Below are 72089 nucleotides of genomic sequence, written 5' to 3'. Positions count from 1 at the left end.
TAGTGCATACAGTTGAATTGCAATGGCTAACTTCAAATAGTTTATAATGTGAGTGAAAGGCCACAATATGTATTCAAGAAACATCCACTTATTTCCCTTATGGATGACTTATTAGGGGCATATTTGTAAGTTCTACAGAATGTGCTTCATGTTGAAGACAACATAAGCTATATACATTGTAAAATTGAGAACATAGGTGATGAAGATATACACAAGAACTTAGGAACCATGTGTAATATAGTGACCTATCCTTGAAGTTTGAGTATGCATAGCTAAGTGAGTTAAATTTGGTAAAGTATATGTTTTATATAGATTTTTACAACAATGATTGGACCCAAATCATTCTAAGCAGGGTACATAATGATATATTCTAGTTAGGTGATGTGCAAGTTGAAATTGATAATGACCTGATTCATAAGGTCATAGGATTGAGTAAAGAGGGATGCAGTCCCATAAATGAGAAGAATGTCAGGAAGATGGTTGAGACAAACCTAAATACAAGATTTGATCCAAAGGAATATGAAGGTAGATTCATTTTAGGACAAATGAGTGAAATTATTGAGTAAGATATTAGGGTATAAGTTTAACCATGGCTCAAGAGTTAACTCAATACTAGTTAGATTTTAACATGCAACTTATGTAATGAAAATTTAGGAAAGAAAAGTAAATTTTTGTGAGATTTTCATATTGTAGTTGTTAGATAACATTGCAAAAGTGAAGAAGACAAAGAGCACACTCTTCAGATTTGAGTCCTTATTGACTCTTTTATTCTTTTATGCAACAAGGAAGCTCCCAACAGTAAAAAAATGGGATAGCAATGAGTGCACAATGAAATTGGTGAATCAATGCTACTGAACAAAGCTAGAGAATGTCACAGATGATGACATTGATAAAATGATGAGGAGTTTCTAGACTGAAATGAAAAAGAGGTACAAAATACCTCCATCCATGGTAGAGAAGTACAAGGATGATATATGCTTTACAATGGAGACAAAATAGACATGCATGTAAGCTGTGGAACTAAGGATTAAATTCATAGAGCACATGGGATATGAGATGAGCACATAACTTATAGAAGGGTATGTGCAGATCATATTTCAGCCTACTTGAGGGACATTGAATGCCCTAGATAGGGAACCTATGATGAGAAGACGAGGATAGTTCATTCTAAACTACACAATAAGGAAAGAAAGAATAAAGTGGAGAAAGTAATAGATTCCATCCTTAAGGAATCAGGCATGACTCGAGAAAAGTTTAATGAGGTAAAGGGAATTGCACTCAAGATGAAGACAAGTGGGCATTCTGAAGTGATATCAACAACTCCAATTATTTTTGCAAGACCTTTAGAAGGTGTAACCATTGCACAACCATGTGTGCAGGCCCCCATTGAACCAAACGTAGAATTTGCACAAGTGTAGAAAGTAAAGGAAAGAAGTGAACAACCTTAGAGGCAACCAGAGGTGGAAGCACCTATTGCACAAAGGAATTAATAAGATTGGTGAAGGTTAAGAAAGAAACTACACTATCCACCAAGAAAAGGGTCAAGTAGACCATTAGCGGACCAGGAAAGAGAAGGAAGAAATTGTAAGTCAATGATTTTGAAGAATCTAAGGATGAAGTTGAAGATAGGCCAGTGGAACAAGCAACACAGGAAGGCAAAACTCCAATAGGCAAGAAATCATGGAAGCCAAATATAGAAAACCTTAACATGAAAATTATTAATGATGACAATTTTGTACAATTGAAGAAGTATTATAGTTTGTATAATAATATGGATAGAAGGTAGTTAGAGAATACCATTGTAAGGAACATCATACTATGGAATAAGAGGTTTGATAGTATACCAAATAAGATTCTAGAAGATCTAATTAATAGGTTGTTAAATAGAAAGAAGAGAGTATTGGAAGAAGACAATAACTTGAGAATAACTATGATAAAAAAGTTTTGTAAAACTAACTCCAAGGAGGACTCTGACAGAATTTTGAAAGGTATTGAGCCCTTGATAAGGAACAAAAAGAAGAGAAATTATTTTTATGGGAGAAAATTATGAGAATGTTAGGAAGGAAACAAAGGAGGTTAAAATTCATGTCCTCAACACCAAAGGTGAGTGTGCAAGTCCAAAGCTGAGAGCCTAGTGTATGTACAAGCCGATACACCTTCTAGTGATGATGAAGAAGACAAGGAAACACAACAAGCATTCTCACCCTTGGACATTGTCATGGGTATTGAATCCATGCAAGTGGATAGTACACATATCACTATGGATGCAAAAGAGAATCCATTTGCAAAATATCATTACATATACAAGCTCTGATGATGAGGAAGAAAAAAGAAGAAAGAGGCTAAGGAAAGGAGAAAAGAAGAAGAAAAGAGGAAGGAAGAAAAGAAAAAGCTAGAAAAGGAAAGAAAACAAGAGGAAGAGGTAAGGAAGAAAGAAAAAGAAGAGAAGAGAAAGAAGGAAGAGGAAAAGAAGAAGAAAGCTAAAGAAGCAACTAAGAAGTTAGAAGAAGAGAAGAAGAAACCTGAGGAATAAAAGAAGAATGTAATTACATCTACACTAGTTGTAACTCCTATGATAGTAGCAGTGACATTTAGTGATGATGATGAGTAGAAGGGATTGATAAGTTCATTGAGAAAATTGTTTGAGAAGAAAAAATTAGTAAATTCTTTGGAGAAGACATTGACTGAAGTCTTGGATTGAATGAAGAAGACAGTTACCAAAATTGTAGCAATTCCAAATTTGCAGTCTAAGGTCAAAAAAATGGTGAAAACCTGTAATGAGGAGTTCACAACTTTAGCTGAGGTAGTGTCGACACAAACTCAGACCAAGCATGATGTAACATTCATTATATAGTGTGCACAAATGTGAGAAATGATTTGAAGGCACTACATGTAAGCATCAAGGAACTTAGGAAATATATTGATGAAGGTAAGAATTCATATGGAAAATGTGTGCTATCATATAAGTACCTGATAGACTTTGAGAGTTAGATAAAGGGTAAGATAAGTGAACTTGAAACACTCACTGCAAAAGTATAGCTCCCAGAGACCTGTATTGAAGAATGCAGAATAGAAGTGGAGAAGATCCATAGTATGTTGAGTAGCTTGGAATAAGATAAGGAGAAAGCAGCAAAAAAATTCTCTAGTCTTAGAGGAGCCTTGTCTTTGAAGATCATCATTCTATAGAGGCAACTAGAGGAATTTCTTTCAACAAAGACTTCCTATGACAAGTTTGCTAATACTAACTTGAACCCAGTCAAAGTGGCATCCTATGCACTACACACACTACTCACTATCTATGATATAGTGAAGGAGAACTGGAAGAAGGAAATGGATAGGCTAAAAATTGTTTATGCAATTTTTTTTTCCAGAATAACAAGTTGATTAGTAGTAGGCCACCTAGTTTTTGGATACAGTTTTTGACAACTTTGCCATTGATGTCAAAGGGGGAGTAATATGTAAAGGAAAATTGTATGTATGTATTTCATATGTAAGGGGGAGTACACTTATGTATCAATGTAAAGGAGTGATAAGGAATGTAATGATCCATCAAACATGAATAAAATTGTTATGTTTTGAAGACAATTTTGTATAGTTAATTTTATTTATTTTTGCTATGTATGACATCATTCTGGGACTTAGCCGATTTTCCCAAATATTTTCATCAATTCCAAAGGGAGAGATTGCTGGAAATATGGGCAGATAGATATCTTGAGAGTTTTCATTTATGAAAACATGTATTCAACATTTTATTTATGCATTTAGAGTTAGAAAATTGTCTAAGTGTTAGACAATTTGCAACAATACAGAGACAGATGAGATGTGTATGGATCACTCATTGAGAGTTAGCTTATGCACAGTTTTGGAAAGCTCTATGATAGTGTCATGATGACGTATATTAGTGCATAGATGTGTACAAATAGTATGACACAAGTTATGATTAAATATTAGTATGAGTATTTGATAGAGCCAACTTTGTGGATGTTATTTCATAATTTATTTTATATTATGTCAAGCACTTAAAGACATTAAGGTTGACTGAGAAAAGATTTACTAATATACAAGGTATAAGTAAAGATCTTATCTTGCAAAGATAAATGTGTGACATATATGTGATCTATGTGATATTTGTGTTTGATGTGAAGTCCATTAGATAATATGTGAACTACATTCGATGTATGATCAAAGAAAGTGCAAATTGCAATAGTCAGAAAGTATTGTAGGTATACCTATTCTAGTGAAGAACTTCATTGTATAAATGCATGTTAGGGTAGTTGGCTCTTCTTTCATACATTGTATTTGATCTACCAACTCCAAATAGGGTTGAAGCAACTCCTAATAGGGTTGAGGCTTCTAACAAGGACTTGAGACACTATATGTACTTCATAGACTCCTAATAGGGTCAATATCCTTAACAATATTCTTTTGTTTAGTGGATCATCTAGTGGGTATCATCCCCACTGGGGTTTTCCCTTGGTTAGGGTTATTATTGTTATGAGTTCTCTATGTGGATTGTTATATTTACTGTTCACCATTGTTTGTTTACTTTCATAAACAATTTATAAAGTAATTAACAATATTCAGCTGTGGGCAAAAGTTTGCAAAATACTGATTCACCCCACCCCCCACCCCCCTCAGTATTATCTATTTCTAACATATTTTTCATCTTCAACATTTCATAGTTCTCTCTCGAAGGCTAACTTTTTGGTCACTTTGATCTTTATCATTTACATTCATAGTTTAATCCTATTCATGTGTATTAGTTGCTCTAGTTTGTTCATCTTTTTATTTTCTAACACTATGTAATATAGAGTCTTTCAATGACATTTCTTAGTTAAAAGTATTATAATTAAAGAGTTATGGAGCAAATTTTCCTTTGTAAGTGTATTGTTTAACGTAAGATACTTGTCATCATTTTAGTTGGTACTAGATTTGTACCTCTTCACAAGGACACCTCTTGGGAAGGCTTTCCCTTGTGCTTAGTTATTTAACTTAATATTGAGTGGGGTTGAGGTGAATATTACTCTCATCCTACTCCTCTTCAAATAAATTGATGATTGAGTCATCTAGTCAACTAGATGTTATCTCTTAGTCATTTCACCATGTGTGTAGGTTCTTGGGCATTTCTAAGGTTTGAAAGTATGTGTTTGTGTAAATTTGAGGTTGACAATTCTCTTATTCTTCATATCTATTGTTTTATAAGAGACATAAATATGGGTTAGTATTCAAACACCATTTAGGTAATAAGTCCCACTCTTGTAGGCTCATTATGATGACTTCATGCTATGATTTGAAAAGTCTTTTTCGAGTTCAACTTTGTAAAAATAGTGGTCATTCATGCTTTTTTAGAGTTTTTATTCTTTACATGACACTTGTATGCACTTTGTCATGCAGACACATGTGAAATTTATTTTATTAGTTTTCCATGGGTGTGTGGCTTGGTGTAACATACCCTACTAATTCTACCTTGAATTTTTTAGTTTTGATTCAACATCATTTTGTCAAACAGTTGGTGTGCAAAGTCTGATTTATAATTTCTGAGTTCTTGTTCAGATGTTATAATACTTCTCTGCCAAACAATGACCATATGATCTGAAGAATAGCAAGGACAAATATCTTGGCACTTGAACACTACTACAAATATGCAATGTAAAGAGTTCTTATGGACGGATCCTAAATGTTCCGTACACTTATTCCTCTATTCAAGATATACAAACTTCATATAGCTGTGTACAAAAGTGACTGAGTTTGTAGTGCAAAGACTGTTACACAGTGACTGAATATGCAAAACTCTTTATAATTATGACACCTATACATTCATAGAACTATTATAATCGGGTGTAGAAGAACCTGGAAATAATATGATCGTTGCTGTTCGAAATTTGAGGATGGATGTCCAGTTTAGCAACCCATCTAATAGCTGCTCGGTTAGGGTATGAAATATGACCTCCAAGTACACAGAATGAGGATTGTTCATGCGCACTATTCACATGCACTGTTCACGCGCACTGTAGCAGCACTGTTTACCCACAAACCTACTCCAAATCTCACCTCCAAATCTGCTGTCCATGCTGTTCAATGTCTGCAATGATATGCCTTTGGAAATGGAACAATTTCAATCTTACCTGTAGCTGAAAAATTGAAGCTGAATGCACACAGTATGAAGCTAATAGATCTTAAATCCCTTGACTCTGTCTTCCAAGAGCGAAAGGATTGTCACCAATGGAGGATTTCGTCTCCAAAAGCCAGCAACCAAACCAACCAAACTAAGCTTGAATTCATCAATCTCTTCATATCTCCACACCCCATTCATGGCTGTATATAAAGTCCTCTTAGAGGGTCGACCCCCACTCCACAAGCAATGTGGGATTAAATCTCATATTTGCATTTTAATATATTGTTTCCATTTATCACTTTAAAATACAAAATATAATAAAGTAACCTTATAATATTAATTTAATTGAAGTTACTTTATTAAATAACTTCCGGCATTAAAATTCCATAGCAAATGATCTCGAAACACCACAAATGATAGCTCGTTAGAAAGAGCTAAGAAAAACACATCCAACCCCATCATCAAAATTATCATCCGGCTAGCCTGGATGACTTACTAAAAATAGTAAGTCACATTGTAAATGCCTCCAAACGAACTTAGTTGGCCCCAGAACAAAATCGACTAGGCCAAAACACCACAAGATCCCGTCCATGTCCTTGTTAGCCCCCGGGACCACATAGAAGTAGGCTAACGACAACATATATCCAAACTGGTTAAACAGGGGACATTACAGTCCGCCCCTCTTGAAATTGCTTGTCCCCAAGCAATCTCAACTCTGGATGTTGAAGAACCTGCTCTGCCTCCCATGTTGCATCCTCAATAGGTAGGTTCCTCCACTTCACTAGGTACTCCCTGATAGTCCTCCTGCGAAGCACCCTCTCCCGGGTGTCAAGTATAGCTTCAGGAACCAAGATAAGCTTTCCCTCATCATCGAGAGGTGGCAATACTACTGAAGGCACCACATTGTGCCCCAATGCCTTTTTAAGGCGTGACACATGGAACACATTATGCACTTTACTGTCTGCAGGCAGTTCCAACTCATAAGCTACCTCGCCCACTCTCCTGATTACTCTGAATGGTCCATAGTAGCGCGGTTTCAATTTCTCTGTTCCACTCCTCTTGAGAGAGGACTGCCTATACGGCTGTAACATGAGGTACACCATGTCTCCCACCTCAAAAGACCTCTCAACCCTGTGCTGATCAGCATATTGCTTCTGCTGATTTTGTGCCTTTTGCAAGTTTTCCTTCAAGGATCGCATAATGTCCTGACACTCTTGCAAAAGATCCTTGGCCTTAGGCACCCTACTGTCCCCAAATAACAAATCCAAGAAATTAGGAGCATCATACCCGTATAGTGCCATAAAAGGGGACATTTGAATAGACATATGGTAAGAGGTATTATAGCAGTACTCCCCTAGATGTAGCCACTTCACCCAAGCCCTCTGCTGCCCTGCAATATAGTTTCGGAGATATCCCTCAACCCACTTGTTCACTATCTCTGTTTGCCCATCAGTTTGGGGGTGGTAACTGGTACTCGGAGTGAGCTCTGTTCCACATAACTTGAACAACTCCTGCCAAAAGTGGCTCATAAATCTGCTGTCTCTGTCACTGACTATGCTTCTTGGTATCCCATGTAGTCTGAATACCTCTCGAAAAAATAGTTCTGCTGTTTGTGTTGCTGAATACGTAGACGAAATTGCAAAGAAATGTGCAAATTTCGTCAATCTGTCTACCACAACAAAGATACAATCCCGACCCTGTGCCTTGGGGAGGCCTGTGATGAAATCCATGGAAATGCTATCCCACTTCTTCTCTGGTATGGGTAGGGGCTGTAGTAAACCACCTGGAAAGGAATGTTCCTGTTTGTTCTGCTGACATACTTGGCACTCTCTAACAAATTGAAGCACCTCTGTTTTGAGTCCTTTCCAAGTGAAGCGCTCTCTCACCTGCCGATATGTCTTAAAGAATCCAGGATGTCCTGCCAATGGTGAATCATGAAACGCCCTCAAAATCTTCTGCTTCATAGCAGACCCGGGTACTAAATAAATCCTTTCCTTGTAGATGATCAGATCATTTACAACAGTGTATCGGCTATCCTGAATAGTTCCTTCAATAATACTAGATGCCCAACTATCCTTGGCATACTCTGCCAAGATCAACTCTCTCCAATCATCCATGACTATCCCAACAGCAAGCAAATGAGGCCTTCTGGATAAAGCATCTGCGACAATATTTTTCTTCCCTTTGACGTAGACTATGTCGAAATCATAAGCTTGTAACTTACTCACCCATTTCTGTTGCCTGTCATTAAGATCCTTCTGCCCAAGGAAGTGTTTCAAGCTGTTATGATCTGTTTTTACTGTGAATCGGCTCCCTGCTAAATATTGCCTGAACTTAGCTAGCGCGTGCATGATTGCTAGCATTTCTTTGTCATAGATGCTATAAGTTCTCTCAACACCTCGTAATTTCCTGCTCTCATATGCGATGGGATGTTTGTCCTGCATGAGGACAGCTCCTACGCCCTCTCCCGAGGCATCACACTGCAGCTCAAAAGGCCTGGTGAAATCTGGAATGGCTAAAACAGGACACGTACTCATCAGCTCCTTGAACCTGTCAAAACAATCCTGAGCCCTCTCTGACCACTTGAAACTGTCTCTCCGTGTCAAATCTGTAAGTGGTGCTGCTATCTGTGAAAATCCCTTCACAAATCTGCGGTAGAACCCACAAAGCCCGAGAAATCCCTTGAGTTGTGAAGTGTTCCTCGGCGGTGGCCAATCCAGAATGGCCCTGATCTTGTCTGGGTCAACCCGAACACTTCCTGCACTAATAATATGCCCTAGATAGAGCAACTCTGTCATCCCGAACTCGCATTTACTCATCTTGGCATATAATGACTCCCTCTCTAGAATACTGAGCACTGTATCAATATGCTTCAAATGTTCCTCCCAAGTATGGCTGTATATCAGTATATCATCAAAGAATATCAACACAAAATTCCTCAGCTGATCTCTGAACACTCTATTCATACAGGACTGGAAAGTGGCGGGAGCATTAGTCAACCCGAAAGGCATGACTAAGAACTCAAAATGTCCGTAGTGGCATCTAAAAGCTGTCTTCTCCACATCCCCCTCTCTAACCCGTATCTGGTGGTAGCCAGATCTCAAATCAATCTTAGAGAAGTAGCATGCACCGTGCAATTCATCAATAAGCTCATCGATGCGCGGGATAGGGTATCGGTTCTTGATTGTCTTCTTGTTTAGCTCCCTATAATCAATGCACATCCTCATTGTACCATCCTTCTTCTTCACCAATACTACTGAAGAAGCAAAAGGACTCTTGCTTGGCCGTATGTGCCCCATGTCAATCAACTCCTTGATTGCCTTTTCTATTTCATCCTTATATCTCTTGGGGTGGCGGTAAGGTGTGATGATAACTGGCTTAGCCCCTTCCTCTAACTCAATAACATGCTCGATTCCCCTATCTGGGGGTCTTCCTGGAGGTATCTCATCAAACACCTTAGTATGTTTGGTTATTATTTTTTGTACATCAGGTGGATACTCCTGTTTATGCTGCTCTGTCACCTCAGGCATTACTTTGAACTCTGTTGCCCACTGCACCTGATCATGTCTAAAGAAACTCTGCATTCGTTTGAGTGAGACCACTCGAAGTCTCCCATCTGACAAACCTCTGAGCACTATCTTCTTACCATTTGCCTCAAACCTCATTTCCATTTTCTGGAGGTTAAATGTAAACTCTTCCAGAGACTTCATCCAGTTCATTCCAAGCACCATATCCTGATCACCAATGTTGACCACAAAGAAATCTCCTGTCATGTCATAATCTCCCAAACGAAGCTGCAAGTTGGAGATTTTCTTGGTACAGTCAATTTTGAAGCCATCGGCAACCATCACCTTAAATCCCCTATGCTCCTCTGTATGTAGCCCTCTGCGTGTCACAAACTTCTCATCAATGAAGTTATGTGTTGCCCCTGTATCAATGAGTGCCACAAATCTCTGTCCATCCAAAGTTCCCCTAACTCTGAAAGTGACGGCCTCCTGTATACTAGACAACTGAGCTATCGTGCCATCACTACGTGCTTCCTCATGTGAAGAATTATCATCATCTCCATCTGATTCTGATGACTGCTCTGAATCTCCATCCACTGACTCTTCAACTGAAAAGTACTCCATCTGCTTAGCTTTTGCTTTCAATGGACACTTATGTGACAAATCCCAAGGCTCCCTGCAATGAAAACAAAGCTTCTTCTTCCTGAGATCATTAAGTGTTTCATTGTCCAACCTCTTACTTTCCTCCTTAGGTGGCGGAGGCTCTCTATGAAAAGGTTTCCTGTCCTTATCTTTCCTTGAAGGGAAACTCTTTGCGAGGAATTTATTTTTAGAAGCTGAAGAGGAATCCATGTCACGAGCTTTCTTAATGGCTTCCTGCAAAGTGGGAGGGTTGAGAGCTTTAATCCACCCTCTCAACGGATCAGCTAACCCATCCATAAATAGAACCAGTATCCTCCGTTCAGATACATCTGTTACTAACACTGCAAGTTTCTGAAACTCTGAAATGTATGTCTCCAATGATCCCCATTGTTTAAGCTGAGCTAACTCCTTGAAATGGAGTTCTGGATCCTTCCTATCAAAACGTTCAATCAGTCTTTCCGTGAACTCCACATATGAGGTAATGTGTGCATGACCCATAGTGACCATACCATGATGCCACCACTCGTGTGCTAACCCCTCCAGATGAATTGCTGCGTACTTAATAGCTTCTTCCTCAGGCATAGGGTTCAATTGAAAGTATGTGTCAAGCTTTTGAACCCAAGCTCTTGCTGAAGACTTCCCCGAGCCATCATAATATGGTAACTGAAGTTTCCCTACTTTCTTCCGTAGCTCATAGTTCTGGTTCCTGTCATGTCCACGTGGCATATGTTTCATCCGCACATCCATATACTCCCTAAAGGTAATTGCAGCAGTAAAATCTGGACCTCCAGCTTCCCAATCTCTCCTCAACTGGTCCTGTATATCAATGATCTGGGGTTCTGGTACGGGCTGCTCTGGAGCTCTAGGAGGGAATGTGGGAATCATGGGCCTCGAACTCACGGTCCTAGCTTGCTGGGGTGCATGACCGAAATTGTTCCCAACTTGTTCACCTTCATTATGTGTCCCATCCTGATTATTCCCATTCTGATTGTTACCATTCTGATTATTACCTCCACCCATGTTAGCATTCAACCCCATTTGACGAGCCATCATCTGCATCATAAGCTCCAATCTCTGATTCTGTTCCTGTGCCCTTTGTTCTGCTAATCGCTGTCCCTGTGCCAAGGTCTCTAATAATTGTAAAAATCTTTCCTCTCCAGGCTCTGGACCAGCATTCCCGCCTCCACCTAATCTTGTATTCCTGTCATCTCGGTCACCCATATTGCTGTCTTGATCAAAAAATACCTCCGCTGTGTCTGTATGACTGGATTCTATACCCCCCTGTACGGATGAACTAGACTGTTTGCTTTGCAGGTCTGAACTCCTACTTTGTCTTGCTCTGGTATTGCGGAAATTATAAGGCCCCTGTCGCATGCTCAAACATAAATGCTCTGATTTTAGTGTTTTGACAAAAACACTTTCCCCTCTATCCGCCAGTTCCAAATTTCCTATAAGACCTCCACAGGATGGCAGGACTTATAGCTCTGATACCACTGTAACATACCCTACTAATTCTACCTTGAATTTTTTAGTTTTGATTCAACATCATTTTGTCAAACAGTTGGTGTGCAAAGTCTGATTTATAATTTCTGAGTTCTTGTTCAGATGTTATAATACTTCTCTGCCAAACAATGACCATATGATCTGAAGAATAGCAAGGACAAATATCTTGGCACTTGAACACTACTACAAATATGCAATGTAAAGAGTTCTTATGGACGGATCCTAAATGTTCCGTACACTTATTCCTCTATTCAAGATATACAAACTTCATATAGCTGTGTACAAAAGTGACTGAGTTTGTAGTGCAAAGACTGTTACACAGTGACTGAATATGCAAAACTCTTTATAATTATGACACCTATACATTCATAGAACTATTATAATCGGGTGTAGAAGAACCTGGAAATAATATGATCGTTGCTGTTCGAAATTTGAGGATGGATGTCCAGTTTAGCAACCCATCTAATAGCTGCTCGGTTAGGGTATGAAATATGACCTCCAAGTACACAGAATGAGGATTGTTCATGCGCACTATTCACATGCACTGTTCACGCGCACTGTAGCAGCACTGTTTACCCACAAACCTGCTCCAAATCTCACCTCCAAATCTGCTGTCCATGCTGTTCAATGTCTGCAATGATATGCCTTTGGAAATGGAACAATTTCAATCTTACCTGTAGCTGAAAAATTGAAGCTGAATGCACACAGTATGAAGCTAATAGATCTTAAATCCCTTGACTCTGTCTTCCAAGAGCGAAAGGATTGTCACCAATGGAGGATTTCGTCTCCAAAAGCCAGCAACCAAACCAACCAAACTAAGCTTGAATTCATCAATCTCTTCATATCTCCACACCCCATTCATGGCTGTATATAAAGTCCTCTTAGAGGGTCGACCCCCACTCCACAAGCAATGTGGGATTAAATCTCATATTTGCATTTTAATATATTGTTTCCATTTATCACTTTAAAATACAAAATATAATAAAGTAACCTTATAATATTAATTTAATTGAAGTTACTTTATTAAATAACTTCCGGCATTAAAATTCCATAGCAAATGATCTCGAAACACCACAAATGATAGCTCGTTAGAAAGAGCTAAGAAAAACACATCCAACCCCATCATCAAAATTATCATCCGGCTAGCCTGGATGACTTACTAAAAATAGTAAGTCACATTGTAAATGCCTCCAAACGAACTTAGTTGGCCCCAGAACAAAATCGACTAGGCCAAAACACCACAAGATCCCGTCCATGTCCTTGTTAGCCCCCGGGACCACATAGAAGTAGGCTAACGACAACATATATCCAAACTGGTTAAACAGGGGACATTACACTTGGGGCAATACAATTCAAGAACCATTTTTTTTCTCCGTGTTTGTAACATGTAGAGTGTTTGAAATATGAGAAATAACTTACAACTATAAATATAAATTAGTGACTTTAATTGAGTATTTTAAACATGAGAAATAACTTATAAGTACAAACATAAATCAATGATTTTAATTTTATAAGTGAGTTAAAAATTGAAAGTTGTTGACCTTATTTATGATCAAGGATAAAGGATACAATAATTTGAAATTTTTAGATCACACAAGCTAACCTCACAAAGGATCTTAACACCTAGTTTATCATTCACATATAATGTGAGATGATGGCTTAAAATGATCATTTTTAATTAAATAAAAGCACACATAAATTAAAATGAGGCCAAAATCTCCTCATCATAGTATTGAAGAAAATCAAAATATTTCTATTTTAATGAGTCCACGTATTATTTGCTCTTTTCCATTGTCAACCTTTCTATTACATCTTTGTACAACAACCACCTTTAACCATCACACACTAATGTAGAAATTAAGCTTGGAGAAATAAGTCAACTTTAACTATTGGTCAATTTTAGCAAAGAAATGAAACCTTACCATGTGATGTTTAAGCCATCCGTTATACACCATATACATGTGTGAAAACTATGATTTCCTAATAAGAAACGTTTATAATTTTATTAACTCTTTATTTTAAAAAATTCTAAACAATCTACTTTATACGTAACTCATTATGATTTAAATATAAAATGATTTCAAAACTTTATTTCAAAACACTAAAGGGTTCAGCTCTACAAAAGTTACAATATAACTAGAAACAAAACATATTATAAATAGTTATAAATCAAAATTCAATGTTAGAATTTTGTAGTCCTCATTATATAAAAATAAAATAAGGGACTTTGAACATCGTTCGATTCTCTTGTCATGACAAAAGGAAAATAAATAAATACAACAAATTGAAACTAGAACACCAAAGGAGAGCAAAATCTGCACCAACGTGGCCTAGTGTTGAAAACCCACCCCACTATTCTCTCTGACCGTACAAGAAGGATTTAGGGTGGGCGGGTGTGCGTGAGATTTCGAGGGATTTGCTTGAGGCGTCATAGGAAGATTCATAATCAGAAACCGAAATATCCCCATCATCACTGGCTTGAATTTCTTCCAGTCTCCTCAAAACAGTAGAAAAAACGGGTCTTCTCTCAGGGGCGGGCAGCGTACAATCCATGGCAACGGTCAGCACATGGAACATCTCCCGTGATGACTCCTGCCATCTCACCTGCTTGTCGAACAGCTCGCTCGTCCACTCTTCCCTCACAACGGTCTCAACGAACTGGGTGAGGTCTGTCCCGGTGCGGTCATATTGCAAAGGGATTTTGCCCGTGAGAAGCTCCAGCAGAAGAATTCCGAAGCTCCAGACGTCAGATTTGCGGGAGAGTTTCCTCGTCTGGAAGTATTCCGGGGACTTGAAGGCCACCATGTTTCTGGCTACCGATGACGAAGAAACGAAAGGCGTGAGGCCGTAGTCGGAGAGACGGGGCTGATTGTTTGCGTCGATTAGAACGTTGGAGGATTTTATGTTTCCGTGGGGGATGAATCTGAGGGAGGGCCACTGCTCGTGTAAGTATGTCAGTCCTCGAGCTATGCACACCGCCACCTTCATCCTGGATTTCCAGTCTAATGCCTGCCGCCCTCCTTCCTTCCGACCTGCACATGGAGTAAAGGATTAGATGCATTTGTCATTTAGATATCTATAGTTTGTGATGTCAAATTGCAAATTAATTCTTGATTTGTGTGCGCAAGTATTTCTGCATCAAGATCTAGAATGAAAGGAAGAGAATATTTTCTTCTTGTGACCACTTTGTTTTTTTTTTATTATGATGATAGATAGAGTGTGATCTGATATGTTTATGCAAAAAGGATCTAGTCAAACAAATTTAAAAATAATTTGCATTTGATATTATGGTGTGTGAATATGTGCATGTTGTCAAATTAACAAATAAATCATCATGTGCATGCAGATTTATATTATAGAGATAATAAGGACATGAATTAAGATGTATTCAACCAAACCTATCAAACAAACATGATGGTTATATTTCATCTTGGAGAACTGGACTTGTGGACTTGGGAGTTAGATTAGAGATGTCTACTTATTAGATATTTTAGGTTTTAGAATGATGGAATTGTTGTTCAACATTACTAGAAAGACAATGTTAAGGAGGCTAAGACATGCCAAATAAGAGAGGCTGAGACATGTCAAATAAGAGAGGATTTTCTAAATGAAAAAGATGAAGATGAGAACTTAAGGGAAAGGGAGATGAGGATACAATACTAAATAAAATCATACACATTGGAGAAAAGTGAGCTAGAGGTAGAATATGGTGTCATTTGATATTGAGTAGGAGCTAGCTGAGATAGTAAAGATTTGGAAGTATCCTATTAGGCCATTATGGATATAGGCTTTGACAAAGAACAATGAGAACATAGTCAATAATTATGATGACTTAAGAAAGACTTAGATGAGTAAAAAGGTACAAGCTTACATTGGTGAATCACCACTTGAAGGGGTAGAAGAGTTGGGGGAAAGATTAACCAATTTTCTACCAAATATTAAAGTATTGTGAGGAGATTAAAAAATAAAGCAAAGAAAGACCAAGTTGAAAGTTACAACGGACTTGGAGAATGAGATGCAAACATCTATGAACAATTTTTTGAACACCTCCTTAACCCCTAGAAGGAATGGAGGTGATGAGACATAAATCTTTGGGCTTAATGTCCTTAATTAACATTAATTTTCTAAAAAAATTTATTGAAATGAAGGCTCTAAAGGTAGATAGTGCTTTTCTAGAAGGTATGTTGAAAAAAAATAGGAAAAATGTTTGAGGGCCATGTTGGGTATTATAGATAAAGCTAGTTGGCTTATGTATGAGATGAATCCAAGATATTAAGACTAATTTTGTTGAAGTCTGAAAATTGCATGTGTAACATTTTAAATTATTTTCCCTTAAATTTGTGTTCTCTATTATGCACCTAATTTACTATGGTTCACCCTGGTTCATTATAAGACCATGCATGTTGTATAAATTCATTATTATTCCCATAGTAAAATTGAAAATAAATTCTAAAACTAATAATAGGTCCCATGTGACCTACCTTGACATAAATGTCTCTCCTTTAGAGTGTCTATTTCGGGATACACAAGGCACCCAACACTAAAATCCTTGACAAAATGACAAAAAATAATGGTCATTTCAAACTTGTCAACCTTCAAAAGATGTATTAACTATGTATTTATAAAAGTATTAAATAGGAGGAGGAGAATTATCTTTGAGATCATTTGTTTTATGGTATCTATAAAACTATCTATTATACATCAAAAAATAAAGTAGTCAAATTACTACCAAAAAGTTGCTTCCTTTTATATTAGCTATGTAAATACCAGTTTACCTTATAATGACCTAGTGTAATAATCCATAATAAATAAGGGAGTGAACCAATACCCTAGAACATTATTCCCTCAATATATAAAACAAAATTTGACTTAAAACATGAATCTATTATCACAAACATTCTTCTAAGCACTCCAACAAACTTTAATAATCTACCTCTTCATCCAAGCTTTCTATGATTACTAAGTGGAGAAAATAAATATCCTTCATCACATCAATTCCAAAAGATTGATTTAGAAATGCTAAAACTCTACTCACCATCCTCCCTTTCTTAGTCTCATTCTAGAGTTATTTTGGTTTTAACTTATGAACACCACTACACACTGGAGTTCTTTTTATCTCATGTTTCACATATCTTCACTTAATGAAACATAGACCCTATAATATAACAATGCTATTGTAACACCCAAAAATTCAATAAATGGACTTTTGATAGGAAAACATAGTATTGCCTTGATCATGTCCTTTCCCCTCTCCAAATCCAACAATACTAACAAAAAGATTGAAGAATAAGTTTGTACTTACTCAAAACCCATTATCACCCATAAAGAATTTTTCTTCTAATACACACTAAACAACAAAGAGATGTATACTATTATGGGGTTCAAACAAGTATTTTGATCTTAGATCTCAAACCTTCCAAAGAATAATTTTTTCTTGAATCTAGCCACAAGCTTAATAGATGGACCCATGGTTAAAATCTAGATAAATAATTAAGTAATTAAATTTCCATAAAAACCATAGATCATTGATATGATTCATTATTGGATTTAGAGATTACCATGATCTACAAGCTCCATTTAATAGAAATGTTATGATTTGAATGAGCTACTAGTCAAATCCATTAAATCAAAATATTTTCAATAACAAAACTTATTTCCTATAGAAAATTTTAAATGTATTTTGAATGAAGACCATGTGCTTGCCTCAAATAGTCATGAGGTCATCCTTCCCTTTGATTGAAAATTGGTAAGCCATCCCACCTCTCTATTAATCTCATGATATACATACACTATCATATAGGTTGTTAGGGAGTATCATAAGGATAAGGGCAAAGTAATAGGTTTGTTAAACTTTGGTAATGTATTTAATTGTTAGCTCAAAGTTAGAGCTTTTAGTGTCATTATTAGATCCAAGTTTGAAGTTTTGTAAAGATATATACACATATGTTTGTGTACATGTATATACCATTAATAAAGTTGCATGCATATATGTGTTTATTTTTATATTATCTATGCTTTTAATATTTTAATATATATTGCTTCTAGAAATGGGAATAATATAAATGGCATATTTCTCTAATATCAAATTTGTTCGCACAATTTATTTTCTAGCTTTAATTTATAATAAATCGTTGTTCTTTTTGTTAAAAAATTGTTTAAAAAGCATTGATGCTAACGACTACTAATATAGATAAATAAAATAATTTTTGGGACAATGGATTGTCACTATGAGGAGTATTTATTTATTATCTAATGTATTATATAAATCGTTGATAATCACTAGAAGATGGAAAGGCTCATAGAGAAACAACACACATAGTTTGTAGTGATCACTGGGTAGAATTGAAATAGACAAAGCATTAGGCGGAGCTCATCAATATGGTCTCCTAAATGCCTTGGATTATTTGTCAGACAATAGAAAAAAGTAAGAGCATTAAGAAAAAGAAATCATCTACAAATTTATTCTACTCCATTATTCTGACGGATGATTGCTCTCTTTGCCATTTGCAAAAAAAAAAAAAAAACAAAAGTTGATAAAATTATCCGTTGGAGTGCACTTTAATGACTTAGTATTGATTAGGACAATCTAGTAATTGATTCATAGAGTTTAGGGTAGGAAATGAGAAGAGTAAATTGTAAAATTAGTTTTTAGATTTGATTGTGTATGTTTTTTAGCATCAATGTTTTGGAACATTCTGTGATCTATTATCAAAATTAGAAGAATAGTAAAGAAAGAAAGATCTTTCATTCATTCTTTATTATCCTTCTGGCTCATCATGATGATGGATCAAAAGGTATGATACACAATGTTGATACCAAAAACACACACACAATAGAATAAAAAAATATATTTTACATTAAAACTTAATTATGAAAATCTGCTATTAGGCTATTGGTAAAAGAAGACTTTATTTTTATTTTGACTCTTTCCATCCATCTACCTTCAATAAATTTGTGACACTTGCAAGAAGTGTTTAATAATTGACTAACTATAATTTCAAACTCATATTAGCAATCTATATACATAATTACATATAAATCTAACAAACCAACTGATGAGTGAAATGACTGAAAATTACCAAAAGTGCTAAGAAATGTTAAACTAATATTCTTAAACCAACAATGACTATGACAAACAGAACCGCTGCACCCACAAGAGAAATCAGCGTAATGACCCCTGGATACATGGGTTTTCTTGGAAAGTAACACTTTGTGTGATATAATTAATAATCAAAAGTTTCCCACGCTTCAAACCATTGCCCGAGATTACCAAGGGATTGCAACAATAAAAGAAGATTTATATTTTCTAGGGTTTTCATGAATTGTAGACTTATGTTCACCAGCTGTAACCCTTCTTGTTTTTCGAGGATCACAATCAGACAAATTGATGAATTGGATTTTAAAAACTTGGGAATTGAGGAACCAGCTGTGAATATTTAGGGTTTCTTGATATTCACTACAGGACGAATTAAATTATTTGATTGCCAGAATCATTGTTTTTTAAATTATGGCAAGCATCATTTTGAGATGGCCATCATACAAGCACTATATAAAAGAATTCAAGCAACATGCGGCGTTTCCTAGGATTCTATCTACGTCCTACTTAATTCTAATGGAATTATTCATGTTTTGTTGTTTCTCTTGTTTGGTTTCGTGTGTTAGAGAACAAGCTTCATTTAGAGATTACCACAAGCTTCATTTGGTAGAGATTTTATGTTAGTCCATTATAATTTGAATGAGCCACTAATCAAATTCACCACATCGAGATATTTTCAATAACAGAACTTATTTTCTATGGAACTTTTTAAATTTATTTTAAATGAAAATCATGTGTTTGCCTCAACAGTTATGAGGTCATCCTTTCCTTCAATTAAAAATTGGCAAGTAATCCCACCCTTATATTAATCTAAAGGTATACAAACGCTATCATATAGGTTTTTAGGGAGTATTGTAAGGATAAGGCCAAAGTAATCAGTTTATTAATCTTTCAATTCTATAAAATTTTTTTTAGCCATTATGTAATTAATAATAACAATTGAGTCACCTTTGATTATGATTATTGTTAAATTTTGGTAATGTATTTAATTGTCGGCTCAAAGCTAGAGCTTTTAAGTCTGAATTTTTTTAAAGATATATATACATATGTTTGTGTACATGTATATACCATTAATAAAATTGTATGCATATGTGTTTATATTTATACTATCTATGTTTTTAATATTTTAATATATATTGTTTCTAGAAATAGGAATAATATATATGGCATATTCTTTCACTATCAAATTTTTTCTCGCAATTTATTTTCTAGTTTTAATTTATAATAAATTGTTGTCCTTTTTAAAAAATGGTTTAAAAAACATTGATGCTAACGACTGCTAAGATAGATAAATAAAATAATTTTTGGGACAACAGATTGTCACTGTGAGGAGTATTTATTTATTATCTAATGTATTATATAAATCATTGATAATGACTAGAAGATGGAAAGGCTCATAGATAAACAATACATGGTATGTAGTAACCACTGGGCAGAATTGAAATGGACAAATGGACAAAGCATTAGGTGGAGCTCATCAATGTGGCCTCCAAAATAAAATAATCAAATAATTAAGTTTCCATAAAAATCATAGATCATTGATATGATTCATTATTGGATTTAGAGATTACCATGATCCATAGGCTTCATTTGATACACATTTTATGATAATCCATTATAATTTGAATGAGCCACTAATCAAATCCACCACATTAAGATATTTTCAGTAACAAAACTTATTTCCTATAGAACTTTTTAAATTTATTTTGAAAAAGGACCATGTGTTTGCCTCAATAGTCATGAGGTCATCCTTTCCTAAGATTAAAAATTGGCAAGTAATCCCACCCCTCTATTAATCTAATGATATACATACACTATCATATACGTTTTAAGGGAGTATCATAAGGATAAGGCCAAAGTAATAAGTCTATTAATCTTTCAATTCTATAAAAATAAATAAATCATTATGTAATTAATAATAACAATTGAGTCACCTTTTATTATGATTATTGTTAAACTTTGGTAATGTATTTAATTGTCAGCTCAAAGCTAGAGCTTTTAGTGTCATTATTAGATCCAAGTTCAAATTTTTGTAAAGATATGTACACATATATTTGTGTACATGTATATACCATTAATAAAGTTGTATGCATATGTGCATATATTTATACTATCTATGTTTTTAATATTTTAATATATATTGCTTCTAGAAATAGGAATAATATATATGGCATATTCTTTCACTATCAATAATATATATAGCATATTCTTTCACTATCAAATTTGTTCTTGCAATTTATTTTCTAGATTTAATTTATAATAAATTGTTGTCCTTTCTATTAAAAAATGGTTTAAAAAGCATTGATGCTAACGACTGTTAAGATAGATAAATAAAATAATTTTTGGGACAACAGATTTGAGGGGTATTTATTTATTATCTAATGTATTATATAAATCATTGATAATCACTAGAAGATGGAAAGGCTCATAGAAAAACATCACACCGTATGTAGTACCCACTGGGCAGAATTGAAATGGACAAAATATTATGTGGCCTCCAAAATGCCTTGGATTACTTGTCAAACAATAGATAAAAGTAAGAGCATTAAGAAAAAGAAATCATCTACAAATTTATTCTACTCCATTATTGCGAGGGATGATTTCTCTCTTTGCCATTCACAAAGAGAACAAAAGTTGATAAAATTATCTATTGAAAAATTATCCTTTGGATTGCACTTTAATGACTTAGTATTGAGTAGGACAATCTAGTAATTGATTCAAAGAGTCTAGGGTAGGAAATGAGAAGAGTAGATTGTAAAATTAGTTTTTAGATTTGATTGTGTATGTAATTTTAGCATCAATGTTTTTGAACATTCTGTGATCTATTATCAAAAGTAGAAGAATAGTAAAGAAAGATCGATCTTTCATTATTTCTTTATTATCCTTCTTTGTTTTTATTTTGACTCTTTCCATCTACTTTCAATAAATTTGTGACACTAGCAAGAAGTGTTTAATAATTGACTAGTTATATTTCAAACTCATATTAACAATCTATATACGTGATTACATATCAATCTAACAAATCAACTGATAAGTGAAATGACCGACAATTACCAAAAGTGCTAAGAAATGTTAAACTAATATTACTAAACATCACACACTAATGAAAAATAAATCAACTTTGATTATTTAACACTTTTAGCCTAGGAATCAAGCCTTAATGTCTGATATTTAAGCTGTCCAAGTAATATATGCACCCATAAAAAAAAAGCGATAGCAATTACTTACCATGAAGTAAATCAAAGAGGTTTCCATTAGGCATGTACTCATACACGATGAACTTCTCCTCGTCTGTATAATAACAAGAACTCAAAGGAACAAGGTTTCCATGGCTCAGCTTACCGAGCATCTGCATTTGGTTCTCAAACTCTGTCTTGGCTAAGTTGTTAAGGTCTTTCAACCTCTTCACTACCATGGTGGACCCATTTCTTAGAACTGCCCTATAAGAATTCCCAAAGTTGCCTTTACCAAGCATTTCAGCAGACGCTTGAAGAAGATCCTCCAAATTATAATCCCTACCATCTTCAGTCAAAAACAAAAGCACGCCCCTTTCTACTTCTGAGACAGTCTCTAGCCTTGCAATCCTCTTGGGCACAATTGGCTTCTTTCTATCCTGACGACCCCTTGTTGGAACAGAACTTTTCCTCATGTTGGAAACTGTACCGACATTTGATTCCCTCACTGGTTTGTTTCTGCAGTTTCTGTAAAGAAATATGAAGAGAATGACTATGACAAACAGAACCGCTGCACCCACAGAAATCAGTGTAATGACCCATGGATGCATGGGTTTTCTTAGAAAGTAACACTCTGTGTGATATAATTAATAATCAAAACTTTCCCACGCTTCAAACCATTGCCCGAGATCACTAGGGGCTCGCAACGATAAAAGAAGATTTATATTCTCTAGGGTTTTCATGAGTTTTAGACTTATGTTCGCCAGCTGCAACCCTTCTTGTTTTTCGAGGATCACAATCAGACAGATTGATGAATTGGATTTTAAAAAGTAGCGAGTTGTGGAACCAGCTGTGAATAGTAAGGGTTTCTTGATATTCACTAACAGGACGAATTAAGTTATTTGGTTGCCAGAATCATTGTTTTTTAAAATATGGCAAGCCTCATTTTGAGATGGCCATCATACAAGCACTATATAAAAGAATTCAAATAACATGCGGTGTTTCCTAGTCTTCTTGTATGTCTGATATGTTTTCTCTTCGTGGATTCTATCGATGTCCTCCTTAATTCTAATTGAATTTCTCATGTTTTGTTGTTTCTCTTGTTTGGTTTTGTGTGTTAGAGAACAAGCTCGAAATGTGCTGTAATAACTCTTGTGGGAATTCAATTGACGGTGATTGAAATGGTTACAGTTTGTTCCTTTCGACTCAAACTTTATTGGACAAAAGGTTTATTTTGTCGTTGTTTCTCCAATAATGGTCACATTTGACTAGCAACTGTATCATTTAAAACTATTTCCCTTTACAGAAAAAACAATTGATTAGCTGTTTTTTATGGTTGCGGTTCGAGGTAAAGGGCCTAGTTTCAAGAATAAATTAGATAACATGAGCTCAGTTGACAAGCTATTTAGTAAAACAAAAGTTTCCTTAATTGAAGTATTTTTTAAATGAATAAAAAATAACTTCTAAATAAGAAAATAATTAGTAGCCAGTCACATGCTTTTGTGCATGCAATATGAGTCATACAAATAATATTTCTTTACAGAAAGTAAGATAGTTTGTGATATAAGAAAATTAGGAAAGTATACATAATAACTTTATTTATTTGGAAATTTTATGTCCAAAAAATCTAAGGGAGATCTACTAAATGGTAACAACATTATGTCAAATAGTTTAATGACATGTATATGATACATTTAACTTTGTTACATTGAGAAAGTTAAAGATATTAACAAAGATTGGAGTGAATTTTCTAATCTCAAATCAAATAAAGAAATAAATATTCAATATATTTATCATTTAAAATGCAACTTTGAACTTTATTTGCACTAGAAGATGATACAAAACTGAACTAAAATTACATTGAAAATGAAAAAGATTTTTCCACTAAAATTAAAATCAGGAAATGGCCTATGGATAACAAAAACCATAGAAACTTAAAAGTAACAACATTTCAATTATAGATTAAACACAACTACACTCAATCTTTACATCAATTTTTTAAAACCCACATCTATCTTATGCAAGACAATTACAATTTTGCGAATAAATAATTGAAAGCTCATAGAAGTTAGGAACTTGCCACAAAATTAAAACTCAAAAGTAATAAATCATAAAAAATAAAGTTTCTAAAGCTTTCTTGTTAACATCCTAAAGTAGATTTAACATATTAATATTTGAGAATAAGTCCCTTTGTGTTGAACTGTAATGAGCTATGCTATAGAAATTTGTGCTACCCAGATAAAAATTAAGGCAATATATATGAAAGTCTTTGCCATGGACCCTTAGACATTCAATAATTAACAACCTGAAATTTACCAAAAAGAATATGTTTCTACAATCAACAAACAATCATATTTGCCAAGGAAAAATACATGCATGAAAGTGAAAAAAAAATCTTGTAGGTCAACAATTAGATTCGCCAAAGAAAAATATATTTATAAAAATAAAAAAAAATTGCCTTGCAAATCAACAACAAGCCAATCTGGTAGAACGAAATACATGAAGGGGAAATGAGAAAAAATAATTGCACTGTCCATGAACCAAATGCTTGATCGGAAAGATCAAGCCAAGAAAACAAGGAGATATCCAAATAGAAGTTCTGCCATTGAAACAAAGTCTTGCTTGACTAGATATGGACTAGGAAGCATTGAAGATTTACTAGGAAGCACATCCATTGAATGATAACTTTTTAAATCATTTGAATCATGGGAAAATTTTCAAAATGAGGGTTCCCTTCAATGAATATAATATGACAAAAATTATGATACAATCCATAAGTTTTACAATTATTTTGGTAAACTGAATAGAAGAAAAATATATTTGTTTTGGAAAGTTTTGGGAAAAAACTAGAAATTAAAAGATTTATATTGGACAAACAATCATCAAATAATCAAAATTAATATTTTCTGACTGGGTTGACAAATTTCGAGTAAAAAATTATAAAATTCAAGAGAAAAGCTCCCACATATAAGCCTATCATCTTAATTAGATTTCATTATCAACGTACTTATGCTATATTATATATATTTTTATTAAATTACATGTACAATATTATGATTATTATGAGATGCTATTTTGAGCTATGTTCTTGAATATTGATATAAATATGAACTCAATCCTAGGGTATAATTTAGTGGCTAATATTCGTAAATTGGCTAATTTTAAAATTTTTTGGCTAGTATTTTGGCTAATAATTTAAGATTTGATACAACCTAAATCGCCATAGTTGTATAAAATTCAATTCTAGAATATTTAAAATCACTCAATAATTTATTTTATTAAAAAATTTAAACTCAAATATTTGCCACAATATTCGTTACATGAATAGATTTGAGTAACCTAAATATAATATATTATTGGAGAAATTAAATTGAACTGACTAATAATTATCATAATTATTAGTTAATTTAGGGATATATCACCAATATTTATTATTCACTATTGATTTAAAGTATATGTAACAATTCTCGTAACATTCCACAAGGTAAAAAAATGTTCAATTTTGATTTGTAATATTCCATGGCGATTAATGAATTTCTTATTATTATTGAGATTCGTCAATATTTTATTAAAAAAAATTATGATTTAAAAATTAATCGCCAAAATTAATCATATTTAGAATAAAAAATTGAGAGTTTCACCAATTTAAATAATTTTGGTTTTTCAAAATAATGAAATATTCGCCAATATTTTATATCTTTTTTTGGAGGTGGCTTTCTTAAAGTTTACCCTGCTCAATCCTGCTAATACATACATAATAGTCATATTAAATTTGATTTAATATACATTATTCTATTACAAATTTATTTCACATACATACCTTTTAAAAGATACTTATTTTATTAATTTAAAAGATAATAGTATAAATTTCTTTATTTGAAAATTTAGTTATTAACTATTGTGGCTTCACAACAAACACCCCATTTTCAATTTGAAAATAGGGACCCCCTTTCACTTTAGTGTCAAAGGGACCTACCCTCCCGAAAAAGGTAACCTCTGAGGTGCCTTAGAAAGAAGGACTACTATAGCTCTGGCTTAGGGTTCTTATTGGTCAATGTCATCCACAATTTGGTAGCAAAAAGAGGCCACTTTTTGCAATTAAGGAAAAGGTGTGCACTTGTTCACCTAGCATACCTATGTAGGTGCACAACTGCACTAAGTATGTAGAAAAATCCTTCATAAGGCCACAATGAGCACTTGCACACCTTGAAAGGGTGTGCAAAGTCTATCTCTCCCCACCACCTATAAATACAATGGACCTCACAATGGTCCACTCATTATTATCAAAGAGATCAAGATTGTTAGACCCTCAGACCCTCCCACCCTCCAGAGCTTCACATATTTTACTTGCATACCAACTGCATTGCACCAGGTAAGTCACCAAGCACACATGTGCACCCTATGCACCTACGTGAGGTGCATGACCTACCATTGACCCCCTCAATCACATGAAACTTAGGTGCAAATAGATAACCTATGTAATTGTGCACGACCTACCATTGACCCCCTCAATCACATGCAACTTAGGTGCAAATAGATAACCTACATAATTGTGCACCTAACACACATGCATAGGTGTACAACTATGCTACATGCGTAATTTTGTACACAAGCCCCCTCAAACTAGCCAACTAGCACATTGGTGCACCTTTCACACTTGCACAGGAGTGTTAGGTGCGCTTGTGTGCACCTTGCATTTTTTGATAGTCGATGACCTAGTTTTGTCAAATTTTCCTTGTATTTCTAACTGTTAAACACTGTTTAAGATTCATACATGAAGTATATTGATGGGTATCTTTTGTGCAAGTTACAATGGAAACTTCATCTTCTATAGTGAAAAAAGTTACCCCCAAACTGGTGATGTTCAAGATCTAGGTTCATAGACACACATTCTAAGATCTAGGAACATGGACAAATAGACTAGAACACATTACTGGTTCTTTGCAAAAAACCACATGAGAGGTCAGAGGTGATCTCCTCACTTATTTTAATTCGATTACTAAACATAGCATCACATTTGGTGTTAGTCCAGTCATCTAAATTGATCATGATATTGGCTCAATATTACCTTTTTGAGGAGAAAGCTTGGTCAAGAGTGTGATAGAGAGATTGTATTAGATATACAACCAAATAACATAGAGATGTTATTCCACCTACCTATTATTGATCAATATTTGAAGATCACATATGACACAACATACATGTGGTATAGGGAGATTGAACATGCAATAAAAGACTTGGTTCAAAAAAGATACTTGATGACTAGGATCCCAGGAATCAAGAGAGTGAGCAAGGTAGACATGACCTGAGGGTACATGATCCATGACATTGGCTATAAAATCATTTGATTAAGAAGAGTAATGGGACTCCTTGTAGAAAATAATTTGGAGACTTGGATGGTCCATTTCATAGAGACCATTCGGAAGAGGAACCTCAAGGTAGATTGGGGAACTATCATTAGTTGTTCCCTGGATGAGAAACTCACTTTCGTACAAGCACACTCATAGTTCTACATGACATCATATGTGGTCTACTTGTTGGCTACCATGGAAATGAACTATCTAAGTTTGGTGAGAAGGGGATATCCAAGACCCCAATGCATGGCCCTACATTGTGTACCCATAATTGTTAGGAAAGAAACACCCAGACAAGAGTACAAAATACATATTGGTGAATGATGCCTTCATTTTCACTACAATCAAGTTCATTGAAGGGGATTACACAAAGAGGTTGCATGTTAAAGCTGCAACTAGAGTAACATAGGTGGGTGGGTATTTTATCTAATTCAACACATTCACATACATCTAAGTAGCCGGAACTCTCCTTTTCTCGAAGAATCTTTCATGCTATCCATTAGATAGGCTTGTGCTTTTGGATATTTCTAGACAATTGACTTCTACATGTAAATGAGTTCAAAAAATGCATAGAAAGACATGGGTTTGGTTAATCATTATTGCACCCTATGAGGTGAAGCACAAACATGACATTGTCATGTATGAGGTCGAATGGGACAAATACCCTTTGGAGGACTACTCAGTTCCTCATCCAAATTTTGATAACTTTGGGATGATTCAACAAGTAATAGGGAAGGAGTTCACCCTAGATGCCCATTGAAGATAACTGGTTGAGCTATGTAGATGAATAAAAAATTTGATTAAGCAATTATTGTAAGATGAGTCTATCAATAGTAGAAAATGCATTGAACCTGCACATACCTCTCAAGGTATGAAACAAGGATAGCCCAAATACCCTAGGCCCCCTCTAGAACATATGAGATATCTTTGGTCATCCTATTATGAACTCAAAGGTAGGAAGACAATGGAATGATGACATACAACATCAGGCAAGACATGTCTTTGAGACGAAAAAGAAATGAGTAAAGAGGCCATTTGGATGTGACACCCAATTTCCCAACTCTACAAGCACCCACTAGACTAGAAAAAGAGAAAGGGACCAAGGTTATCATCCCTACTTACCTAGAGATGTCCCCGGCCAAGCCTAAGACTGTGTATTGACATGCAAGGGATGTGGCATACATCTGAAAGGATAGTAAGGTCAAGAAGAAGAAGAAGATGAAGTCCATTGAGATTAAAGATGAATAAGCTGAAAAAGCTCAGGTCAAAGCTAAAGCCTCCTCATCAGTCTTGAAACAAAGAAGAACATGGATGGTGGTTATTGGGGTGAAAAGAAGGTAGTTGAAGAAGTTAAGTACTTCCTCACAAAATATTCTAGAGACCATTCCAGAGGTTGAGGAAGAAGAACACGAGGAGGATAGGATTGATAATGTCCCTCTTAACAAAGGTACACACTCACCATGGCTTGCCGAAGAGGAGAGAAGGAGAAGTATAACCCAATTACCCTGGATAGTCAAGATCAACCCATCTAGATTGAAGATATTAGATATCAAGAATAGGAAGGATGGAATGAGTCAACATTGGGGAGTGAGTAAAATGTGTTTGATTTATTTGATTTTGATTGGATGACTATCGGGACACTCCTAGAGGAAGTACAAATAGTAGATACAACACACCAAGAGCCATTAGGCGATGACTAGAATACTAAACCTCCTCTCCCAAAGGGTTTAGTTTTAATACCTCCTCCACTTCCATGAGAAAAGAAAATTGTGCAAGTGCTCTCTCTAGTGCTAGAAGAGTAAAAGAAAAATATTGCAAAGAGGGAGACACATATAGCCTGCACAGAGGAAGCTCCATAAGAGGATTTGATACTTGAAATAGAGGAAAAAAATCCCTTGATAGTGCAACCATATTCCTCTATTCCTATAAGGATAAAGGTTACTTTAAGTGTGGAACAACTAGGGTTAAAGGGGACCCCAAAGAGCACAGATAGAGAAAAGGGATTGGTAGTCATGATAGTGTCATCATCTAGCCAGGACATGTCTTCGGCATGTACAAATTTGATATGGTTGAGATAGGTAGTAGAGACCCAAAATAGGAGATACATACAAACTCCAGCTCATATGGTTTATCAATTTTGATGCAAGCCATGCAGAGTATAATGTCCCCCTTGGAAGAGTTGCATCAAATGACTTTTATTTTGAAGAAAATGCAGGATGACATGGTGGCCCACATAGCCATTCCTCCACTTCATGTCAATCTAAAAACCATTACATCTCAAGACTATCAAATCTAGGAGGTTGTATCGAGGAATCCTACCAAGGACTCTACCAAAGGATTGATGACCTTGGGTTGCAAACAAGTGTTTGAGAAGTTGGACAACACAAAAGAAGTGCTCTAATTTTTGAGAAGAGAAAATAATTTCTTGTAGGAATTTTTAAAGAGGTGGTAGGTTCCATTGACCCTAATCACCCTAAGGATTCTCTATCGGCTACCCTAAAAAAATGAGCTCCAACCTTAGAACCAGATGATTCATTTTTGGATGCATGCAAGAAATGGTGTCAAAGTTTTGAGGAACATGGATTAGAAATTAGAGAGGCTAATATTAATTTTTTACATAGGAGAAATGCAAAGTGGCTTGCAATAGTGGTCAACTAGGATTTTGGGCTAATGAATGAAGTGTCCACCTAGAATAATGACTTAGAGCAATTATGGATAATAAACGACCAAAGATACCAAATGTTGCTAAATGTATATATGGGAGATGATATAGATAAGATTAATGATTGGATTGAGATGATTCAATCAAGAAATAATGTTATATTAGCCTTATATGAGGACATCAAAGACATGCAAGCTAGAACCTAGGCTCAAATTTTTGAAGCAGATAAGTATTATAGTGCGACTAGTCTAGAGATTTTTTATGATGACTCTATGACTCATCTATAATCAATGAAAGTAGTAGTACAATTTAGGGAAAATTTTGAAATAGTGTCCTATGAGGATGATGCAGTACACATATTCAAAACTGAAGAGACATGCAAATAATTGGATTCTAAGATGAATGGTTTTGTTTATGTAAGGCAAGAGGTCTAAGACTTTCACAAAGAAGTGAGAAGAAAATATCAAGCCCTCAACGTACTAGAGCCTAAAGAGATTGCTACTCCCATTGACAAGTTCAAGGTGGTGTATACAGACATTATTTTGGTAGAGGGTCAACAAGACTTAGATGCTGGAAATTGAAATTTTGGGAGTTAGAAAAATACTACAAGTTTTGACCCTGTGACACCTTAAGGTAGGAAGATGCATAGGTGCATATGTGTGTTGATGATTTTTAGTGGTGCTAATAGTTAACTACTGTTGGAATACTTTAGAATAATTAAGAGAGGGGGGGGGGGGGGGGGGTGAATTAGTTATTCGAGGTCCAGATATATAAATAAAACTTTTCACAGCTTAGTAAATCCATAAAAAAATTATCATCATGCATGCATCCATTAGATTATGCAATCACTTAAATCTTGTAAGTTACTATTAAATCAACTTGCATAAATGTAAACATGAAACATAACGTATCTAGCAACACACTTGACACAATGATTTATGTGGAAACCCAATTTGGGAAAAACCACTAGTAACATGCTACTCTTTTTCACTCTTCTGAAGTGATGTCGTGTGAAAGGCCAACCCTATTAAAGGTTACAATACACACTATTAAACATGACCTTGTTAAAGGATTTCAATCACACTATTAGGAGTGAGCCTTGTTAGAGGACTTTAGACCATTCACTTGGCATGTCACCCGGTTAAAGGATTTACAAATGACTATTAGGTCAACCTTAATCCAAAGGATTTTACGCTAGACTAATACAATTATTAGAGAGTAATAGTAAGGCTTGATCTAATAACAACTTACAACTCCATTTGCAAATTAGAAATCTCTATTTTGGTCCACCATTCTACTTGGCCCTCACACATTTAAGCTCTGATAGCTTGTTTACCCTTCAAGCATTCATACCCTTAAGCCTTCTTGTTTAACATACCAATTCAGACTCTTGTCTTAGGTCACTTGATGAAACAAAATGCTTGAGTCCTTGTCTTCCTTAGGTTATTGCACAAAACAACCCTTGGTTCTAACCATCCATTCTTATATATAGGAAATTTAGATATTTTTTGAGTCATTCTCCATCATTGAATTTAGGGTTAGGATAAGTTAGGTAGGAAATAATGAATCTACCTCATATTTCATATCTCTTCTAAAAATTTCTCCTTCAATCCTCTTTGAATTTGCCTCAAAACAATTTACCTTGAATTCTGTGCCACTAGCTCATCATTATTATCTTCCACCTGGTTCACCCATTCCAAGAAAACAAACTTGTCAACTTAGATCCATTGAATTCATGATCTTTCAAATAATGCAACTACTTGGGATTAACTTGCTTATGATGCTCAACACATAATGCGTTGCACAACATCCTCCATAAAATCACTCGCATGAACTTAAGTTTAATGGTGCTTAACATCAACTAAACTTTACTTGACATCCACTTTTTTACTTGGCATACACTAGAATAAACTTTTACTTGGCTCAAACTAATTTTCTACTTGGCTTTCACTGACTTTTCCTGGCACCTACTATCCACTCGGTCAAGCTTGGCAGACAAACATTGTTTAACTTATTCTTCTATACTTTTTTAGTGTAACCAACCTCTATAATTAGAAGTAGATTATCAATACATCATGTTATCACTTTCTTAATTGATTCTTGTACTCCTTAACATAAAATAACTTAAGATTTCCTCTAGGTGCTATTGTTACATCTTTTGATCAAATCCTCTTCATGAATTAGATAAGTGACAGTACTTAAATCATATAAGCAATTGTCTTACCAAGAAATAGCAGGTTTGGCATTAGTGACAAAACAATGATTGAAATATATATATTGGTCGTACTTATATCAATTTGTTCTCAATAGTCTCCTTCTTCAACAATCTTCCTCAATCTATTCTCAACAATCTTCCTCTTTGGCATTGATGGAAAACCAAATTGATCAATCAAACTAACTAGGTTAAAATAGTAAGACCAAAAAAATAGAAAAAAAGAAAATAATTCCTTGTATATTGAAATCCCTCCCTCTATTAGCTACTTCCATCTTTAGAATAGGGTACAAAACTCCTTTCTGTCATCCTTATAATTTCACTCTGAATTTCTTCTTATATCTCCCTCTTACTAGGTAGATGTTAGTGTTGTGGTTCCATAATGCACACCCCATTTTGTTTAGAAATGGGGACTCCCTACTTTATTTTTTAGTTTTTTTTTTTTTTTTTTTCTGGGACCCTACTTCAAGGTCCAAGTCTTTTGAGGTCTTCCTAGTCCCTAGTTTGTGTTTGAGTCCTAATTGAGAAGCCCAAAGATTTAGAAATTGTGTTCTTTACAAAGGAATCCCTTTTTCAAGGAAAAAAGGTGCACCAATGCACATAAATAAGTGAGTTGATGCACCAAATTTAGGGAGGAAGTGTTTTGTTAGCCGTAGCTCTATAGCCTCACAACTGCACAACTATGGAAGCTGTGTGCATCTCTGTAGTTCCTAGGAATCCCTAAGGGTGGGGGGCTATAAAACCCCTCTCCCTTCCCTTATTTCTCACCTTGTCTTCATTTTTTCTTTCTCTACACTCTGCCAAGACTTTAGCCATAGCTACGCACTATCTAAGGTGCACTCTTTCGACCACTCCTCCCTTCCTTTTGATTCAACCTAAAAGAAAAGCACTAACAATGTTAAGTTGGTGCGCATTACTGCACCTCCTCGAGTGCACTGGTGCACACCAATTTACTTCTTAAACAACTTAAAACTTAAGAAAAAACTCATAAAAACCCATGCTCAAAGATGGGTGCGCATCAACACACCTACCTAGGCGCACTGATGCGCACCCATTTTTGCAAATGAACTTCAAAAAACCTTAACAAAATCCAAAGGTCTTTTGGTGTGTAGTAGTACACCTCATGAGTTGCACTACTGCATACCTAATGATATAGACAAATCTTAAAAAAAAGAGGTTGCGCATCAAGCACACCTATTAGGTGTGCCTAGTATGCAATCCTTTATGTAAAGGGTATAAATTAGGTTTTTTGAGGTGTCTTCAAGAAACTAGGTTTTAAGGTTTTTGTTCTTGTTAATATAGGGTCTTAATTAGTTAAGATTTCTTCAAAATCCAAACTAATGGGTGTCTTTTGTATAGATATAATGACATCCTCATCATTTTCCTTGGGCGAGAAAATGGCACCAAAACTTGTGGTTTTTAAGTTCCAAGGCATTCCAACGAATTCAAAGTTTCAAGTTGAAAATTTAGATATTAGAGATACAGATTTAGGGCATACAGATTTGGGAGGGTTTCTAAAGATATGGAACAAACCCATTGAAAGGTCCTAGATGATCTCCGCACTCATCTGATCAAGTCTTGTCAATGCAGCTTCACACCCAGTGTTGGTACAATCTTCAGAGCTCATTATGACACTTGTAGAACACTTTTTCCTTGAGGAGAGGGTTGTGAAGAGAATAAAAGGGGAAAATTTCCTTGATCTATGACTGAAGAATATTGAGAAAGTTTTCCATCTCCCATGGGTAGATCAATTCATTAGGCTTACCTATGAGAAAGCAGAAAGGTGGTATTAGGAACACATTGAGGAGGCCTCTAAAATCATTCAATATTCATACCTTATTGAGAAGAATCCTTTGGGAAAGAAAACTGGCAAATTGGATATGACTAGAGGATACATGATTGAAGACATTGGATACTCAATCATACTCTTGAGTAGAGTTATGGGTCTCCCAACAACTGGGCATTTGAACATCTTCATGGTAAACTTTATTAAGAGAATAAAGAAAGAAAAGATGCCATTGGATTGGGATTCCAATCTCATTCAAAATTTGTGTGAATAGTTGGTGGTAGTGAAGAATCAAAGGAAGTTCTATATGACATCATATTTGGTGTACTTTTTGGCTACAAGAGCAATTGATTATCTAGGGCTTTATAGGAAGGGTAACATGTAGGATCCAAATGCATGGCCATATATCGTGTACCCTTAGTTTGTAAAGAAGAGGCTCTCAGAGTAGAGCAAAGCATATAGAATTGTGAATGATACCTTCATCTTTGCTATAATGAGATTCATAGAAGGAGATTATGTGAAGAGATTATCAGATGATGCAGTGGCACAAATTCTATTGGTTGGGGCTTATTACATTCAATTTAGGAAATTTACATATCTAAGGGTAGTAGGTAAAACCCTTAACCCTAAGAAACTCCCAAGGTATCCTAGTGATGGACTCATTCTCATGGAGATTTCTTGACAGCTCTTGTCTACCTATGACAGAGTTAGAAAGAAACATAAACTATGTTAGACCTGGCCTTAGACTATAGGACCTTTTCAGGTAGATCAGATGCAAGATGTCCCCTCTTTTGAAGGTGAATGGGATCAGTATCCCTTGAAAGAGTACAATTATTTGCAGCCATTTTTTGATAACATCGAGAGAGTACAATATTTGGCGGCAGAACATTCCAACATGAAGAGGCTATTGAAGATGAATGCAAAAAATGACTATGATATCTGAATAAGGGATTATTGTAGGATGACTTTATATCTGGTAGAGAAGGACCTAAAGATAAATATTCAATTAAATATATTATAGCAAGACTTAGAAGAGTTGCTTGATCCTCTGTTCAATAGGGACAATATTAGTGATAGGCCTATTATGAATGTTGGAGGTTGATAGGGAGGAGAATTATAATATCAACCATAGGCCAAGGCATGTCATTAAAATGATGCAAGATTGGATTAAGAAACCATTTAAGCTTGATTCAATTCCTGAAACATTGATCTTTCACGCATATGCCTACCCAGCCAAAGGTAGAGGGAAGAAAGTCATCATCCCTACCTTTTCAATTTAGTTTCTAGTAAGGCCAAAAATGGTACACCAACTTGATAGACCGGTTGGATATTATTGAGCTCAGAAGGGCAAGGGGAAGGGACAAGAGGAAAATAAGTTTTCCTTAGAGAGTTGAACTCGAAGAAGGTGAAATCCTGACACCTCCACAAGGAGAAGAAAATGTACAAGGGTTGGAAGATACTAGAATTCCACTAGTCCAGGTTGACCCTCAAGTGCCACTAGTAGCACTGAGCTAGACTAAGATACAGGTTGAGATTCAAGAGGTCTCCCCACCTTGTCAAGTAGAACAGACATCTCCTTCAGTACCAAAAAGAAGAAAGATTAAGACTCTGATGAAAAGGAGACAAAAGGCTATCTAGAGAACTAGGCTATCTAGAGCCACATAGTAGGAACAAAGAAGAAGTTCTATAGCTACGTCTCCATCAATCCCAAAAAAACCTTTGCAAACTACTACATCAGAGGATGAGATGCAACAATGGATTGATGAGAAATATGTAGAGGGCACTGATGTCTTTAAGATGTCAAATTTTGACTTTCTTCCTATAGGTACTGAGTTGTTAGGGATAAGATCTGAGATACATCAACCAATCAACCTCAATAGGAGGATTGGATTCAGATGCCCCCTGAGTCACATAGGACTTGAAATGGTTCCCACATCCTAATTATAGGTCACATTTTGTGTTGGTAAGGGATCAACTACCCCTCTTTCTCTAGGAATAGAAATTGAATAGGTTCAAGCAGAACCATAAGAGGAACCACAACAGTATCCACTGATGAAGTGTTGGAAGAGGGAAAAATAGGTAAACAGCCTTAGCAAACTTCCCAGGACATAGAGGTATGAACTGTGGGATCAATAGAAATAGAGACTACATATGAGGAACCTTCACAAAGGGAAAACACCCCAGAAAGGAGCGATAAGGGGAAGAGCATAGCTGAATAGACTCCTTCACCCTCAAAAGGAAAGTCCCCAATACAACATGTTCCAAGGTGGCTCCAAAAGGAAGTGATCAGAAATAACAAACATTAGTTCACTACTAAGGAGGAGGATAGAATGGAACTAATATAAGTGCTAAGGAAACTTGATTCACCTCCAAAGGATGCAAGAGCATTAGCCTCCATCATGAGTGATCAGAATTAGGACCTTTTTGCTCACGTGGCTATCCCTCCTCCAAAATCAAATGTTGAAGAACTAACCCCAAGGGATTATTAGATCTAGGAGGTTATGCTAGGGAAGCCAACCTTGGAAACAACAAAGCTAATGGTCACCATAGGGATGAAGGAAGTTTTTTGGAGCTTGGAATAGGATGGGGCAAAGTTAATAACACTTCGACACTAGAATGTAATCCTAAAAGGATATTTAAGCAAAGTTGTTGGCCCATTGGACCTTGCCAACTTTGAGGAGACTCTAAATGCATCAATTGAAAGGAGAGATGGGGGGTGGTGAGATTGGATCCATTTTTGAGTGCCTATCACCAATGGAGTGAAAGTTTTGAGGAGAAAGGTGCACTTAACATCCAAGGGAATCTTAAGCTACTACATGTTATGCTAGAGAATGTAGATGAAATGGTAGCAATTTTGAATTAGGATTTCAGTCTTATGGATGAGCTGCATACCTGGGGAAAGGATCTATAGGTATTCTAGGAAATAAAAGGCCAAAGGTATCAGATGCTCATGGATGTATTTATGGCAAAGGAGCTAGGTTTAATTGATGATTGGATAGATAAAATAGTGGATAGTAATAAATTAATAGAGTCATTACATGCACAGATCCACCGGCTCAAGGACCAAGCTCGAGAGCAAGTATTCAAAGTTGAGAAACACTATAGTGATGCATGCCTAGGTATTTTTGAAGATGATGCATGGGAGAAATTGATACTAGTAGAGGTGGTCGTTCAAAGATTCAGGAAGATTTTTGATGAAGTTTCTATTGATGAAGATATTTAGCAAGCGTTTAGGATAGAAGAAGTTTTTCTAGAATTTGATAGAAAACTTGGGGATTTTGTTGAAACCTATATAGAGGTGGATAATTATAGACAAGAGGTGAAAGATAAATATAATGCCTTAGATTTACTAGATGTGGCATAGGTCATTGAGATAATAGAGAAATTCAAGGGAAAACACCCAAACATAGCTCTAGTATGAAGGGGGACAAAACTCATAAGCCAAAATTTAATTTTTGACACTTAGTGAAATTTTGCATTTTTTGGACCCTTGAGGTGCATTGCTGCATTGGTGTGCTAGGTTCACTATTATGCCAGGTGTGATTTTGGGCAACAATGTGTTGGAATAATTTTGGATGAGTTAGAGTTGCACTGGTGTGCTAGGTGTTCCTTCTTTTGAGGTGCACTTTTCTAGAGGTGCATCGATAGTTAACTGCTAGTTCCAAAATTAGAGCTTTCCATGCATCGAGATTGCATTTTGACAGTAGTTTAACTCCAACAGACACCCAATGAAGTTTGAACTTCTATTTTTGACACTTCCAAACACTACTACATCAACTAAGGGCTCTCTTCTTCTTTTTCTCTCATACTTTCTTTGTTTTATGACATGTAAAGGCTCATGCATCAAATTAATGATATAAAAATGGATGGGGTCCTACTAAGCACCAGTTAGGTAGTCAATTTGTATGTAATTAGTTTTTTTTATTAAATTAGAAGCATATGATTGCATGAATATATCTCTCACTCTCAACACAAATTGAGGAGATGATTTCTTATAAATATGAAATTGTAATATGTAATCAAGGCTGCCATTATTTTGCAATAATATTATGCTTTTGGTGCTCACATTTGGAATGTAGTGATTCTTGCATAAATGTGTCATATTTTTGTGAATGTATGTTCATGGAATTGTGATTGAGCCAAAATTTTATTGCATTATTTCTGGTTGTACGTTCTTTTAATTCTGGTGTTTGCTATAGTTTTATGAATTCCATTGACGTATCTAGTTCAAGAAGAGATCACCCATTTTGTTCTTACATAACTTTTTTGTCTTGTGTGAGTGCACTTTCTGTGGCCTCACAATTTGATGAAAAGTGAAACAACATATGGTTACTAAGTTCCCCATCGATGATTGCGTTAGTGGAATCAAGGAAGTACTACTCCTATTTTCATTGGTTACCCATCAATTTCTTCAAAGGATTAACTCATAGACGTGTTGTTTCCATAGCTTATGTTCGTTAAGATTTTATTTCCATGTTATTTCCTTAATTTCTCATTACCTTATCTTCATTATTTTCTTTACTAACCCCTTTTTTAATTAAGAATTCATATTAGTTACATTATTAGATTGCATTCATTAAAAAATAGAAAAATACAAAAACATAGTTCTTTTTGCGTGTTTTATTTTGAAGTAGCAAATAGATTCAACATCTTATCTAAAGTTATTAGAACTAGAAAAGGCCTTCTCATGAAAAAACACATTTATCTTCAATTGAGAAAATTCTAGTAGGTTGCAAGATCCCTCAGAACCTTGGAGTTGATTCCCAAAATTAACTTTTCAAGAGAGGAGTTCGAAAGGATTCTTGTTGTTAAGCATTGTGCAAAATGACAACTCAATAGTTAGGATTTCTCCCTCTTTTTTAAGTATCCAATCTCTTGTATATCTCCTGATCAATAACTATCTCCCTCTTTCTTGTAGTTCCCTTGATCAACAATTATCTCACTCTTTGACAACAATGCCAAAGACTTGTCATCTTAACATGCAAATATAAGCATCTTCAGTTTCTTCCTCTGTCATCTTACTTGTGACTAATTTGTAGTTTCAGCTCTTTGATTACTTTAGGTAGCTCCTAAATTAAGATCCACTGCATTAATTTGCACCTTATGAAAATCAGCTTGTTTGATGTAGGGCATTCGTTTTGTTACTTAGATAAGCTTTGATAGGGGTACCACCCCTAGTTTACCTCTTAGATACTCAAGAGAATCCTTAGGTAATGCTTTTGTCAAGATATCAACAATTTTTTATTTTTTGTTAACATATTCCATCTTCACCTCTTTATCTTGAACAAATTCTCTCAAGTAACGATACTTGATTGCAATGTGCTTAGTCTTTGTGTACATCATAGGATTATTTGATATGTTTATAGCACTTGTATTATCACAATAAAATATCATTGGTTCTATGATCTCTTCCTTCACACCTTTGAGTAATTGTTTGATCCATACAATGTTTGTACAATTTACAACAGCAACAACATATTCAACTTTTGCAGCAGATTGTGAAGTGTAGTTTCATTTCTTGCTAGTCTACGTGACCAGTCTCTTGCCTAAGAAAAATGTTCCACCATTGGTGCTCTTTTTTCCATCAATGTTTCTAGCCCAATCAACATCACTATAGGCTCTTAATTCAAATTTTTGATTTTTCTTATAGTATGGACCATACTCCTCTGTTCCTTTTAGATATCTCATTATTCTCTTTACAACCATCAAATGATTCTCTCTAGGATTAGTAGAGAATCTTACAACTATCCCAAAAGATAATGCAATATGAGGTTTTCTATGTACTACATATTGTAATTTGTTAATCATAGACCTGTATAATGTTTGATTCACCTCAGCTAAATCATCATTCTTTGACAATTTTTGTCCTATTACCATAGGAATAATTACTGGTTTGGAATCCTTTAACCCAAAATTTTTTAGTATTTCCTTGACATATTTTGACTGAGTGATGTATATACCATATTTCATTTCATATACTTGCAAACCCATAAAGAACTTGATCTCTCCAAACATAGACATCTCAAATTCTTGCTTCATTTCATTTACAAAAGCCTTACATAAAGCATGTTGTCCGCCAAATATGATATCATCAACAAAAATTTTAGATAAAAAAATACCTTTTCCTTTCTGTGTCTTCATCTATAGATTGTTGTTATTATTAGTTCTTTCAAATCTAATCTTCACAAGATAATTATGATGTCTCTCATACCATGCTCTTGGTGCTTGTTTCAAACCATATAGAGCTTTGTGTAATCTAAATACCATGTTCTTATTGTTAACATTAACAAATCCTTTTGGCTATTCTATGTAGACTTCTTCTTCTAATATGCCATTTAGAAATGTAGATTTAACATCCATTTGATAAACTTTGAAACCTTTGTATGCAGATTAAGCAATTAAAGTTCTTACTCCTTCCAATCTAGCAACAAGAGCAAATGTCTCTCCATAGTTTATTCCTTCTTCTTGTGCATATCTTTTACAAATTAATCTTTCCTTTTTCCTTATGACCACCATTTTCATCTTGCTTGTTTCTAAATACCCACTTGGTTGTAAGGAAACTTGCAATAAAGAATATAACCGTTTCCACATAACCCATAATAGATTTGAAATAAACATAGAATTAAAATCCACATGCAAGAGAATCGACAACATACACACAAAATTGTGACACAAGATATACCCTGGGAAACCCTCATTGAGAGAAAAACCCAGCCTCCAAAAGCATCCATCACCATGTATTATTTAGGAAAAATACCGTTTCCATACAACCATGGAAGCCTTCATGGCCATAGCCACAACCGAAAAAACTATGTGAACAAGCCTGAATCCACACATCCCATGCCATGGTTCCAAACTTCACAAATGCTCCCTTGGCTAACCTGTCAAGCCTTGTTTTGCTCGACTCTTACCTTTCTCACTCATACTCTACAACAACTACCCTTGTGGCTACTTATATAGTAGCAAGTCCCACAAAACCACTAAGTGGTATTACATAAACCATGTGCCACCTAACCCACTGACCCCACATTTAATATTGGACATTTAATTCTTTTCCCCAATATTAAATAATTACATGAAATATTTTCACAATGTTACAATACAACTCATCAAGAATATTCCATGGGAATCTTTATATGTTGCATGTCCATCTAGGTGCTCCTAGATACAACATTACATAATAAAATAAAATAAAATATAAAAATATTATGCAATGTGTGCAACACCCATTATCTCAACATTGGTGCCAATTACATTTTTGTCTTCTATTTGGGAACTAGAGTCCATGTTTTATTTTTCTCAATTTTTTTAATCTCTTCTTCCACGGCTTTGATCTAGTCCATATCTTGTAAGGCATATCACACTAATTTAGGTCCTTTCATGCTCAATAAAATGTATCATTTCTCAATCTATTTCTTGTCATTGGTCTAGCATCTTTATCTCCAATAATATGTATAGCAGGATGATGTCTCTTGACATGTTTGGACAATCTTGGTTCAACTCTAGCTTCCTCATTTTGTCTTTCAATTTTAGAGTCATTATGTACATCTTTTTCATGTAGCTCAACATCTCTTTCATGTACACTAACATCAAAATCTGAATGTGCTTCGACTTCATTCTATAATTCAACATCTAAATGTAGCTCTATTCTTAAATGCAACTCAACATTCATAGTATGTGACTCGATAGTCACTAAAAATTACTGTTGGTTTGTAGCTTGATTTGTAGCATCTTCTTTAGCAGGCATACCTTCATAAGAATATACAAATGAATTGTATTCTTATAGTTCTTTCATAGGTTCAGACTCATATACTTCTGTGTATTCATCAAAATTTACATTTGTACTTTCCACAACTTTGTTAGTGTTAGTATTTAAAAAATTATAAGCTTTACTTTTGTGGAATATCCTAGGAATATACCTTCTTCACTTTTTGTATCTAATTTACCATTCTTGAAGTCTTTAAGAATGTAACATTTGCTTCCAAATACCTTAAAGTATTTTACATCTGGTGAATATCCATGCCATAGTTCAAAAAATGCTGAATGAGTACCTTTCTTGACTTGTACATGGTTCAAGGTATAGATAGTTGTGCTTACAGCTTCTCTCCAATATTTCAAAGAAACATTTTTCTCCATCTTGAATGTTCTAGCATAGTCCATTATAGATTTGTTCCTTCTTTTAGCTATTCCATTTTGTGGAGGAGTTCTAGGGGAAGATGTCTGTCTTTTGATTCCTCTGTCATTACAAAACATCTTGAACTCATGTGATGTAAATTCTCCTCCTTTTTTAGGTCTCAAACACTTTGGACTTTTACTTGTTTCCTTCTCAACTCTTTCTAAGTACCACTTAAACATTTGGAAAGCATCAAATTTTTATTTTAGAAACATAATTGCCATCTTTCTAGAATAGTCATCAAGAAGCATCATAATGTACTTATCTCCTTTGTAGCTTTGCACTTCAATTGGTCCAAACAAGTCAGTATGAACAATCTCTAGCATTCCTTTGGAGGTATGAGTTTTACTCTTAAAAATTGACTTTTTCATTTTGGTTAACTAACATTGTTTGCACATTATATTATCGGGCTTCTTCAACTTAGTGAAACCTCTAACTTTTCTCATGTTACTAATACTAACCAAGTTATCAAAATTAGCATGACACAACCTTTTGTGCTATAGCAACACATCATCAAATTCTACAATTAGAGAAGTAGCATCCTCTATATCAAGATATAACATATTATTCCTAGTATGATCACCCTTTCCAATCAATTTTCCATTTGTGTCATATATCTTAGCAATCTTGTTTTCAAACTCAACCTTACATCCTAAATTATTCAATTGTGACACACTCAAGAGATTATAATTAAGTCCTTCAACATAGTAAGCATTGTCACATAAAATATTATTTGTGAGTTTGATAGAACCTTTTTTTTTTATCAAACATGGTGCATCATTACCAAATCTTACACTATTTCCACCATAACAATTCAAGGTAATGAACTTACTTTTGTCTCCAATCATGTGATGTGAACACTCACTATCAATGATCTAGCTGTTATTCTTGTTCACACAAGTGACAAGTGTAGTCACCTCATCTTCATCAAATTCATCCTTCATTGCTACATAAACCACTTCTTCATCATGTTCATCAGATTCATCTTTCATTTCCTCTTTAGCAATATAGCAAGACTTTTTTCCTTTGTCTTTGTAGTCCTTGCTATCTTCATCTCTCCTACTTTTGTACTTGTCACCATCTCTGTAGTTCTTCTTCTTTGGACATCTAGTAGCAATATGACCAACCTCATTAATTGAAAAAAATGACAAGTAATTTACTTTTGAACTTTCCTTTACCCTTGTGGAATCTTCTTGTTAGTAGTGCTTCAAGTTGTTCTACATCCTCCTCATTTGTATCACTATCACTGGACACATACTTTATCTTTATCTTCTCATCAGGTTCCTTGAATGACACCTTAGCTTTGAAAGTAGAATCAATATTTTTTAGGTTTATAATTATCAAAATTAGATAGCTCAAAAGTACTGAGCCTACCTACCAGACCCTCAACTGATAGATTATTCCTTGGTATACATCTTAGTTCTTGAATTGCAAAAAATCTAATAGCATATATAGTTAGTTACTTTTGTTCTTAAAACTTTACTTAGTACAGTATCATCATCTATTTTACTAGTAGCTCCTCTTATTGAATTAACAACTTCTTTTATCCTTGTGATATATTAAGCAATATTTTCACCTTCTTCCATTCTCATATCATCAAACTTTCCTCTAAGACTTTCAACGTTGTTTCTCAGAACATTAGTGTCTCCTCCATAGATGGTGGTTAAGGCATCACACATTTTCTTTGCACTATTAAGACCTTTGATATCATCTAATTTGGCATAGGTTAGGGTAGAGGCAATCTTCATCATTGCCTAGTTATGTTCTTTCTTCTTTTTCATATCTTTGGTAGTTGGGGGTCCAACAGGATCAACATGCTCAGTACTAATGGTAGATTGTGCATGATCTCCAAGTCCTCCAAGGTGTAGCTCCATCAAATTGTCATGCAGTAAAGTTATCTCTATTGAGCTTGGGTACTTCTCTTTTTGACATCTTGATCTTTGTGCTTCTAGTACCTTCAAACTAACCTCTCAAGTAGATGGCTCTGATACCAATTGTTGGAAGACTTTAGAATAACTAAGAGGGGGGGAGTTGAATCAGTTATCCAAGGTCCACATATATAAATAAAAAATTTCATAGCTTAGTGAACCCATTAAACATTTATCATCATGAATGCATCTATTAGATTATGCAATCACTTAAATCTTGTAAGTTACTATTAAATCAACCTGTACAAATGTAAACATGAAACATAACAGATTCAACAACACACTTGACACAATGATTTACGTGAAAACCCAATTTGGGAAAAACTACCAATAACATGCTACTCTTTTTCACTCTTCTAAAGTGATGCCTTATGAAAGGCCAACCCTATTAAAACTTACAATACACACTATTAAATATGACCCTATTAAAGGATTTCAATCACCCTATTAGGAGTAAACCTTCTTAGAGGACTCTAGGCCATTCATTTGGAATGTCACCCAGGTAAAGGATTTACAAATGACTATTAGGTCAACCTTAATCCAAAAGATTTCACCCTAGATTGATACAATTATTAGAGAGTAATAGTAAGGCTTGATTTGATAAAAAACTTACAACTCCATTTGTAGATTATAGATCTCTATTCTAGTCCTCCATTCTACTTGGCCCTCACACATTTCGACTCTGGTAGCTTGTTTACCCTTCAAGCATTCATACCCTTAAACCTTCTTTCTTAACATACTAATGAAGACTCTTCTCTTAGGTCACTTGATGAAGCAAAACTCTTGAATCCTTTCCTTCTTTAGATTCTCACACATGAAAACCCTTGCTTCTGACCATCCATTCCTACAAATAGGAAATTTAGATCTTTTCCCACTCATTCTCCATCATCTAATTTAGGGTTAGGATAGATTAGGTAGAATGCAATGAATCTACTTCATATTTTATATCTCTTCTAAAAACTTTTCCTTCAATCCTCTTTGAATTCACCTAAAAAAGGTTTACTTTGAATTTTTTTTCCATTAGCTCATCACTCTTATCTTCTGCCTAGTTCACACAATCCAAGAAAACAAACTTGTTAGCTCAGATCCATTGAATTCATGATCTTTCAAATAATGTAGCCACTCGGCATTACTTTCTTTTGATGCTTGACACATACTACATTGCTCGACATCCTCTATAAAATCACTCAACACAAACTAAAGTTTACTAGTGCTCAGCATCAACTAAATTTTACTCAGCATCCACTATTTTGCTTGGCATATACTGGAATATACTTTTACTTGGCTCAAATTAATTTTCTACTCAACTTGTGCACAGACTTTTCTCGACACCTACTATCCACTTGGTCAAGCTTGATAGACAATATTTGTTTAACTTGTTCTTCTATGCTTTCTTAGTGTAACTAACCTTTGTAAAATTAAGTAGATTATCAATACATCATGTTATCACTGTCTTAATTGATTCTTGTACTCCTTAACATAACATAACTCAACCTTTCCTCTAGGTGCTATCATTACATCTTTTGATCAAATCATCTTCATCAATCAAATAAGTGATAGTACTTAAATCATATAAGCAATTGTCTTACCAACAAATAATAGTTTTGACATTAGTGAAAAAAATAATAATGGAAACATATATATTGATCATACTTATATCAATCTATTCTCAACAGTCTCCTTCTTCAACAATCTTCCTCAATCTATTCTCAACAACTACAAGTTCTATTTTCTAAGCATTTCATGCACCAAAAATGCATTTTGACAGCAATTTAACTAGTAGAGAAAAATAGAGAAGGCCAAGTTCACATTTTTAGAAGTCCCTGAGACTCCCACATCATCCAATGTCTTCTATCTTCATATCTAGTGATAGTACTTAAATCATATAAGCAATTGTCTTACCAACAAATAACAGTTTTGACATCAGTGAAAAATAATAATGGAAACATATATATTGATCATACTTATATCAATCTATTCTCAACAGTCTCCTTCAACAATCTTCCTCAATCTATTCTCAACAACTACAAGTTCTATTTTCTAAGCATTTCATGCACCAAAAATGCATTTTGGCAGCAATTTAGCTAGTAGAGAAAAATAGAGAAGGCCAAGTTCACATTTTTAGAAGTCCCTAAGACTCGTACATCATCCAATGTCTTCTATCTTCATATCTCTTTCTTCTTTGATAGTTTTGGATTTATGCAAATGCCCATGCACCATGTAATTAATAAAATAAAGAGTGTAGGCCTATTAGTTAAAATTAGTGTTTTTAGCATGCTTTTTTAATGTTCCTTCAATAATTACATTGGTGGAGTTAAGGACACATTGATTTTCTTCTTGATCCTTTTGAAAATTTAATTAGTAGACCTACTAGTTAAAATTAGTATTTTTATCATGCTTTTGAGGTTCCTTCGATAATTGCATTGGTAGAGTTAAGGACATGCCAATCATGATTTTTATGACTTATGTCCATTAGGAATTTCACTTTTAGTAATTTTCTTTAATGTTTGGTTACCCCATCTCAATAGTTTTATTTTGAACACATGGTTGGAATAACAGTTCATATAGTTGCATGGTCAGAATTTTCATTCATCATTAAATCAAAAAATACAAAAAATTTTTATCATGTTTCTTCAAGTTCTACAAGATTTAAAGATACTAGGAAAGCCTCCTTGTGAACATACGAATTTATCTTCAATTGAGCTACTGAATAGGTTGAAAAATAGTCATTTGAAACCTTGGATTTGAATAATCTAAACAACTTTTCAAGAGAGAAATTTGTAAAGTTTTATTTCATTGTCTTCACGTAAGATGATAGGTCAATAGAAGTGGCACTAGAAGGAGGGTCTTAGTTCAATAGTTTTACAACTCTTAAATTTCATTGATGCATAGGTACACAGGTGCACATGCAAAAAGGTGTGCAACTCTAGAGGTGCACAAATTAGAAAATATTTATATGATGTCTCCCTTTTAGCGAGCATAGAGGTCTTTACCTAGAAAACATGATTTCATGGAACTTGACCATTTTCATAAGCTTCAGAATGAAAATTGGATACACAAACTTCATCCATTCATGCCAAAAATTCCATCATCATAATCATCCACTTCATAGTCTTCCCATACCATTTTACACAATCCTTCATGACAAAAGTGTTAGCCACCATCAATTCCACCTATGCTTTCTTTGGAAATGTACATAGTTCACCAATTAAAAGGTACAGTTTATGACCTTCCTAAGAACCTTGAAATACTTTTGTCCAAATTTCATCTACGGTGAAACATGAATAGTGGAAGACCATATCAAGGTTTTCAAAGAGATATGCAATACGAAGAAAATTCACATTAAAGATGTGGTTCTCTATTTTTTAAGACCATTTAATTTGTGACAAGACACATTCAACTAGATGTGAACCTACCACTGGCATCTATTACAAATTGGCCAACTTTTGAGAAGTTGTTCCTAGACCAATTCAAGATATTCATCAACCTGACTATCTTACACCACCAATTTTTGTCTATCAAGCAAAACCTAACAGAAACCATCTCTCAATTTAACCATCATTTTCATATGACTTACCAAAGGCTAGAGTCCACCTACACTATACCACTAGGATCTACAATACAAATTTACTTAAACTCTATAGATCAATTCACATCCATTTTCTATGAAGAATTCTCACTATAGACATTGACACATTGGAGAAATTCTTTGAAGAGGTAGCTACTTTCACTAAACAAGCTAATCTTAATGATGGATGAAATATGGTGGTTCCCACTAACACTGCTACAATGCTCCCACGTTATCCCATTAGGGCACATGTGGTGCCTAATCAATTTACCCTATTGAATCATGTACCAGTGTAATAAGTCCCTACTATCTTGGCCCCTATCATGACTTAGCAAGGATATGAGTGACCAAAAGAAACATTCTTTGAGACAAAAGTTATAGCACCCACATAGGCATAAAATAACATGACAGTTGAATTGGAGTACATGAAGAAATCCAAGTCCCAAATAACTAATGAACTCACTCATCTTTGATTATCATAAGGAAAAAACAATAATTTTAGTGATCTAATGCAACCCCAAACAAAAATAGTTATGGTCAAGACCACACAAAGAACTTGTCATGCCCAAACTATGAGGGCAAAAACACACAATTTTTTTGTTTTAAAACTTTTGTTATTAGATTAATATCGATAAAATTATGATATTACATTAACTTATAATGATATGCAATAAAACTTACTTAAATAACAATGTTCATGAATTCAGATCTAAGATTACTTGCAATATCAAATCAATCAAACCTACATTAAAAATTATTTAAATAACCAAGTATTCGATAAATTTAATCTACTTAATGGTTAAAACAATTAGAGTACATTTAAATTAAAACTAACTAAATTAGTATTTACAAAATTTAAACATAACTAAGTAACTAAAAAAAAAAACAACAATTACAACAAAAGTCCTTAATCAAAACATAAAATAACCTTCAACTTTATTAAATCAACTAATTATACTTTAACAATTTAAAGTTTCTTTTTAAACTAACTATATAAAAAAAAAATTAATAAAGAAACTAAAAACACATAATTAAATAACTAACTAATCTAAAACTAAACTTAAAGTTTTAAAAAAACTAACTAATTTAACTTACAAGCTAACTAAACACTATATCTTAATCTAACTACTACTTAACTAAACTCTTAACACTCTAACAATATTTAAAACATTAGAAAAAAAAACTCAAACTAAATTAATTAAATAAACTAACCTACCCTAACACATCTAACTCTATCCTACTAACTCCCTTGCCCTCAACCCTACTAACTCTCCTAACCCTCCTCCCCTAGCTGCCACGTCACCCCCTACCTCCTCTACCCACGGTCTGCGCTCTTACCAAGAGCTGAGTGCGCTGCCCAACTCACTGACCTACGTCAGTGGTACGCCTTCCCATCCAACCAAGGGCGAGCCTCCAGGGTAGGCGATAACCAAGGGAAAAAAAAATTGCATAAGTAAAACTTAATGCATTTCAAGCCCAAGGAAACATGAACTAGCACTTTTCATGGACGCTTGGCCCAAGGCGAGAAGAGGGGATGGGTGGGTGACATCATTGTTATGATGGCCAGACTTACAAATAAATTTAATACATTACTTTATTCCTCCCTCCAAACTGACGTTAAAGAAAGAGGAAGGGCATTTATGTAATAAAGTTTTATGGTTGCAAAATTAGATATTAAGGATATTAAAGACCAAAATAAGTTACTTTGGTTATCCACAATTAATTTATTGATTATAATTAAATTTGAAATAAAGGACCAAAATGGAATATTCTCTATTCAACAAGAGAATGAACTATTTCTCCAATACAATTTCCAGCATCCTGTAGGTGGATGTTTTGGAAATTTTTCTTAGGAATGGTATGAAAAGTAGATTTAATCCTTTTTAAGTTAGATCAAAACTAAAGAACTAACACATTGCAAACATTATCCCAAGTTAATTCTTAAAATTTCTCATGGCTTACAAAACTGATAGAGCATCTCTTAAATCTATTAGATGATTAAGGTAGGATTCAATGCAATTTCTATCACTTCTAAAATGGATTGATACAAGGGTTAAATACATTATTAATTTCCTCTCTAGTCAAACCAATAATGACTTGGTACATCCAGAATCTATCAAGAGTTGAATTATTCATTCCATTCAATAATGCAATGCTTTATCATGAGGATCTAACAATCATAAAAGAAAAATGAAGCTGCATGCATGATCATAGTCTTATAGAATTGGTGTTTTAATTCATAATGATATTAATCTACCACCTTTTTATGCATTATGCTCAACAATTCAACTAGTGCAAGATCATCAAAATCTACGTAAATTTCTTATGAATTCCTGCTTAATAACTTTCATGAACCTCAAATGCCATGTATTTCAATGATACCTACATTACATGAAAAATCATCTACATATTCGTTTAACTATCTATTATAACTAATGGAGCAAAATTGAAATAACATAGTGATGAAACTAGTCTTAAGGCAATTGAGAAAATAAGAGATCAAAATGATAATGCTCCATTCTTCTTCTTTTTTGAAGGGAGTATCAAAATACACAAAGTTATTTCTCTATCATGTTTCAATTTTAGCTTGGATCTCTTGACATAAGTCTGTCCTTCATGTTCTTGCAAATTTTTTTTTCAACACAATCAACCATGAAATAAATCATTTCAAACTTGATAAAGACATCATACATTTACATGGATTAGGAACATCTCTATCTATAGTCCATATGAATAGAGGCATCACCATACATCACAAATAGAATCAGGTATAATTGAACATCATTGTTGCATCTTATCTTTGATACACATTCATATGACAACATAGGATACAAAATTTTTAAGATAAGTAAATTTACTCAATCACTTATTTTATTATCAACTTGATTCAAGGCTCAACCGGGAAAGAATCAGGAAGAAAACCCGGCTTTGTTGCCATATATAATAAGGTTTAAAAAACAAAATACAATTTACAATAGGATCTCAATCCCAATTTTCAATAATTTTATCAAATTTTCTTCATGATCAAATCAAGGAGTTTGTAATGTCTTCTGAATCTCATTTCAAGAACCATGGAGGAAACCAATAACTGATCGGGTGACAAGCAAGCAGAGCCAGAAGAACATCAAGCATGCATAATCATACATGGTTTACACAATAGGATTCACAATGAATCAAGATTAGGGAGAGGTGGATTCTTCCAACTGGAGAAGTCAAGCACAACACCAATTTCAGATGCCCAATCGAGGCCAATAACCAAGAACTTCCATTCTTCCATTTAACTTGCCATACTCATACCAGGTTTTTGCTGATGGGTAGGGGCCCATAACACCCTACCCTTTATCCCTCTTCTCATCCTGAGAAGAGACTCTACACAGGTTGGAGTTCAACTAAACAGACCTCTCCCAAAATTGGTCACTTCTGCCCTCTCCTAGGGTGAGTAATACCAAAACACCCATGCAAGGAACTCAAAATTGCAAACATAAACAAGAAAGGAAAACAACCAAAATAACAAGGTTTACAAATCTTCCCAACATACCCACAACCATACAACAATAAAACAACAACAAGGTAACAAGAACATGAAACAAAACATAAAAACTGAATAAGGGAGATGGGAGTTTCCTACCTTCACAAAGAGGTAATGGCAATGAACCAATTTGAGTAGAGTATCCCTCCTTCCTTCAAGCTTCAAGAAATCTTCTCTAAATGTAGAGATTGGGTAACCCCCACCACTAGTCCAAGGAAGGCCTCTAAATAGGCCTCCAACTCAACCACCCAAAAGGAGCAATAACTATTTCCACCCACTAGCCACTCTAGAAACTCCTAACTCAACCTACACCATGGTTAGACCCTAAAAGGAGGTGGGGTAAGACAACTCATGACAACCACTTGCAATTTTTGCACAAAGGCAAAAAGGGATTTTTTGAGTGCCCTCAAAAGTCAAAGCTAGGGGCTTAGGGGTTGGAAAAGACCCCTAACCCATACCCACACCGTATGGTTAGAATAAAAACATGTTAAAAGCCTTAGGAAAGAGGTTTAGAGACAAAATAAAATCTAGGAATAAAATAGGTCTATCTAACAACTCTAACTAGCAAAATAAGCACATAAACATTTTACGAGTGTCAAGCGACACTGAAAGAGCATAATTACGAACAATAGGGTTTCCAAATTTTAGCACATGGAGATCAATTTTGTTCCTCCGTAGGGTTTCTTGGCTAAATATCTGCACACTCATTGCACAAATCAGTAGTCCCGTAAAATCACATGTATATAAATGTATATGTATCAGAAATTTTCATAATTTAAAACATACATTAATAAAGTTTCTTCTCCCTTCATAATTCTTAACCATTTGAAATATCGTAAATCAAATCTCAATCCTACATCTACTGATTTTGTCAACATACATATACATGAACATTAAATGACAATCATCAAATATATCTAGAAATAACATCACACAACATGAAATATGATGCAGGAGCATCTTGCATGGGAAAAAAAAAAAAAAATTGAAAAAAAACAAATTTTTTTTTTTGGAGAGAGAAAAGTGACGAAAATTAGAGGAGAAATAATAAAAAATTAAAAAAAAAGGAAAAAGGAGAAAAAAAGAAAAAGAAAAGAGGAATTTCTATTTTCAAGGTGCATAGGTGGCATAAATAGAAAAATAAGAAAAATAGTTGTCATTCCATTAATCGAGGTGTGTAGGTGGAAATTCTAGAAGGTTTTGGATAAATCATGTATTTAATATTTGTTGGGTGCTTAGTTATATTTGGGTGGGAATTTAATATTTATTTAAAGGTAGTTGTATTTACCTTTTATCCCACATTGGTAGTGTTTGTAATGTCTTGGGTTAGAAGTGCCTATTTAAGCAAGGCTTATTATCATTTGTAATGAAGCTTGAGGAGTAGAAACTTGAGAAGTAGAAGTTGTGGAAGGAGAAGCTCAAGGAGAAGCTTGATATCATCTTGTGGGTGTTGTAAGGACCTTCAAGTATAATAAAATTTCTTGTGAAGCATTTTTTTTTGTCTCCATATTGTTGCACTCTTGGTTATGAGTTGGTAGGGTGGTGTGGCCCTCTATAAGTGGTATCAGAGCATACCTCTATCAAGTGGTATCAGAGCAGAAGATCCTGAGTGTACAAGAAGATCGCCAAAGTGTGAGACAGTTTGTACCAGAACCTTGGTTGGGAAAAGTTTATCAGAGCTGGTGGATTGCAAATCTGTTGTCCTAGACTTGTGATATGGTTCCTGATTGTTCGTGCAAGGTGGCAGGTTGCGATCTGACTTGCAAATAATTTGAGGTTGTCACAAGGAGCGTAGGAAGGATTTGTTGCAAAGGGTTTACGAAGATCTTGGGAGATGGCTCCAAGAGGATTGGACCCTAAGATGATTGTGAAAATCCATGATATAGTGGAGAGGAATTTTTCTAAGATGTTTGCTCGGTTGGATGCTAAAACTAAGAAGGTCAAGGTGGAAGAGGTTGGTTTTGCTGATCAGTCTGTGGAGTCTGATGCAGAACCTATAGAGCAAATAGAAGTTGTTGTTGAGGATATTCCTAACCTTGCTAATGTTGGGATGGAGGTTGGTTTTCATGATCAATTGGTTGAATCTGACATGGAGATTATGGAGCACTTGGAGGTGGATGATCCAGTTGTTGGAGGTGAGTTATGTATTGCAGAGCATCTTGTTGTGAGCAATGAGGTTTCTGGTGTTGAGAGTTTGGCATGTATTGATGGAGATCTTCATGTTGGTGCTGATATGAAGTTTGTTGTTGCTGATGTGGGGTTTGTTGCTGCTGGTGTGGATTCACTAGTTGTTGATGTGAATGGGAGTTTGCTAATAAAGCATTATGTTCAGTTTGTTCCTAGGAATGAACATGTTGATTGGATGGTTGAGATTCTAGTGTTTGATAGAGTAATGCAGATGTGGAAGATTTGCATGGTGGTTTTCTTGTCCCCGTTGAGGTGGAAACCTTTGGTGAAGATGAAGATAGTGGTAGATCTTACTTTTGGCGTCAAAGTGTGGGACACACTTTTCTATCTACCGGAGGAGTCTGATGCAGGAGCATCTTGCATGGGAAAAAAAAAAATTGAAAAAAAAAAAATTTGGAAAAAAAAAAAAAAAAAATTTTTTTTTTTGGAGAGAGAAAAGTGACGAAAATTAGAGGAGAAATAATAAAAAATTAAAAAAAAAGGAAAAAGGAGAAAAAAAGAAAAAGAAAAGAGGAATTTCTATTTTCAAGGTGCATAGGTGGCATAAATAGAAAAATAAGAAAAATAGTTGTCATTCCATTAATCGAGGTGTGTAGGTGGAAATTCTAGAAGGTTTTGGATAAATCATGTATTTAATATTTGTTGGGTGCTTAGTTATATTTGGGTGGGAATTTAATATTTATTTAAAGGTAGTTGTATTTACCTTTTATCCCACATTGGTAGTGTTTGTAATGTCTTGGGTTAGAAGTGCCTATTTAAGCAAGGCTTATTATCATTTGTAATGAAGCTTGAGGAGTAGAAACTTGAGAAGTAGAAGTTGTGGAAGGAGAAGCTCAAGGAGAAGCTTGATATCATCTTGTGGGTGTTGTAAGGACCTTCAAGTATAATAAAATTTCTTGTGAAGCATTTTTTTTTTGTCTCCATATTGTTGCACTCTTGGTTATGGGTTGGTAGGGTGGTGTGGCCCTCTATCAGTGGTATCAGAGCATACCTCTATCAAAATAATAAAATATGTTCTAAGCATCAGATAATTTTTCGACATCTCGAGTCGTGGATAACAAAAATAAGAGTAATGCATCACTATGCTATGATGGGTCGGGGTGAGGCCTCACATCCTCCCCCACTAGGCATGAACTTCCTCCTGGAGTTCATCAAAATGGTACGGGTACTGAGATCGCATCTGCACTGCATCCTCCCATGAAGCTGTGACCTCATCGTAACAATCCCATTGGACCCTAACTTGGTCCAGCTCTTAGCCTCGAAGTGCTAGGGTCCGTCGGGCAATAATGCGGATAGGCTCCAGTGCTAGCTGTCCGTCTCACTCCACTTGTAAAGCATCCCAATCTATAATATGAGACTCATCATAAATGTATCCTCTAAGTACAAAAATATGAAACACATCGTGGATACGTGACAGGCTAGGTGGCAAAGCTAAATGGTATGCAACAGGTCCTATCCTCTCAAGGATCTCGAACGGCCCAACAAATCGGGGTGCCAACTTAGAGCCTTTTCCGAAACAAATCAGACTCTTGTGTGGTCGAACCCTCAGGAACACTCTATCACCAACCTGATACTCTCGATCTGTCCTCTTTGCATCTGCATACTTTTTCTGCCTATCCTGTGCCTCTCTCAGGTGCTATCTAATCAGGGTCACCTGCTGCTCCATCTCCTTTACTAATAGGGGACCAATAGATACTCGATCCTCGATCCTATCCCAACTCAAGGGTGTCCTGCACGATCTCTCGTACAAAGCTTCATATGGTGGCATACCTATGGAAGAATGATGCCCATTTTTATAGGCAAACTCGACAAGATGAAGGTATTCCTCCCATTTGACCTAATGGTCCATCACGTACATACGCAGCATGTCCTCCAAAACCTGATTCACTCGCTCGGTCTGGCCATCGATCTTAGGATGGTATGTTGTACTAAAATTGAGCCTAGTGCCCAAAGCTGATTGCAACTCTCTCCAAAATGAGGAAGTGAACAAAGAGTCTCTGTCAGATATGATCTTACGGGGAGCACCATGAAGTCTAACAATGTCCCGCAAGAACACCTGAGCTATGTCTCGTGCTGTAAATGTAGTATGCACGGGTGAAAAATGGGCAACCTTGGTCAAGGTGTCCACTATCACCAGAATGGCATCATGGTGATGAGATGACATAGGAAGACCAACAATAAAATCCATAGATATAGTGTCCCATTTCCATACTATAATCTCATGCGGCTGGAGAAGCCCGCCGGGATGACGGTGCTCCACCTTCACCCTCTGGCACTCGAAGCATCTCGCAACTATGCTAGCAATCTGCACTCTCATGCCTGGCCAATGATACAACTACCTCAAATCTGCATGTAACTTCTTAACATCGGGGTGCGCTGCATAAGGTGCTCTGTGAGCCTCAAGTACAATGAGCTTGCGCAAAACCCCAATGGAAGGTACATACATATGTCCCCTATGATGCAAAAGTCCATCGGTCTCCAATGAATATTCTGCAAACTTCCCTTCCAAGGGTCTCTGAGAAGGTACTAACTGACTTACTTTTGCATAAAGGTCATCAGCTGGTAAGTGCTGCAAGATCCGTTCTCTCAAGTCAGTGCAAGTAGTCACAGATAAAAGTTCATGGTGCCTTTTTCTTAAGGCATCTGCAATCACATTCTCTTTTCCCTTGATGTAGTGAACATCAAAATCATACTCACACAGGAACTCCATCCACCTTCTTTTCCTAGCATTAAGGTTCGGCTGAGAAAATATGTACTGCAAGCTCTGGTGATCGGAATGAAGCTCGAATCTATGACCCAGAAGGAAATGTCATCATCTCACCACGGAATGAACCACTGCCGCTAGTTCTAGGTCATGAGTAGGATAATTGAGTTCATGAGTCTTCAACTTCCTAGACTCAAAGGAAATAGGTCATCCTTCCTACATAAGGACTGCTCCTAAACCATCTAAAGATGCATCAGTGCACACCACAAAATCTGCAACAGGATCTGGTACTGCAAGAATTGGTGCACTCGTGAGGGCTCTCTTGAGCTCTTCAAAAGCTCTATCACACTGCTCCATCCACTCGTACTTCTTCCCCTTCCTTTGAAGAGAAGTGATGGGGTGTGCCAACCTAGAGAATCCTGAAATGAAGTGTCGGTAATAACCTGCTAGCCCCATAAAGCTCCTCACTTCAGTAACACTGGTGGGTGCTGGCCAATCCATGATGGCCCTAATCTTTGATGGGTCTACTGAGACACCATCACCCGATATGACATGACCCAAATAATGTATCTCAGGTCTGAAGAATGCACACTTCGACAAGCTGCCAAACAACTGATTCTCTCTTAGCCTCTGCAATACCTGTCTCAGGTGCTCTTCATGCTCTCTCTCATCATGAGAATAAATCAGAATGTCATCAAGAAAAAAAACCACAAACTTATCCAAAAAGGTACAAAATACTCCATTCATGAGGCTCATGAATATAGCTAGAGCATTCGTAAGACCAAAAGGTACCACGGTGAACTCGTAGTGGCCATATCTAGTACGAAAAGCTATTTTGGGGATATCACTATCCACAATCCTCAACTAATGGTAACCCGACTTTAGGTCAATCTTTGAAAATACTCGGGCACCCTGCAACTGGTCAAAGAGATCATCAATTTTGGGAAGAGGATATCGGTTCTTGATGGTCACCTTGTTCAATTGCCGATAATTGATACACAACCTAAGTGATCCATCCTTCTTCTTGACAAAAATCACCGGTGCACCCCAAGGAGACACACTAGGTCGAATATGCCCCTTCTCCAAGAGTTCCTCCAATTGAGCCTTTAGCTCACTAAGCTCATGAGTAGTCATCCTATATGGTGCTCTTGAAACTGGCTCAGCTCCTGGTACTAGGTCTATGTGGAAATCCACTGCCCGCGGTGGAGGCATACCAGGAAGCTCTGAAGGAAACACATCTGCAAACTCCTGAAGGATTGGAAAATCATCAAGGGATGGCTCCCTTTCTGAATCTTCCTCTTGGTCACTGATAGTGATAGAAAATAATTGACAAACCTTTCACATGCACTGACTAAGCTGCATAGCGAAAATCATATGAAGGGACACTGGCCTCTTCACTCTGAAGATTTCCCTAGAGATACCATCATCATCCACACATTCCACCCTCTTCTGTCGACAATCCACCTTGGCGCTGTGGGCACAAAGCCAATCCATGCCAAGGACAACATCATAAGAACCTAGAGGGGTAATGCGCAGGTCAGTCCTAGTAGACATGTCTCCCATCAGCATATGACAACTCTGCACCATGGAACTAACTGACACTCTGGTTCCTGAGGCTAACTCTACCTCCCAACTAACATCCTGTCTAACTGCCACTAGCTCGCAACGCTCCACCACAAATGGAGATATAAAAGAGTCAGTAGCTCCGGAATCAAATAGAACTGCAACCATATGGCCCTGTATAATACCTGTAGCCTCGATAATTGTGGCCTGATGCTCAGCCTGGCAGTTGTCAACCACTGCAAAAACTCTATGGGATCTACCCATGTCACCAACTGTCGGCTCTGAAAAAGCCCTGCTCTGACCACTAGATGCCTATCCCTGCGGACACTCCCTAGCTATATGACCCATGCCACCACAAGTGTAGCATGGTCCGTGAGAATAAGATCATGCACCCTATGACCCAGACTGCTGTGGGCCTCCTGATCTGCTAGATCCGCTGAATCCTCCCCTAGAAGACTGCTGAGTCTTCACTGACTGAGACTGTGGAACTTGTACTTTCTGCTCCTGCCTAGGACCCTGTGACTGCCACTGCTTGGGCTTAGAGCCCTGATAACCATGAGAAGGTTTCTATTGCTGTTGCTGGGGTTTTGGCTACTGAGCCTGCTGGCCCCTAGAGGACCCTGTTGTATAATTCTGATTCCCTTTCCAAGGGGGTTTCTGCTGGAAGGAGTTTTGGTTCTGAGGCCGATCCCGTGACTCCTGCCTACCTCGAGTATCTTTAGCAACTAGTGCTATCTCTACTGCCTTTCTGAAGGTGGTAGGGAAGGCCATCCTAACTGGGCCCTGAAGAGAGAAATTCAGACCCATGATAAAGCGATGCACCCGTAGTTTCTTATCCTTCATGTATTCCACATAGGGAAGGAGCTCGAGAAACCTACTCTCATACTGAGCCACTGTAAGGCCTCTCTGATAAAGAGAATGGAACTCCTCTATCTGCTTTTGCCAGAAATGCTCTGACAAGTATCTCTCTCAGAATATTTCTAGGAAAGATTCCCATGTGAGGGTGTCCATCCTCACTCCACCAATGATCTCCTCCTGATGCCACTAGTTGGAGGCATCCCCTCTCAACTAATGAACTACTAATCGTGCTTTTAGATTACTCCCATAAGGGCATAACCCAAAGCACCGTTGTAAGCTCTGCAACCATGCCTCTGCTACTAAACCCTTAGTGGTACTGGTAAACAATGGTGGTCCGAGTCGAATCATTTCCCTGATGTCATCCCCTACATGTCTAGGAGGTCTGTCAAAAGGGGGTTCTCTTTGGTGTATGGAATCTTCCTCGTGATCACCCTGACCCTCTATCTGTCTCGGTGGGGGACTCCTAGTCCTCTCTCTGACTCTGGGCCCACCTCCTCCGGGTCCCTCTGCTTCCACTACTGGAATCTGCTGGACTGGCTGAACTATAGGTACCACTCTCTGTTGAACTACACCGATCAAAGTCTGGAGTGCATCAATTATATCCTGATTTGGGTTAAGTGGTGGTGGAGGTGGTGGTGATCCACCCTCCCGTCCCGCTCTACCACCCCCTGTCTTATGACCTTTGCCTCGTCGGTTGCGAGTAACAGGCGGCATCTACACAATTAAAAGTTTGAGTTAAGTTTAGGAAGCATAAAGGTTTAAGGTTCCTAGTGTTGAAACATGGGCTCTGATACCAAAATGTCATGCCCAAACTACGAGGGCAAAAACACACAATTTTTTTTTTTAAACTTTCGTTATTAGATTAATATCGATAAAATTATGATATTACATTAACTTATAATGATATGCAATAAAACTTACTTAAATAACAATGTTCATGAATTCAGATCTAAGATTACTCTCAATATCAAATCAATCAAACCTACATTAAAACTTATTTAAATAGGCAAGTAATCGATAAATTTAATCTACTTAATGGTTAAAACAATTAGAGTACATTTAAATTAAAACTAGCTAAATTAGTATTTACAAAATTTAAACATAACTAAGTAACTAAAAAAAAAATTTAACAATTACAACAAAAGTCCTTAATCAAAACATAAAATAACCTTCAACTTTATTAAATCAACTAATTATACTTTAACAATTTAAAGTTTCTTTTTAAACTAACTATATAAAAAAAAAATTAATAAAGAAACTAAAAACACATAATTAAATAACTAACTAATCTAAAACTAAACTTAAAGTTTTAAAAAAACTAACTAATTTAACTTACAAGCTAACTAAACACTATATCTTAATCTAACTACTACTTAACTAAACTCTTAACACTCTAACAATATTTAAAACATTAGAAAAAAAAACTCAAACTAAATTAATTAAATAAACTAACCTACCCTAACACATCTAACTCTATCCTACTAACTCCCTTGCCCTCAACCCTACTAACTCTCCTAACCCTCCTCCCCTAGCTGCCACATCACCCCCTACCTCCTCTACCCACGGTCTGCGCTCTTACCAAGAGCTGAGCGCACTGCCCAACTCACTGACCTGTTTCAGTGGTACGCCTTCCCATCCAACCAAGGGCGAGCCTCCAGGGTAGGCGATAACCAAGGAAAAAAAAAATTGCATAAGTAAAACTTAATGCATTTCAAGCCCAAGGAAACGTGAACTAGCGCTTTTCATGGACGCTTGGCCCAAGGCGAGAAGAGGGGATGGGTGGGTGATGTCATCGTTATGATGGCCGGACTTACAAATAAATTTAATACATTACTTTATTCCTCCCTCTAAACTGACGTTAAAGAAAGAGGAAGGGCATTTATATAATAAAGTTTTATGGTTGCAAAATTAGATATTAAGGATATTAAAGACCAAAATAAGTTACTTTGGTTATCCACAATTAATTTATTGATTATAATTAAATTTGAAATAAAGGACCAAAATGGAATATTCTCTATTCAGCAAGAGAATGAACTATTTCTCCAATACAATTTCCAGCATCCTGTAGGTGGATGTTTTGGAATTTTTTCTTAGGAATGGTATGAAAAGTAGATTTAATCCTTTTTAAGTTAGATCAAAACTGAAGAACTAACATATTGCAAACATTATCCCAAGTTAATTCTTAAAATTTCTCATGGCTTACAAAACTGATAGAGCATCTCTTAAATCTATTAGATGATTAAGGTAGGATTCAATGCAATTTCTATCACTTCTAAAATGGATTGATGCAAGGGTTAAATACGTTATTAATTTCCTCTCTAGTCAAACCGATAATGACTTGGTACATCCAGAATCTATCAAGAGTTGAATTATTCATTCCGTTCAATAATGCAATGCTTTATCATGAGGATCTAACAATCATAAAAGAAAAAATGAAGCTGCATGCATGATCATAGTCTTATAGAATTGGTGTTTTAATTCATAATGATATTAATCTACCACCTTTTTATGCATTATGCTCAACAATTCAACTAGTGCAAGATCATCAAAATCTACGTAAATTTCTTATGAATTTCTGCTTAATAACTTTCATGAACCTCAAATGCCATGTATTTCAATGATACCTACATTACATGAAAAATCATCTACATATTCATTTAACTATCTATTATAACTAATGGAGCAAAATTGAAATAACATAGTGATGAAACTAGTCTTAAGGCAATTGAGAAAATAAGAGATCAAAATGATAATGCTCCATTCTTCTTCTTTTTTGAAGGGAGTATCAAAATACACAAAGTTATTTCTCTATCATGTTTCAAATTTAGCTTGGATCTCTTGACGTAAGTCTTTCCTTCATGTTCTTGCAAATTTTTTTTTCAACACAATCAACCATGAACTAAATCATTTCAAACTTGATAAAGACACCATACATTTACATGGATTAGCAACATCTCTCTCTACAGTCCATATGAATAGAGGCATCACCATACATCACAAATAGAATCATGTATAATTGAACATCATAGTTGCATCTTATCTTTGATACACATTCATATGACAACATAGGATACGAAAATTTTAAGAGAAGTAAATTTACTCATTCACTTATTTTATTATCAACCTGATTCAAGGCTCAGCCGACAAAGAATCAGGAAGAAAACCCGGCTTCGTTGCCATATATAATAAGGTTTAAAAAAAAAAATACAATTTACAATAGGATCTCAATCCCAATTTTCAATAATTTTATCAAATTTTCTTCATGATCAAATCAAGGAGTTTGTAATGTCTTCTGAATCTCATTTCAAGAACCATGGAGGAAACCAATAACTGATCGGGTGACAAGAAAGCAGAGACAGAAGAACATCAAGCATGCATAATCATACATGGTTTACACAATAGGATTCACAATGAATCAAGACTAGGGAGAGGTGGATTCTTCCAACTGGAGAAGTCAAGCACAACACCAATTTCAGATGCCCAATCGGGGCCAATAACCAAGAACTTCCATTCTTCCATTTAACTTGCCATACTCATACCAGGTTTGTGTTGATGGGTAGGGGTCCATAACACCCTACCCTTTATCCCTCTTCTCATCCTGAGAAGAGACTCTACACAGGTTAGAGTCCAACTAAACAGACCTCTCCCAAAATTGGTCACTTCTGCCCTCTCCTAGGGTGAGTAATACCAAAACAACCATGCAAGGAACTCAAAATTGCAAACATAAACAAGAAAGGAAAACAACCAAAATAACAAGGTTTACAAATCTTCCCAACATACCCACAACCATACAACAGTAAAACAACAACGAGGTAACAAGAACATGAAACAAAACATAAAAATTGAATAAGGGAGATGGGAGTTTCCTACCTTCACAAAGAGGTAACGACAATGAACCAATTTGAGTAGAGTATCCCTCCTTCCTTCAAGCTTCAAGAAATCTTCTCTAAATGTAGAGATTGGGTAACCCCCACCACTAGTCCAAGGAAGGCCTCTAAATAGGCCTCCAACTCAACCACCCAAAAGGAGCAATAACTATTTCCACCCACTAGCCACTCTAGAAACTCCTAACTCAACCTACACCATGGTTAGACCCTAAAAGGAGGTGGGGTAAGACAACTCATGACAACCACTTGCAATTTTTGCACAAAGGCAAAAAGGGATTTTTTGAGTGCCCTCAAAAGTCAAAGCTAGGGGCTTAGGGGTTGGAAAAGACCCCTAACCCATACCCACACCCTATGGTTAGAATAAAAACATGTTAAAAGCCTTAGGAAAGAGGTTTAGAGACGAAATAAAATCTAGGAATAAAATAGGTCTATCTAACAACTCTAACTAGCAAAATAAGCACATAAACATTTTACGAGTGTCAAGCGACATTGAAAGAGCATAATTACGAACAATAGGGTTTCCAAATTTTAGCACATGGAGATCAATTTTGTTCCTCCGTAGGGTTTCTCGGCTAAATATCTGCACACTCATTGCAAACATCAGTAGTCCCATAAAATCACATGTATATAAACGTATATGTATCAAAAATTTTCATTATTTAAAACATACATTAATAAAGTTTCTTCTCCCTTCATAATTATTAACTATTTGAAATATCGTAAATCAAATCTCAATCCTACATCTACTGATTTCGTCAACATACATATACATGAACATTAAATGACAATCATCAAATATATCTGGAAATAACATCACACAACATGAAATAATAAAATATGTTCTAAGCATCAGATAATGTCTCGACATCTCGAGTTGCAGATAACAAAAATAAGAGTAATGCATCACTATGCTACGATGGGTCGGGGCGAGGCCTCATAGAACTTCAACTCTTATGAGAATGACACCATGGGAAGTAATTTCAATGCATTAGGTCACAACAATGGACTTCCTAGGAAGAAATGGAAATGGAATATTCACCCAAACAATGGAACCATCCTAGATAGAAACAAAAACAATGTCTTATTCATTAAAATCAATTAAATCAACATGAACTAAAGTACCCCCAATGACAACAACATATTTTTTGGAGGGTACCAAGATCAGGGCTAGAATTCACTTGATGATAATGAAATGCCTCTGCTTTAGTTTAACACAATATTATTGGAATCTTATTATACTCCACTACATGTAGAGATGAAAGACTTAGAAAATAAAGAATTTGTGTTCCCATTTAACCAAGAAGATGAACCTTAGCCAACTGAAATGTTTTCCTTTTGCAGTAATAATTAGAACACTTATAACTTGTGAAGCTAGAATGAACCTTTAAGTGAAGGAATTCCTCTAGGGCTACAATCTACTCCTCCTAATCCATAAGAGGGTAACAATCATATGCCCATGCGTGCACCCTTCCAAATATAACAACTTGATGTAAGGAGGGATATAAACAACTAGGGGGTAAGGTACACCTAACTATCCAAACACCTTGTTGAGTAAAAAAAATTGAAGTAATCACATAGAGAAGAACACCAAGGAGAGAGAGAACACACCATTTTTATTGATTTATAAAATTATCAACATACATGCCTAGCTCTAAGGCCTTCTAAGTTACAACTATATTCAAAATATAACTTCAAGATCCATGATCCAACTTCAAACTTCTAATTCCAAAAACATCTACTCTAAGCTCTCTAAGTCTTTCTCTAAACTAAATAAAATTCCTCTACTTATACTTTCATAGATGGTTTATAGAAGATTTTGGATCATTACATAATAGAAAGGTCAACCTTAAAATGGTTTTCACTCATCCCAAGACAAGATCCTATCATTAAATTCTTGATCCAAATTAAATACACAAGTTGGCTCGAACTAAGAACTAGTCACAAAAAAACTTGGTCAAAGAAGGAACTGAGTATCAACAAAATAAAAAGTTCACTTAGCACATGTAGGAACACTTAGTCAACACTAGACAACTCGATTAACATTGAAACTTAGTTAATACTAGAACTCAATTAATACTGGAACTCAATTAACACTAGCTCAGTTAACACTACTGGAACTTGGTTAACACTATTGGAACTCAGATAACACTACAATAACTTGGTTAAAATTGCTAGAATGAACAAATGATCAAGATTACAAGGCAACCTAGGATGCTCCTACATTAGATAATTAGGGCTGAAAGAAATGACTCTCCCAAACTATTGAGATGTCACAACTTGAGCTGAATCCAACTCAAATTGAGAAATCCATGTAGCATCTCCAAGTGGTCTATTCTTCCAATTTGCCAAATACTCAAATATTAATCTTTTCCTCTTGTGCTATTACCAACTCTCTGATCCAATATTTGTTCAACATCTTTGATCTTCTTCTTAGGATAATCATCTTATACAAAAACTTCATCATTTGACTCATGATACTTATACAAATCAGCAATATTGAATATAGGACATATATCCATGTCATTAGGTAACTCAACTTCATAAGCATTACCAAGTTATGAGACTTCCTTAAGATCTTATAAGGTCCAAACTTCTTTATTCTCAGCTTACTGTCTATTCCAACAATAAATCTTCCTTTCATCATATGAACTATCACCTCATCACCAACTTCAAAATTATGATATCTTCTAGAATTATCCATATTCTCCTTATAATTTTGATTACTTTTTTTCAACTTCAACTTCACTTCCTTATGCAAAGACTTCAGTAAAATTAGGAAATTCTTCCCCTTCAACACTTCTCTTCTCTTCACTAGCAACATCCCTTAAATCTAACATTCCTCTAGGCTACATTCTAGTAATAATCTCAAAAGGTGTTTTTCTTGTGCTCCTATTCAAAGAATTATTAAATACAAACTCATCTTATGCCAATATTATATCTCAATTACTCGACTTATCTCTAACTACACATCTCAAAAATTTATCCAAGATTCTATTCAAAACTTTTTTCTATCCATCTATCTATGGATGGAATGTAGAACTAAATCTCAACTCAATACCTATCTTCTCCCATAAAATCCTCCAAAAATAACCAATAAACTTACTGCCTCTATCAGAAATAATACTTTTTGGTAATCTATGAAATCTAACAATCTCTTTAAATAAAATCTCAGCAGCATGCACAACATCTGATGTCTTCTTACATAGTATGAAATGTGTTATTTTAGAAAATATATCCACAATAACAAATATGGAATCATACCCTCTTGTTGCCTTAGGTAATTAAAGAACAAAATCCATACTAATGTTACTGCAAGGTTTCTCGGGAACATGAATAGGTGTATACAATCCAATATTTTGATTTATTCCTTTTGCAGCTTCACAAATTCCACAACTCTTTACAAACTTCTAAACATCCTTATACATTTGTGGCTAATAATACTTATCCTTTAGTAAACTCAATGTCTTATCAATTTCAAAATGCCCAAGCAAACCACCACATTGCTTTTCCTTAATCAAATTAAGGGTATGTGCAGGATCATGGTGTGGCAAAAAGTGACAATGTGAAAAATGTGGAGTTTTAAAATGTCTAAATGCATTTCAAAATCTGCATTGACCTTTTTCCACCCATCTTGATACCAAAGAAAAAAGGTTAGACCAACCCTTATCAGGTACCCAATATCATATCAGGTATTTGGTATGATATTGAGTACCTGATATTGGATCAGATACCCAAAACCTATGACTTAAAAAAAAAAAAAAACCCAACAACAATAATTTTCAATTATTTTTTCTCCCCATTTCAGGTATTAGATAGCAAAATAGGTATATGATATTGGCAATTTCAACTAAGTAAATTTTTTTTATTAAATGATTGTTTTCAATGAATTATATTTAAAATTAGAATTTTTTAATAGAAATCACTAATTTATTTTATTTTAATTAAAAACTACTAATACAAATAGTAATTTTTGGATTCTTTGTAATTTAATAGGCATGCCTAACCCAAATGATATTGATAACACTGAGTGACAAAATAATGTTCCTCGAAACCCTCCATAAAACCATCCACCAAATTATCCACTGCCCTCTCAAACCCTTCTCAAATTGAATATTTGATACAAGAAAATCTTACTAAATTGAGGGGTTTGCAAACCACATATAGTTCACTATAATTGCATTGGCTCCCATGTTATCCATGTTAAACACAATAGTGGATAATATCCAGACATATACCAATGAAAAAAATGCTGCTCTTCACTGGCATAAGAAAATACATGCCATGTTTGATGATGGGTTGGACTATGATGAGGTTGTGGTCCTAACATAAGTAAATATTTAATAGTTAACCTTTTTGTGAACCCAAAATTTGGTAAAAAAGTAGACCATACAAAGCTCAAATTATCAACTAAATGGTGCATAAATGAGGCTATGCATGTGAATTTTTGGGATTGTTGGTGGATAGTTTTCGAAAAACATCCACACAACAATTTAGAGGCCCCATTCTATTTCATTAAATAACTATATGCTAAATTTGTGTTGGGCATCAAGGTGAACTACTGGAGCATGAGGCCCAACATGGGTATAGGAGGAGAAGCTCCTTAGGATAGACCCTTTTCCCAGTGGAAGAAAGATGACACTTTTCCCCCCTACTGATGTCTCCCCACCTCCTCCAGTATAGCATCCTTATATCATTACAAAGGCTAGCTTTCAAACTATTAGAGACATCCACAGATTGAGTAGCCTATTGATATCCTAGGCTAGGTTAGTGTTACCTCCCCATGTTGATGATGTTGGCATGAGTTCATCATCAACAAGCTCATCACATGTTTTTGTGCCCCGTACTTGCATAACATGCAAGAATATTTCTATGGGTGCCATTGGTGATGATTCTGAGTATCAATTTCCATTTGAGGAGGATAATACAACAGACATGACTATAGAGACTACACACCCTAACGAGAGAGAGGAGGGGCATGCAGAGACATGTGATCCTTTTGTGTCAGTACGTGTATTTTTTTTTTGTTATGCCATATGTGATATAAGGTTAATATTTATAATAGAATGACTTTAACCCATACTGACTTATACATGTATGTGATCTTCATGGATGTTCAGTTGATGTCTGAGGAGGAGGATCTTAGATAGGTTGATGATGTCATGTTCTCAACTATTTCATTTGGCCTTGAGACATCTATGGTATATTATTTTGCATTCTAATTTTTTTTTCTATTTGATATTGAAACATATATGATTTCTAATCTTTCTTTTCTCTTACAAGTATCACCTGTTAGTGGGGGGTAGAGTGTAGGGGGTGAGGCATAATCCATTGAAAAGGGAAAGTTAATTAGGTGATTTTGAAATGATTAAATATCAATGCATTCTTATAAAATTTTATTTCTAATGAAATTTAATTCTATTCTTTATTGTACAGGGCATGGCTATGAGTGATGAGTCGAGGAAGATTTGACATCACAGACCCTTTAGCATTTCCATTCACAGTGGAAGCCCCAATATTGTATGTATAAGTATCATTTATTTGTTATTTTCATTATTTTCATAAACAAATTCAAAACTTATTTCTATGATATTAACAACTAGGCTTTCATGTCTCATAGGAAACACCTAGTGCAGAAGAGGATGGATGTCAGAGTTTTGTATCTTGGCTCACGCATCCATTATATCTAGAGGAGCCAATAGAGGTAAGTATTGGTTTAAATTCTTGATTATATGTTATAAATTTAGTATGCTATGAATTATAATTTTATAGTTTATATTTTAGATCCATATGAAAATTGTACTTGAACATATACAAGCCATAATCAATGAGGTTCAAGCATTGCTGAGGGCATATGCAAGGACTCTTGACCACTATAGGAGATCAGAAACAAAGGTATTTATGATGAAATTTTAAAACTACAAGTCTTCATTGAAAAAAGGATCATTATTCATTACTCAATGTTAGATACATAGAATCATATAAATTCAGTAGTCTAACTTTGGGTTTTCCTTTTTTGTTTATGTAGGAGGCATTTGATTCACATAGTTCAGTGAAGAGGTTGCATTTTGAGATGTCATATGCCACATTGTATATAGAAACATTGATATTATACACATTTTGATGGCATGACCAGTCACATTTTCTATATGGATCTATGTATTTTGATATATATTTGCATAATTTGTCTATGGATACATGTGTGTGTGTGTGTGTGTGTGTGTGTGTGTGTGTGTGTTATTTGTCTATGGATACATGTATTTTTTTCATTTATGTGCACAAGGATATACATGTTAATTTAGTATTGTATTGTTCAATTTATTGTGGATCATGAGTATTGTTCATGTTGATGGAATATCATTCATTTTGATCGTGTTTGTTATATTAGATTCAAATGCAATAATTTGTGAAGAAAATTTTATCAAATTTTGATGCAATGTTTGATTTGAAATTATATCATTTATTTTTAATTTGAAATTATCTTTGCAATCCCTTAAGATGTCTACAATTAGCTAAATCTATGGCTAGTTTTGTCTTAGGAGCCCATTTTTGGTCTTACAAGATGCCTCAATATGTAGCGGTCACAAATGTTATAGGAGCTTTGTGGTAAAAATAGGGGTGTCACTAGGATTCATTTTCCCATCTAGAGCTAATGATGCTTACGATTTGATGCCAAGATCAATGGTTTCAAAGTTACACAGTGATACACCAATGAACTAAGGCAAATTGCAAGTTTTGGCATCAAATGAGATCGTTATGCCAAATCCAAAGTGAATGTGATCTCTTTGAAATGAGATAGGTTATTTTATACCTCAACATGACCATCATATATCATTTGAAATTTCACTGATAGCCCCCAAAAGCTCTGAGTTACGACCCTTGGAAAATCAATCTCCAAATGCACTTAGAAAATTTTAGACACTCTTCAGTATGGGGTGGCCACAAATGTTGTAGACTCTCTATGATTAGAACAAGGATTTCACTAGGGTAAACTGTCCCATATGGAACTAAAGGCACTAACAATTTGATGCCAAGATTAGGGGTTTCAAAGTTACGTAGTGATGCACCAATGAACTAAGGTACACTGTAAGTTTTGACATCAGGCGAGATCATTGTGCCAAATCCAAATGGAATGTGATCTTTCCAAAATGAGATAGGTTATTATAGACCTTGACATCACCATCCTTTATCATTCAATGTTTCACTAATATCCCCCACTAGGTCCAAGTTATGACCCTTAGAAGATCAATCTCCAAACCCACTTAGAGCATCGTAGAGACTATTTGGTATGGGGTGGCTGCAAACATTGTAGACTCTCTATGACTAGAACAAGGATCTCACTAGGTTTCACTCTCCGATCTAGAGCTAAAAGCACCAATGACTCGATGCCAAGATTAGGGGTTTCAAAATTACATAGTGATACACCAATTAATTGAGGCACATTACAAATTTTGGCATCATGAAAGATCGCTATGCCAAATCTAAATGGAATGTGATCTCTTAGAAATGAGATAGGTTATTGGAGAAATCAACATGAAAATCCTATAGCATTCAAAATTTCACTGGTAGCTCCCATGAGCTCTGCGTTATGATCCTTGGAAGATCGATCTCCAAATACACATAGAGCATCTTTGAAACTCTTTGGTACAAGGTAGCTACAGATGTTGTAGGCTCTCCATAGTTAGAAAAAGGGTTATGGTAGGGTTCAACCACCCATCTAGAGCTAATGGTGCTAGTGATTCAATGCCAAGATTGGAGGTTTCAAAGTTACATAGTGATGCACCAATTATTTGAGGCACACTACAAGTTTTGGCACTAGGTGAGATCACTATGCCAAATCCAAATGGAATACAATCTCTCTAAAATGAGATTGGTTATTGTAGACCTCCACATCACCATCTTGTAGCATTTGAAATTTCACTGATAGCCCCCATGAGCTCTAAGTTATTATCCTTGGAAGATCAATCTCCAAATTCACTTAGACCACCTTAGAGAATCTTTGGTATGAGGTGGTCGCAAATGTTCTAGGGTCTCCATGGTTGGAAAAAGGGTGTCACTAGAGATCACCCACCATTTAGAGCTTTTGGTGCTGGTGATTTGATGCCAAGATCAATAGTTTCAAGGTTACATAGTGATGTACCAAAGAATTAAGACACACTGCAAGTTTTGGCATCAAGTGAGATTCCAATGCCAAATCTGAATGTAATTTGATCTCTCCAAAGTGAGATAGGTTATTGTAGAACTTGACATCACTATCCTATGGAATTTGAATTTTCTTTGATAGACCCCATGAGCTCCAATTTATGACCCTCAGAAGATCAATCTCCAAACACACTTAGAGCATCTTAGATCATATTTGGTATGGGGTGGTCATAGATGTTGTAGGTTTTCCATAGTTAGAACAAGGGTGTCACTAGGGTTCACCTTCTTATGTAGAGCTAAAGGTGTTGACAATTTAATGCCAAGATCAATAGTTTTAAAGTTACGTAGTGATGCACCAATGAACTTAGGCACATTGCAAGTTTTGGCATCGAGCAAGATTACTGTGCCAAATCCAAACATAATGTAATATCTCTAAAATGAGATAGGTTATTGAAGACCTAAACATCACTATCCTATAGCATTCAACATTTCACCAATAACCCCCACAAGATTAGAGTTACAACTCTTGGAAGATTGATCTCCAAATACACTTAGTGCATCTTAGAGACTCCTTAGTATGGGGTGGCTACAAACATTGTAGGATTTCTATGGCTAGAAAGAGGGTGTCACTAGGATTAGTATTAAGTAAAAGCATTATTTTTTTATCCCCCTTAAGTTTTTAGGATCGAGCACAATGCAAGTTTGGTGTTAGTATTAAGTAAAAACATCATTTTTTAGGTCCCTCCACATTGATTACATTAAGTAAAAACATTGTTGTTTATATTTGAAATATCTCAAGTGTTTTATCATTATTACATCAATACACAACTACCAAAAATCATAGTGTCAAAAATCGTAGTATAAAAAATAGAATAGATTTTTCTCCTTTTCGCTCCTTATTTAGTTTTTATTTTCATGCATGACTACTCTCTGTGATGTACCTATGTTCCAATATCATAAAAAATATTAGTAAATAATCACATTAAATAAGATAATCATCAGTTCACCAAATCATTATGAACTAAAGAACATAAGAAGTAAATATAGCTAGTCAAGTGTTCGTATAGGGTCCTCTCTCTACTTTAGGGTCTCCAATAGGGATTCATGATCAAGATTACTAATAGTAAAAAGTTCTTTTACTTTTGGTCTTCCTTGATGCTTGAAAAACTTCACATTTTCTTCTAAAATAAGATGTGAATATATAAGAAGTGTTTTGTACTTCTGATAGTCTTCGAATGCAAGAATTCCCTTCCTTCTAAGCATGTATGTCTATAGCCATGTTCCAAAAATAGCAACTAAACCAATATGATATGTGAATCCATCATCATCTATAATTGGTTGTGCAAGCTTTTGTTTACCTCTTACACAATGTGATAAACAATAATTTGATTTCTCATAATTCCCCTATGGTGCAACCAATGCAAGGACATGTCTTGGTTGAAGAAGATCCAATAGATGGTTATGCTCAACTAAACTTTCCATGTCATCATTTCTAATAAAGGGT

The 72089-nt window shown here is 35.3% G+C and overlaps 1 protein-coding gene across 1 annotated transcript; it reads right to left on the bottom strand.

Moving 5' to 3' along the window:
- Positions 1–14118: 14118 nt before the first annotated feature.
- LOC149535540 (putative inactive receptor kinase At2g26730) lies at positions 14119–59273 on the bottom strand. The gene is made up of 3 exons (XM_089806156.1): positions 59132–59273; positions 22091–22606; positions 14119–14798 (listed from the first exon to the last, which is right to left on the bottom strand). Exons 1-3 carry the CDS (start codon positions 59271–59273, stop codon positions 14119–14121), a joined length of 1338 nt encoding a protein of 445 aa, XP_089662282.1.
- Between the last annotated feature and the right edge of the window lie 12816 nt (positions 59274–72089).

This window comes from Cupressus sempervirens, chromosome 10, assembly GCF_028749045.1.
Source record: "Cupressus sempervirens isolate cs-2001-9-10 chromosome 10, ASM2874904v1, whole genome shotgun sequence".
NCBI lineage: Eukaryota > Viridiplantae > Streptophyta > Pinopsida > Cupressales > Cupressaceae > Cupressus > Cupressus sempervirens.
This window is presented reverse-complemented; position numbering and strand designations above follow the sequence as displayed.

Bases quoted from the DNA above. Each gene is read 5' to 3' on its own strand.
- LOC149535540 (XM_089806156.1), bottom strand. From the start codon at position 59,273: ATGCCGCCTGTTACTCGCAACCGACGAGGCAAAGGTCATAAGACAGGG. The intron at 22,607-59,131 runs GTGTAGTTCAAC...CTGTGGGTGCAG, and splicing joins TGCACTCCAGACTTTGATCG to CGGTTCTGTTTGTCATAGTC. The intron at 14,799-22,090 runs GTAAGTAATTGC...CTCCATGTGCAG, and splicing joins CCTCTTTGATTTACTTCATG to GTCGGAAGGAAGGAGGGCGG.